Consider the following 72089-nt stretch of genomic DNA (forward strand, 5'->3'; position numbering starts at 1 on the left):
AGTCCCCGGACGAATGGGTGGATAGGAAAGCCCAGTCCGCGGAGAAAGTGGGGAAGGAACACTACCCTCTCATGGGGCCTTGGGGTGGGGAGGAGCTGCCCCTCTTCAGGGAGCCGGTGCGCGATGTCGTTAGACAAGTATCCGGCCTTCCTCAGTTTTTTGATGTGTCCCTCCGTGATGGAGGATACCATCTACTTGCCTCCCGCTCCGGACATGGCTGGAGAAGGTTGAGGTGGGGAGTGTGGACTTGGGCGCTGGAGCTCGAGTGCGCAAGAATGGATAGGCAAAGGAGGAAGAAGGCGTAGGTGAAAAGGTGGATCCTTATCCCCTTATATGGGTGGACGCAACTACGTGTCCCCTCCAGCCTGGTAAAACTCGCTTATCCCCAAGCGCCATAATCAATGGCGCGGTTGGGTTACCCACGCCCGTATTGATGAGAATCCCGGAATAAGGGGACACGATCTCTGCTTCGACGAGACGTGCCAAGGAAACTGCCTCGCATGACACGCTGAGGTGGGATAATAAAACGATTCGAATAAAGGCTTGGCCGTGGTGCATCACACTACGGAATACGTTAGCAGATTAGATTTGTGTAAATATTATTCTCTCTATGGCAATATGTGGAAGCTTATTTTGCGGAGCCGGACACTATCTTTGTGTTCAAAATCTTCTATGAAGTACTTGGAGGAGGAACCCGCCTTGCAATGCCGAAGACAAACTGCGTGCCGGACTCGTCGTCATTGAAGCCTGGTTCAGGGGCAACTGAGGGAGTCCTGGATTAGGGGGTGTCCGGATGGCCGGACTATACCTTCAGCCGGACTCCTGGACTATGAAGATACAAGATTGAAGACTTCGTCCCGTGTCTGGAAGGGACTTTCCTTGGCGTGGAAGGCAAGCTTGGCGATACGGATATGTAGATCTCCTACCATTGTAACTGACTTTGTGTAACCTTAACCCTCTCCGGTGTCTATATAAACCGGAGGGTTTTAGTCCGTAGGACAACATAGAGAACAACAATCATACCATAGGCTAACTTCTAGGGTTTAGCCTCTCCGATCTCGTGGTAGATCAACTCTTGTACTACCAATATCATCAATATTAATCAAGCAGGACGTAGGGTTTTACCTCCATCAAGAGGGCCCGAACCTGGGTAAAACTTCGTGTCCCTTGCCTCCTATTACCATCCGGCCTAGACGCACAGTTCGAGACCCCCTACCCGAGATCCGCCGGTTTTGACACCGATAGGGACATTCCCAAAACGGCCTTTGTTACTCGTTATGGCCAATACGAGTACACTATTATGTCCTTCGATTTAACCAATGCCCCAGCCACCTTCTATCGGTTAATGAACTCGGTCTTCATGGAGTATTTGGATAAATTTGTCGTGGTATACCTCGATGATATACTCATCTACTACAAGAGTGAGGAAGAACATGCCGAACATCTAAGGCTGGTATTGACGAAACTTCGAGAGCATCGCCTTTATGCCAAATTCTCCAAGTGCTGTCAATCCCGAGCGAGTTCAAGCCGTCCTTGATTGGACTCCACCTGAGACGGTCAAGCAAATTCGGAGCTTCCTTGGCTTAGCGAGCTATTGTCGCCGCTTCGTCGAGAATTTCTCCAAGGTTTCTAAACCTCTAACTGAACTCCTCAAGAAAGATAAAAGGTTCGAGTGGACCCTAGAGTGCGAGTTCAGCTTTTAGGAACTGAAAAGACGCCTGACATTTGCTCCTGTACTAGTACCACCAGATTTCTCCAAGGACTTTATTATCTATTGCGATGCCTCTCGACAAGGACTAGGTTGCATACTCATGCAAGATCGACAGGTAATTGCCTATGCTTCACAGCAATTACACCCCCATGAGGAAAATTATCCCACACATGATCTAGAGCTTGCAGCTGTAGTCCATGCACTTAAAACTTGGCGACATTACATTCTCGGTAATCGTTGCGAGATCTTAACCGATCACCAAAGTTTGAAATATATCTTCACCCAACCTGATTTGAATCTTAGGTAAAGACGTTGGGTAGAGTTGATCTCGGATTACAACCTAGGAATAACTTACACCTCGGGCAAAGCCAATGTCATGGTTGATGTGCTAAGTCGTAAATCGTATTGTAACAACCTGATGTTACAACAAAGTCAACCACTTCTCCATGAGGAATTTCGTAAGCTTAACCTGCACATAGTTCCTCGAGGATTCCTATCCACCCTGGTGGCGAAGACTAACCTTATGGATCAAATCATAGCTGCCTAGAAGCGTGATAAGGGCATATCCCGGATTAAGGAAAACATCGCTAGCGGAGTTGCTAAATGTTTTTCCATGGATAAGCGAGGTGTTGTCTTCTTCGAGAACGCTTGGTGGTTCCCAAGAAACAACATCTACGTCAATTGATTCTTAAGGAAGCTCATGAATCCCCTCTCACCATTCATCCCGGTAGTACTAAAATGTATCAAGACCTACACCAGAGGTTTTGGTGGACTAGGATGAAGAGAGAAATTGCTCAATACATTGCTAGTTGCAATGTCTGTCATCGTGATAAAGCAGAGCATCAACGGCCTGCTGGCACCCTTCAACCTTTGGCTATTCCTGAATGGAAATGGGATAAAATCAGTATGGATTTCATTACTGGGTTTCCCAGGACCAAGAGAGGGAATAATGCTATATTCGTCGTTGTCGATAGTCTTTCCAAAGTAGCCCACTTCCTACTTGTTCGTGAGAGTATTGCCGCTAGCCAGCTAGCTGACTTATACATCTCCTGAATAGTGTCTCTTCATGGTGTCCCATTGGAAATTAACTCAGATTGTGGGAGTCTCTTCACCACTCGATTTTGGGAGAGTTTCCAAAATGCTATGGGAACTTGTCTCTCTTCGGCTAGTAGAGCGAGTAAATCAAATTCTGGAGGATATGCTCCGAGATTCTGTCATCTCATTCGGAATGGATTGGGAGAAATGCCTTCCATTCGCGGAGTTCGCTTATAACAATAGTTATCAAGCTAGCTTGGGCAAAGCTCCTTTCGAAGTTCTCTATGGACGAAAATGTCGAATGCCTCTTAACTGGTCAGGAACCGGGGAAAGACAACTCTTTGGCCCGGATAAGATTTAGGAAGCAGAGGAGCAGGTTCGCGTTATTCGTGAGAAATTGAAAACATCCCAATCTTGTCAAAAGAGCCAATATGACCGTAAACACAAGCTCATGACTTATGAAGTCGGCGAGAAGGCTTACCTTCGGGTTACTCCTTTAAAGGGAACCCATCGTTTCGGTATCAAAGGAAAATTGGCTCCTCGTTACATTGGACCCTTTCGCATTTTTGCCAAACGAGGAGAAGTTGCCTACCAATTGGAACTACCTCCGCATCTTTCCAAAGTTCACATTGTCTTCCACGTTTCTCAACTCAGGCGTTGCTTCGCGGATCCTATCCGTGGAGTGGACCATGAAATGCTTGATCTCCAAGATAATCTCACATATCGGGAATACCCGTTCGTATCCTTGATCAAGCCGAGCATACCACTCGACGCCATAACATCAAGTTTCTCAAGGTTCAATGGTCACACCATTCCGAGAAAGAAGACACTTGGGAAAGGGAGGATCGACTTCGACTTGAGTACCCCACATTCTTTCCAACGGATCCTAAATCTCGAGACAAGATTCTTTTGAGTGGGGGTGAGTTGTCACACCCTAGCTAGTTCATGCATTAGAGTGTTGCATCATGTCTTCTTTTCCAGAAAACTGAAATGGGGATGACAGAACCCCCAGCACCCCCGTGGAAACCAACTAGGGTTTACTAAAATCTTTTTCAATGAACCTGAAATGCCCTTCTAAAATGTTCATCATCCTTGCCTTGGTCTAGAACCTTTGACAAAAATGGTGCACACTTTTCTAGGACATCATAAGGTCATTGGATTAAACCATATGCTATTTGCATTTGGACATTTAAATGATATTAAATATTTTAAATGTCCAAATAATCCCAAACTGAAATGTTCCATGTGGGATATGTTCTAAACAGTGGGCATGTGCAGTTTGGTGATTTTTGGAAATGCCTAAGTATTTTTAGAAAAGCCACAAACTTGCAGAAATAAAGAAAACAGAAAAAATAAAAGGGAAACAAATTTACCTGCCAAAGTCACCAGCCGGCCCACCTGGCGGCCCAGCACTGTGCTGGCCCATGCCAGCCAGCTGCTTCGTCCCTGCCAGGCAGGCAAGGAGGTGACGCCGGCGTGCGTGAGCTCGCCAGCGCGTCATCTGCTTGCCGTCCTCGCCCCTGGACACCTGGACCAGCTCCATGTCGCCGCCCTGACCCCACAGACACCTCGCTCACTCCTCTGCCTCTCTCCCTCACCCTCTCCCACGATGGCCGACGCTACCGCGCTGTCACACCCTAGCTAGTCCATGCATTAGAGTGTGCATCATGTTTACTTTTCATCAAAAACTTGAAATGGGGAAGGCAGAACCCCCAGCACCCTTTTGAAATCAACTAGGGTTACTAAAAATAATTTCAATGAACCTGAAATGCCCTTCTAAAATGTTCACCCTCTTTGTCTTAGGTTAGAACCTCTGGCAAAATTGGTGCACAATTTTCTAGGTCAACAGAAGGTCATTGAATTAAATCATAAGTATTTGAATTTGGGCATTTAAATGCTATAAAATAATTTAAATGCTCAAATAATTCTGGGAGTAAATGTTTCCTGTTGGAAATAATCTAAACAGAGGCCACATTTATTTTCAGGATTTTTGGAAACGTTTTAGTATTTTTAATAAAGCTAAACAGTTGCAATTTAATAGAAAACAGAAACTAAATCAAAAAAAGGAGAAAGAAGCCCACCTGGGCCTTACCTGGCTTGGCCCAGCCTACTGGCTCGGCCAGTCACCCCCTACCTTGCGCCAGGAGGCAGGGGCGCGTGCTCGCCGCGCGCCGACCACGCACCGGCCACCTCCTGCTTCTGCCAATGCCGGGAGACGCCCAGAGGACGCCACGCGACCCCCACGTCTCCCTCTCATCCTCTCTCACTCTCCCCCTCCTCTCCCTCATCCTCTCCCGCGATGGCCGAGCGTGTCCCTTGCTGCCGATCGCCGTAGTTGCCACCATAGCCACTCCCTCGCCCCTCCGACGAGCTCATCAGCTCCGCCTCGACTCCCTCGTCCTCCCCACCGAGCCACGCATCGCCGGAAGCCTTGCAACGCCACCTTTGCCCTCGTCCTCAACCACAGGCATCCGAGATCGCCGGCGACCGCACCTCGTCTCCAGCCCATCCCTAAGCCCGCTGACCCCTCTCCGACTCCGCTGTGAGCTCCTCTTCCTTTCCCCCTAGCTCCCGTGCTCGTTTGGCCCCTATAGCCACCGTTTCCACCGCACCGGAGAGCTCCTCGCCGCCGGCCATATCGCCGTCGTGGCTACGGCCGTGCAAGCACGCGTCCGAGCACACCATCGCATTCAGTGCGACCCTAGGAGCCTAACGCACGCACTTCCTAGCGCTGCCGTGCACCGTAGCCCCTTTTCCCTCTCCGCCCGAACTCCGGCCGCCGCCACGAGCTCGATTCCGGCGAGCTTGCTCCACCCTAGCTCCTCACACTTGCTCCTTTGGATGCGCGAGAGCCTGGGCATCGCACGGGTGGTCTCCGCCGTCGATTTGGTCGCCTGAGGGCATTTTCCGAAGCCCTCCGCCGTCTCAGCCTCGCCGGCGACTCAACGCCGGCATGATTAGCCCTGCTGACCGGTGGTTTGACCACTGACGTGGACTGGGTGGGGCCAGGTTGACTCCTTTGAGTCAATAACAAGTGGGCCCCCCTCTACTAATTATCCAGATTAGTTTCTAACTAAAATTAGTTAGTTTAATTAGTATAGTCACTGACTAGTAGGCCCTGCCAAGTAATTAGGCTAACTAAACGTAGTTAGAGCACTGAGAGGCTGACAGAAGGGGCCCACCAATCAGGTTTGACCTGGGCTGGCGCCTTTGACCTGCTGAGGTTAGCATGATGCAATGCTGACGCAGTAATGCATTTTCTGGATTTATTTTTATTCAGGAAATTCTAGAAAATGTTTAAAACTTCTAAAAAACATAGAAATTCAACCGTAACTCCAAATGAAATAATTTATATATGAAAAATTATCAGAAAAATTCAATCTATCCATCTGTAATGATTTCATGCATGACAAAACAAGTTTACCTTGCTGTTTAGGCAGAATAAGGTAATGCACTATAAATGCCATGTTTAATGAACTAATATTTGAATCTTTGATTCAAATGAGTTCATTTCTTTCTGTTATAGCTTGCATTAGGCCAAGACACATTCATATCGCCATGTCATAGCATGCATCATATTGTTGCATATTGTCATGTGTTGATTGTGTTCCGATGTGTTCTTCGTGGTAGGTTCTGCCTTCGAGGATATTCACGAGTATCCAACTGAAGGGCAGTATCCCACTACCACTCCATCAGGCAAGCAACCATTGATCATTCCGATACAAACCCATGTTCTCGCTTCTGCTCTTGTTTACTGCATTAAGACAATGCGATTCAAACTGCTGTGTGCTATGGTAGTTGAACCCTTATCCTCTGCATGACCTGTCATTGCCACAGTAACTAGATGAAACCCACTAGCATGTGTAGGAGTTGATTGAGCCATGTATGTGATTCCTACCTTGCTATGCCTGCTATGCTTAGAGCTGTGTCAGGTCTGGTTCATCTGGGTGATGGGCTAGAGTGAAATGTTTATGTCGGTAATGTGAGGGATGTGTTGAACATGTTTTGGTAAAGGTGTCGATGAGAGTCCATGTAGGAGTACATGGTGGGTTGTTTCATTGAGGCCGTCCCTAAGAACTGAGATTTGTATGTGTGATTTAAGATTCAGCTACTACCATGCATTGGGATCCTTAATTGACCCTCTTGGCTTCTTATCCACCCTAGTACTCTGTCCAGGAGTTGCAAATAGTTTATGGTGTTTGTAGGTTATGTGTTGGCGGCCGTGCATAGCGCTGACCCTAGGGGTGGGCTATGTTGCAGTAGATACACCGTGGCACGGTGTACCGAGTCACCCGTTTGGTGTCTCGGGAACCCTGTTCACATCGTTCGGGGTCGTATGTGGAAACCTCGGCTGGACTCCCTGCGGATGGAACCTGGATAGGCGATAAACCTGGACTAGAGACTTAAGTGTTTAGGTAGGCCGTGGCCAACACCCTCGCTGGGCTTCCGCTTGAAGGTTGCCGAGTACATGTCGTGTAAGCGGCGGTAAGTGGTGAAAGCGTGTATGAAGAAGTACACCCCTGCAGGGTATAGAACTATTCGAATAGCCGCGTCCGCGGTAAAGGACTACTTGGTTGCCTATACAGTTCATAGACAAGTTAATGGATACTACTAAAAGACTCAAGATAAGTGTGAGTACCGAGGATGGCCCTCTCGTAGGATGACGAGGGAGGATCCCCGGTGGAGTATTGTGTTGGTGAGTAGTGGACTCGTGTGCGAAAACTATTTACTGGTGGAGTTCCGTAGGATAGCTTAGCCAAGAGTCAAAGCTGGCTTGCTGCATTAACCCCACCACCTTCTTGAGAATAAGCATGTATAGTAGGTTCTGATGTAAGACTTGCTGAGTACCTTTGTACTCATGTTTGCTTAATTAGTGTTTCAGACGACACCGCCCACTCCGATGGGTTCTAAGTAGACCTTGACGTCGACAAGTGACTAGCCACCCAGGTGGTGATCCTGGCCATGGAGGGCCCTATGTAGATAGACTGGCTTCGAGAAGCCTTCTTTCTTTCTAGAGTCTGTACTCAGACTAGTTGCTTCCGCATGTGCTTGTATGAGTGTATGACTTGAGTGTCGGGTCATGTGACCCTATCTGTATGAACATGTTATGTATGGCTCTTTGGAGCCTTTAAATAAAGCACTTGAGTTGTAGAGTTTTGTTGTGATGCCATGTTGTATGTACTCATATCGGGCATATTGTGTGTATGATTGAAATGCTTGGTATGAGTGGGATCCGACAATCTAGTTGTTTATCCTTGGCAGCCTTTCTTATGGGGAAATGTAGTCTAGTGTTCCTCGAGCCATAGTAGTCCGCTACAGCCCGGTTCACCAGAGTCCTGCTAGCCTAGCACTACTGCTCAGGACACCTGACTGGCCGGCATGTGTTTCACTTCGTTCCTATGTCTGTCCCTTCGGGGAAATGTCACGCGATGATATCCGGAGTCCTGCCTAGCCTGCCACAGCCTGGGTTCCCCGGAGTCCTGTTAGCCTAGTGCTACAGCCCGGAATCACTCGCTGATGACCGACATGCTCGATGTGATTCATGTATGCCTGTCTCCATAGGTCTGAGCCACTTTGGGTTCACGACTAGCCATGTCGGCCCGGGTTCTCTATCATATGGATGCTAGCGACACTATCATATACGTGAGCCAAAAGGCGCAAACGGTCTCGGGCCATGGTAAGGCGACACCCGTGGGATACCATGCGTGAGGCCGCAAAGTGATATGAGGTGTTACCGGCTAGATCGATGTGACTTGGAATCGGGGTCCTGACACACGCCCGCGCCACCGTGATAACCGCGTCCGTCGTCGTCCCCGTGCCTCGTCACCGTGTCCGTTCTCTTTGTTGTCATCTACTACGTCGAGCAGGCCAAGCCCCGAGCGCTCGCCCTCTCTGGAGTCGCCCCCGACCCCGTCTCCCCCAACTTCGGCCGCCGAGATCACTATCATCGCCTTGCTCAGCTCCGGCCTTCCCCGAGCCCGCTTCGACGCTTGCTGCAACCATCGTGAGCTTAGCTCCGTCCTCCCCCTCTCTGTTGACTCTCTCGTGCATCATATGCACCACACCACGTTCACCCGCACCCGCCGCCACCGAGCTCTTCGCTGACGTGACTCCGGCCACCCACCGGCCACACCACCGTGACCAATGCACTCACCGCACTCACAGAAGCCCATAGCACCTCTCCATCCGCCTCGCCGTGCCCCGTAGCCTCGGGTTCGACCTCACCCGAGCTCCGGCAGCCGCACAGCTCGTCGCCGGCGACGTTTTCGGCCACCCCAGCTCCACCCACTTCCACCACTCGACGTGGCTCACTCCCCGCATCACGTAGATGTGCTCCGCCGTCGTTTTGGTGACCGGAGCACGAAACCCGCACCGCTCCGCCATGTCTGGCCTCGCCGGCGGCTAAACGCCGGTGAGTTTGACCCTGGTTGACCCCGTGTGGGCCCAGGTTGACTCGCTTGAGTCTATGACAAGTGGGACCGCTCCGCTAATTAACTTAGATTAGCACTAACTAAATTTAGTTAGTTAATTAACTACTGACACGCGGGTCCCACTGTTCAGGTTTGACCTGGACCGGCCCTGTTGACCACTGACGTCACCCTGACGCAATGCTGACGCAATAACTCAATTACTAGAATTATTCTTATACAGGAAATTCCAGAAAATATTACAAACTTCAAAAATTCATAACTTTTAATCTGTAACTCCAAATGCAAAGATTTACATATGAAATTTGATCAGAAAAATTCAATCTTTCCATCTATAATGGTTTCATGCATGACAAAACACTTCAACCCTGCTGTTTAGGTGAAACAAGCTAATGCACTTATATGGCTTAAGAACATAAGCTTCCATTTGAATCCTTGATTCAAATGGACTCAAACCAACTTGTTTCACAATGCATTAGCCAGGACACCTCATATTGCCATGTCATAGCATGCATCATATTGTTGCATATTGCCATGTGATGATTGTGTTCTGTCATGTATTTCGTGGTAGGTTCTGCCTCCGAGGATATTTCCGAGTATCCAACTGAAGGGCAGTACCCTACTACTACTCCATCAGGCAAGCAACCCCATTGATCATATCGATACAATCCCATGTTCTCGCTCCCGCTCTCATTTACTGCATTAAGACAACAACGTTTCAAACTGCTGTGTGCTACGGTAGTTGAACCCTTATCCTCTGCATGACCTGTCATTGCCACAGTAACTAGATAAAGCCCACTAGCATGTGTAGGAGTTGATTGAGCCGTGTATTTGTTTCCTACCTTGCTATGCATGCTATGCTTAGAGTTGTGTCAGGTCTGGTTCATCTAGGTGATGGGCTAGAGTGAAATGGTTACGTCGGTAATGTGAGGGATGTGTTGAACATGATTTGGTAAAGGTATCTATGAGAGGCCATGTAGGAGTACATGGTGGGTTGTTTCATTGAGGCCATCCCTAAGAACTGAGATCTGTATGCGTGATTTAAGATTCAGCTACTACCACACATTGGGCCCTGAAATATGACCCCGCTCGACTTACTGACCCCTCACGTCCTCTGTCTAGGAGTTGCAACTAGTTTCTAGTGTTTATAGGTTATGTGTTGGCGGCTGTGCGTAGCGCTGACCCCAGGGGTGGGCTATGATGCGGTAGATACACCGTGGCACGGTGTACCGAGTCACCCGTTTGGTGTCTCGGGAACCATGCACACATCATTTGGGGATGTTGAGGACACCCCGGCCGGATTTCCTTGCAGATGGAACCCGAATAGGCGATAAACCTGGACTAGAGACTTGTGTGGTTAGTCAGGTCATGGTCTACACCCACGTCGGCTTTCTCTTAAAGTCTACCGAGCACATGTCGTGTGCAGACGCTAAGTGGTGGAAACATGTGTGACGAAGTACACCCCTGCAGGGTATAAAAATATTCGAATAGCCGCGTCCGCGGTAAAGGACTACTTGGTTGCCTATACAGTTCATAGACAAGTTAATGGTTACTACTAAAAGACTCAAGATAAGTGTGAGTACCGAGGATGGCCCTCTCGTAGGATGACGATGGAGGATCCACGGTGGAGTATTGTGTTGTTGATTAGTGGACTCGTGTGCGAAAACTATTTTACTAGTGGTGTATCGTAGGATAGCTTAGCCAAGAGTCAAAGCTGGCTTGCTGCAATAACTCCACCACCTTCTTGAGAATGAGCATGTATAGTAGGATCTGTTGTAAGACTTGCTGAGTACCTCTGTACTCATGTTGCTTTAATTATTGTTTTCAGACGACAACACCGCCCCCTCCAACAGGTTTTACGTAGACCTCGACATCGATGAGTGACTTGCCACCCAGGTGGTGATTCTGGCCATGGAGGGCCCTTTGTAGATAGACAGGCTTCGTCAAGCCTTCTTTCTTTCTAGTGTGTGTACTCAGACTTATTTGTTTCCGCATGTGCTTGTATGCTTGTATGACTTGAGTGTCGGGTCATGTGACCCCTACCTATATGAACATGTTATGTATGGCTCTCCGGAGCCTTTAAATAAAGTACTTGAGTTGTAGAGTTTGTTGTGATGCCATGTTGTATTTACACATATCGAGCATATTGTGTGTATGATTGAAATGCTTGGTATGTGTGGGATCTGACAATCTAGTTGTTTATCCTTGGCAGCCTCTCTTATGGGGAAATGTAGTCTAGTGCCTCCTTGAGCCATAGTAGTCCGCTACAGCCCGGTTCACCGAGGTCCTGCTAGCCCAGCACTACTACTCAGGACACTTGACTGGCCGGCATGTGTTTCACTTCGTTCCTGTGTCTGTCTCTTCGGGGAAATGTCACGCGGTGACATCCGGAGTCCTGCCTAGCCTGCTACAGCCCGGGTTCCCGGATTCACACGTTGTTGACCGACATGCTCGATGTGATTCATGTATGCCTGTCCCCATAGGTTTGTGCCGCTTTGGGTTCATGACTAGCCATGTCGGCCTGGGTTCTTTGTCATATGGATGCTAGCAACACTATCATATACGTGAGCCAAAAGGCGCAAACGGTTTCAGGCCATGGTAAGGCGACACCCGTGGGAATACTGTGCATGAGGCCGCAAAGTGATATGAGGTGTTACTGGCTAGATCGATGTGACTTGGAATCGGGGTCCTTACAAGACATCAACCAGGAAGGCACGAGGTAGGGGGGCGCACCTACCCCCCCAGGCACGCCCTCCACCCTCGTGGGTCCCATGTTGCTCCACCGACGTACTTCTTCCTCCTATATATACCTACGTACCCCAAACTACCAGATACAGAGCCGAAACCCTAATTCCACCGCCGTAACTTTCTGTATCCACGAGATCCCATCTTGGGGCCTTTTCCGGAGCTCCGCCGGAGGGGGTATCGATCACGGATGGCTTCTACATCAACATCATAGCCTCCGATGAAGTGTGAGTAGTTTACTTTAGACCTTCGGGTCCATAGTTATTAGCTAGATGGCTTCTTCTCTCATTTTGGATCTCAATACAAAGTTCTCCCCCTCTCTTGTGCAGATCTATTCGATGTAATCATCTTTTGCGGTGTGTTTGTTGAGACCAATGAATTGTGGGTTTATGATCATGTTTATCTATGAACAATAATTGAATCTTCTATGAATTCTTTTATGTATGATTGGTAATCTTTGCAAGTCTCTTTGAATTATCAGTTTGGTTTGGCCTACTAGATTGATATTTCTTGCAATGGGAGAAGTGCTTAGCTTTGGGTTCAATCTTGTGGTGTCCTTTCCTAGTGACAGTAGGGGCAGCAAGGCACGTATTGTATTGTTGCCATCGAGGATAACAAGATGGGGTTTATTTCATATTGCATGAGTTTATCCCTCTACATCATGTCATCTTGCTTAAAGCGTTATTCTGTTCTCTTGAACTTAATACTCTAGATGCATGCTGGATAGCGGTCGATGTGTGGAGTAATAGTAGTAGATGCAGGCAGGAGTCGGTCTACTTGTCTTGGACGTGATGCCTATATACATGATCATACCTAGATATTCTCATAATTATGCTCAATTCTGTCAATTTCTCAACAGTAATTTGTTCACCCACCGTAATACTCATGCTCTCGAGAGAAGCCACAAGGGAAACCTATGGCCCCGGGGTCTATTTTCCATCATATTAATCTTCCAATACTTAGTTATTTCCTTTGCCATTTATTTTAGTTGCATCTTTATTTCTCTTTATCATAAAAATACCAAAAATATTATATTATCATATCTATCAGATCTCACTCTCGTAGGTGACTGTCAAGGGATTGACAACCCCTTTATCGTGTTGGTTGCGAGGAGTTTATTTGTTTGTGTAGGTGCGAGGGACTCGTGCGTGGCCTCCTACTGGATTGATACCTTGGTTCTCAAAAACTGAGGGAAATACTTACGCTGCTCTGCTGTATCACCCTTTCCTCTTCAAGGGAAAACCAATGCAGTGCTCAAGAGGTAGCAAGAAGGATTTCTGGCACTGTTGCTGGGGAGTCTACGCAAAAGTCAACATACCAAGTACCCATCACAAACCCTTATCTCCCGCATTACATTATTTGCAATTTGCCTCTCGGTTTCCTCTCCCCTCACTTCACCCTTGCTGTTTTATTCGCCCTCTCTCTCTCCGCCCTCCTCCTCTTTCTCTATTCGCCTCTTTTTGCCCGTCTCTTGTTTGCTTCTATGTTGGATTGCTTGCTTGTCGTTATGGCTAGTCCCCTATCTTCTCCGTTGTCTCCCGAAAATGAAGTTCTTAATTTTAAGCAAAGGGAAGGAGACAACCTAAAAGATGCTTGGTATAGAATTTGCAATGCTCAAAATAGATCTACCAGGAAGCAATCTACTTCTATTCTTCTCCACAATTTTTATTTAGGTGCTATTCCTTGGCACAGATATGTCCTTGATACCACTACCGGAGGGAATTTCTTGGGTAGCCACACTTTTGATTCCTATAATGCTCTGATAGATTTGTTTGGCTTACCCCTCTTTTGGTTAATGGAACTATGTTAACTTTGGAGCATGTAATGCAAAAAATTAAAATTTTGAAAATAAAGGTGCTACCGTAGAGTTAATTGAAAATATCGATAAAAAGATCCACAACCAAATTACTCAGTATGGATCTATAGTAGGAGTCACTTTGAAAAATATTAAGGAGAAGGAACCCATAGTTAATGAAAGAATAAATCATGATTCCACTAGAATCGATAAACTTGAGGATATCATTACCAACTTGGAACCGCTTTTTCTTCTGTAAAGAATACTCCAACTCCTCCAACTAAAATTGCCAAGCTTATGTATGTTCCTAAAAATAAGGGTGAATCCTCTAGCAAAGAAACTGCGGATCTCAAATCTATAAGTATTCATCCTAATCTTTTTGCTATCATTAAGGAACCATTTGCTACTAATGATTTTTTTTTATTTTGTGCCTAGAAGTTTGATTATTCATAAAAGGAAAGAAACTCCTAAAGGTGATAGATGTCTCATTCAAAAATTATCAACTAAAGATACCTAGATCTATCTTGGCTTTTATGCCTAGCTAGGGGCGTTAAACAATAGCGCTTGTTGGGAGGCAACACAATTTTATTTTTATTCCTTGCTTTTTGCTCCTGTTTAGTAATAAATAATTTATCTAGCCTCTGTTTTGGTTGTGTTTTTTGTGTTTAATTAGTTTTTGTGCCAAGTACAACCGTTGGGAAGATTTGGGGAAAGTCTTTTTAATCTTGCTGTAAAAAACAGAAACTTTAGCGCTCACGAGAATTACTGTCATTTTTATTTGGAAAGTTATATTTAGTTAATTCTTTCTTAAGATGATTAATAGATAAATTCCTCACGTCCAGAAATTTATTTTAGAATTTTTGGGGTTCCATATCTTGTGTTAGCTACAAATTACTACAGACTGTTCTGTTTTTGACAAATTCTGTTTTTCGTGTGTTGTTTGCTTATTTTGATAAACCTATGGCTAGTAAATTAGTTTATAAAACATAGAGAAGTTGGAATATAGTAGGTTTAACACCAATATAAATAGAGAATGAGTTCATTACAGTACCTTGAAGTGGTGTTTTGTTTTCTTTCGCTAACGGAGCTCACGAGATTTTCTACTTTAAGTTTTGTGTTGTGAAGTTTTCATGTTTTGGGTAAAGATTTGATGGATTATGGAACAAGGAGTGGCAAGAGCCTAAGCTTGAGGATTCCCATGTCATCCCCAAGATAATCTAAGGACACCTAAAAGCCAAAGCTTGGGGATGCCCCGGAAGGCATCCCCTCTTTCGTCTACTTCCATCGGTAACTTTACTTGGAGCTATATTTTTATTTACCACATGATATGTGTTTTGCTTGGAGCGTCTTGTATTATTTGAGTCTTTATTTGTTAGTTTTCCACAATAATCCTTTCTGTACACACCTTTTGAGAGAGAGACACATGATTCGGAAATTCTTAGAATACTCTATGTGCTGGACTTACATCTTTTGAGTTATATAGTTTTTGCTCTAGTGCTTCACTTATATCTTTTAGAGGATGTTGGTGGATTTGTTTTATATAAATCATTGTTCTCTCATGCTTCACTTAGATTATTTTGAGAGTCCTACCAAAACAGCATGGTAAATTGCTTTAATTATGTTAGGCATTCAAGATTAAAAACAAAATTTTCTTATGAGTGTGTTGAATACTATGAGAAGTTTGATACTTGATAATTGTTTTGAGATATGGAGATGGTGATATTAGAGTCATGCTAGTTGAGTAGTTGTGAATTTGAAAAATACTTGTATTAAAGTTTTTGATTCCCGTAGCATGCACGTATGGTGAACCATTATGTGATGAAGTCGGAGCATGATTTATTTATTGATTGTCTTCCTTATGAGTGGCGGTCGGGGACGAGCGATGGTCTTTTCTTACCAATCTATCCCCCTAGGAGCATGCATGTAATACTTTGCTTTGATAACTTGTATATTTTTGCAATAACTATGTGAGTTCTTTATGACTAATGTTGAGTCCATGGATCATACGCACTCTCACCCTTCCACCATTGCTAGCCTCTCTAATACCGCACACCTTTAGCCGGTATCATACACCCACCATATACCTTCCTCAAAACAGCCACCATACCTACCTATCATGGCATTTCCATAGCAATTTCCGAGATATATTGCCATGCAACTTACCACCGTTCCGTTTACTATGACACGCTCCATCAGTGTCATATTGCTTTGCGTGATCATGTAGTTGACATTGTATTCATGGCAAAGCCACCATTCATAATTCTTTCATACATGTCACTCTTAATTCATTGCATATCCCGGTACACCGCTGGAGGCATTCACATAGAGTCATATTTTGTTCTAAGTGTTGAGTTGTAATTGTTGAGTTGTAAGTAAATAAAAAAGTGTGATGATCATCATTTTTAGAGCATTGTCCCAAGTGAGGAAAGGATGATGGAGACTATGATTCCCCCACAAGTCGGGATGAGACTCCAGACTACATAAAAAAAGAGGCCATAAAAAAGAGAAAATGCCCAAGTAAAAAAATGAGAGAAAAAGAGAGAAGGGACAATGCTACTATCCTTTTACCACACTTGTGCCTCAAAGTAGCACCATGATCTTCATAGTTGAGAGTCTCCTATGTTATCACTTTCATATACTAGTGGGAATTTTTCATTATAGAACTTGGCTTGTATATTCCAATGATGGGCTTCCTTAAAATGCCCTAGGTCTTTGTGAGCAAGCGAGTTGGATGCACACCCACTTAGTTCTTTTTGTTGAGCTTTCATATACTTATAGCTCTAGTGCATCTGTTGCATGGCAATCCCTACTCACTCACATCTCCATAGCCCGTTGATACGCCTAGTTGATGTGAGACTATCTTCCCCCTTTTTGTCTTCTCCACAACCACCATTCTATTCCACCTATAGTGCTATGTCCATGGCTCACGCTCATGTATTTTGTGAAGATTGAAAAAGTTTGATAACACTAAAAGTATGAAATAATTGCTTGGCTTGTCATCGGAGTTGTGCATGATTTAAATACTTTGTGTGGTGAAGATGGAGCATAGCCAGACTATATGATTTTGTAGGGATAACTTTCTTTGCCATGTTATTTTGAAGAGACATAATTGCTTAAGTTAGTATGCTTGAAGTATTATTATTTCTATGTCAGTATTGAACTTTTGTCTTGAATCTTTCGGATCTGAACATTCATACCACGATTAAGAATAATTACATTGAAATTATGCCAAGTAGCATTCCACATCAAAAATTCTGTTTTTATCATTTACCTACTCGAGGACGAGCAGGAATTAAGCTTGGTGATGCTTGATACGTCTCCAACGTATCTATATTTTTTGATTGTTCCATGCTATTATATTATCTGTTTTGGATGTTAATGGGCTTTATTTTACACTTTTATATTATTTTTGGGACTAACATATTAACCGGAGGCCCAACCCAAATTGTTGTTTCTTTGCCTATTTTAGTGTTTCGCAAAAAAGGAATATCAAACGGAGTCCAAACGGAATGAAACCTTCGGGAGCATTATTTTTGGAACAAACGTGATCTAGGGGACTTGGAGTGGACGTCAAGAAACAATCAAGGAGGCCACGAGCCAGGGGGCGCACCTACCCCCTGGGCACGCCCTCCAGCCTCGTGGGCCCCTCGTTGCTCCACCGACCTACTTCTTCCTCCTATATATATTCATATACCCCGAGAACATCCAGGAGCACTACGAAACCCTATTTCCACCACCGCAACCTTTTGTACCCAAGAGAACCCATCTTGGGGCCTTTTCCGGAGCTCCGCCTGAGGGGGCATTGATCACGGAGGGCCTCTACATCAACTCCATGGCCCCTCCGATGATGTGTGAGTAGTTTACCTCAGACCTTCGGGTCCATAGCTAGTAGCTATATGGCTTATTCTCTCTCTTTGGATCTCAATACAAAGTTCTCGTCGATTCTCTTGGAGATCTATTCGATGTAATCTTCTTTTGCGGTGTGTTTGTCGAGATCTGATGAATTATGGATTTATGATCAAGTCTATCTATGAATAATATTTGAATCTTCTCTGAATTCTTTTATGTATGATTGGTTTATCTTTGCAAGTCTCTTTGAATTATCAGTTTGGTTTGGCCTACTAGATTGATCTTTCTTGCAATGGGAGAAGTGCTTATCTTTGGATTCAATCTTGTGGTGCTCGATCCTAGTGACAGAAAGGGAAACGACACGTATTGTATTGTTGCCATCGAGGATAAAAAGATGGGGTTTATATCATATTGCATGAGTTTACCCCTCTACATCATGTCATCTTGCTAAAGGCGTTACTCTATTCATATGAACTTAATACTCTAGATGCATGCTAGATAGCGGTCGATGTGTGGAGTAATAGTAGTAGATGCAGGCAGGAGTCGGTCTACTTCTCACGAATGTGATGCCTATATACATGATCATACCTAAATATTCTCATAATAATTCGCTTTTCTATTAATTGCTCGATAGTAATTTGTTCACCCACCGTAATACTTATGCTATCTTGAGAGAAGCCACTAGTGAAACCTATGGCCCCGGGTCTATTCTCCATCATACAAGTTTCCAATCTATTTTATTTTGCAATCTTTATTTTCAATCTATATCATAAAAATACCTAAAATATTTATCTTATTATTATCATCTCTATCAGATCTCACTCTTGTAAGTGGTCGTGAAGGGATTGACAACCCCTTTATCGTGTTGGTTGCGAGGTTCTTATTTAATTGTGTATATACGAGGTGACTCTCGCGTGGTCTCCTACTGTACTGATACCTTGGTTCTCAAAAACTAAGGGAAATACTTAATACTTACGCTGCTTTACTGCATCACCCTTTCCTTTTCAAGGGAAAACCAACGCAGTGCTCAAGAGGTAGCGGTGGCGGCTTCGTGTCATAAAACGCGATGAATCCGTCTCTGTGATTTCTCCCCCCGAAAGAGAATATGTGGAGTAGGAGTTGAGGTCGGTGAAGCTCCAAGGGGGCCACAAGGTCAGGTGGCGCGCCCTAGGGGGGTGGGCACGCCCCCACCCTTGTGGCCAGGGTGTGGGCCCCCTTCACTTGATTCTTTTGCCAATATTTTTTATTAATTCCAAAACTTATCTCCGTGAAGTTTCAAGTCATTTCGAGAACTTTTAATTCTGCACACAAAAATAACAACATGGCAATTGTGCTGAAAATAGCATCAGTCCGGGTTAGTTCCATTCAAATCATGCAAGTAAATGTCCAAAACAAGGGAAAACAGTTTGGAAAAGTAGATACGATGGAGACGTATCAGGGAAAATGGGGACACGGTGTTTACCCAAGTTTGGGCCCTCTCAAAGGAGGTAAAACCCTCCGTCCTGCTTGATTGTATTTGATGAGTATATGGGTTACAAGAGTTGATCTACCTCGAGGTTGTAATGGCCAAACCTTAGAAGTCTAGCCTACGATTAATCTGATGCCCTCTGCGGACTAAACCCTCCGGTTTATATACACACCGGAGGGGCCTAGGGTTGTACAAAGTTGGTTCATAGAGGAAAGGAGTATTACACCCGGACACCAAACTTGCCGTTCTACACACATAGGAGTCCTACCAGGACACGGGAGGTGGTCTTCTACTTCGCCATCACGACCCATCAGTCTGGCCCATATCGAATAGTCCGGACACCTGAGGACCCCCTAATCCAGGACTCCTTCATTGACCCCGGTTCGCTGACGTGGATTAGTGAAGGCGCATTCCGTGAACTCTGTCTTTGCTTATTGAAAGCGTATTCCCATAAGTGTTCTGTTGAAAATATGTTTTCAGTACAGAGAAGATGCATTTATGAAAAGGTGCTTTCTATTTTTCCAACCACTGGCTGAACTCTCCATATTGTGAACATTCTTCAGTTAAGGGCAGAAATGAATAAGTTTTTATTTGTTTTCTGCCTAACGAATGAACGGCCATATCTTTTTGCTCACAACTCCAAATGAGGTGATTCCAAAGCCCTCTTCTTCGTCTCGTCAAGCCCGTTCTGATGGGATCATTTTCACCTTGCGTTAACATTCTGAAAATGACCATTTTCCCCTACCCTTATTCATCGCCCTCCGAGAGAGAACGTTTTCTGGCGATTCGTTCCGCGAGCTTCTCGCACTTCTTCCCGATGAATCCCTCCTTCCCAGGCAAGCCACACCCTCCACTTGCATGAATGCAATGTAATAACATGGTTTGCTTATTTGAACTTATTTAAAATATTTCTTTAGCTACATGACTTTGTGCATGGCATTTCTTGGAGTTATTCTGATCTTGCTATTGCCATGCTACTGTATGGATTACTAGGATATATGCTTGAAGTTGATGGATATCATGTTGCCATTGGATTCTCAGTGGCTAGTATTATTTTCATCAGGATGATAGTTGATATTATGCTTTGGAATATTACTTTGGATATGATGTTATCATGTTGACATGTGGTTAGCTAGTTTGCTCTTGTTATTGGATTAGTAGTATCTTCGTACCTGGATTCATTATGATAGTAGTGCCATGCTACCCTCGGAGTATTATGATATGGCTATATTATTCTCAGGATTATTTATTGGATATTGTTATGACTTGGATCACAGGTTGATAGATGATACCAGAGTATCGGTGTCCCGGATATACTTTGGGGATAAATTCCATCATTAAGTTTGTCAGGTGCCACCGAACCGGGCTTATCAAGTACAACCACATTTGCCTTTATGGGAAGGCCCTAATGCGGTCTATTGTAATGTCTCTCGCCGGTGCCTCCAACTAGGGAAGGTTATGGGCACACGCTACCCTAATCAGGTAGGCGGACATAGACCTTGTGAGCCCAAGTTTGGTTATGTGCACTGATACGTCTCCATCGTATCTATAATTTTTGATTGTTCCATGCCAATATTATACAACTTTCATATACTTTTGGCAACTTTTTATACTATTTTTCGGACTAACATATTGATCTAGTGCCCAGTGCCAGTTCCTGTTTGTTAAATGTTTTTTGTTTCGCAGAAAATCCATATCAAACGGAGTCCAAATGGGATAAAAACTGACGGAGATATTTTTGGAATATATGTGAATTTTGGGAAGTGAAATCAACGCGAGACGATGCTCGAGGGGCCCACGAGGCAGGGGGCGCGCCATGACCCTCGTGGCCACCCCGTAAGGCGGCTGATGCCCTTCTTTCGCCGCAAGAAAGCTAATATATGGATAGAGATCGTGTCCATAATTCATCCCAACCGGAGTTACAGATCTCCGAGAATTTAAGAAACGGTGAAAGGGAAGAATCACCCAACGCAGAAACAGAGAGAGAGATAGAAAGAGAGACATATCCAATCTCGGAGGGGCTCTCGCCCCTCCCACGCCATGGAGACCGTGGACAAGAGGGGAAACCCTTCTCCCATCTAAGGAGAAGGTCAAGGAAGAAGAAGAAGGAGGGGGGCTCTCTCCCCCTCACTTCCGGTGGCACCGGAGTGCTGCCGGGGCCATCATCGTCACCGCAATCTTCACCAACAACTTCACCGCCATCATCACCAACTCTTCCCCCCTCTATGCAGCGGTGTAAGTCCTCTTTTACACTCTGTAATCTCTACTTAAACATGGTGCTCAACGCTATATATTATTTCCCAATGATGTATGGCTATCCTATGATGTTTGAGTAGACCCGTTTTGTCCTATGGGTTAATTGATGATCGTGATTGGTTTGAGTTGCATGTTTTATTATTGGTGCTGTCCTATGGTGCTCTCCGTGTCGCACAAGCATGAGGGATCCCCGCTGTAGTGTGTTGCAATACGTTCATGATTTTCTTATGGTGGGTGGCGTGAGTAACAGAAGCACATACCCGAGTAAGTAGGTTGTTTGCATACGGGAGTAAAGAGGACTTGATACTTTAATGCTATGGTGGGGTTTTACCTTAATGATCTTTAGTAGTTGTGGACACTTGCTAGAGTTCCAATCATAAGTGCATATGATCCAAGTAGAGAAAGTATGTTAGCTTATGCCTCTCCCTCAAATAAACTTGCAATAACGATTACCGTTGTAGTTACCGATTGCCAAGGGACAAATAAATTGACAAAAAGCTCTGTACTAATACTAACTTAGTTGTATATTCATCTAAACAGCCCCTACTTTTTATTACTCGCTCTTTATTATCCTGCAAACCTATCCAACAACACCTACAAAGTACTTCTAGTTTCATACTTGTTTTAGGTAAAGCGAAAGTCAAGCGTGCGTAGAGTTGTATCGGTGGTCGATAGAACTTGAGGGAATATTTGGTCTACCTTTAGCTCCCCGTTGGGTTCGACACTCTTACTTATCGAAAGAGGCTATAATTGATCCCCTATACTTGTGGGTTATCAAGACCTTTTTCTGGGGCCATTGCCGGGGAGTTATAGCGTGGGGTGAATATTCTCCTGTGTGCTTGTTTGCTTTGCACTAAGTAATTTTTATTTGCCGTTCTTAGTTGTTTTCTATCTTTAGTAATGGGTAGGAAATGCAAAATACCAAAAAAATTTAGTTGTACCTACTAAACCAATGGCTGAAGAACCACTCAAAATCTATCACACTCCTGAAGCTTTTTACTTGGATCATCTTCGATCCCTATGTGCTCGTGCTGAAACACCAACTAGCTTAGTTGACGGCAAATCTTTAGATGAGCATGCTTGTTATGTACGACACCGCTTATCTCAAAAAGGGAAACTTTTACTAGATCAAATTCATCGTTTGCAGTGCTATGCTTGGAATTTATGTGAAATATATGATGTTACTTGTTGTTCTGAAAACCCTAAGAAACACCTTCCCTACCAATGTGAGTTTAGTGATAATGGAATTGTATCTTCGTATTCTAAGGGTGTTTATAATTACTATGATGTTCAACAAATTGAAGAATTTGTTGCTTTTAAGGGTGCTTATGAAATTGCTTCTTTGATTGGAAAGTGTGATGCTACTCTTTACAAATCTGAAAATTTTGCCATACTTAAATATTGTTATGATAATTATGCTTCTAATGCCTATGTTAAACCATATACTAAGGACTCCTCCGCTGTCGAGAAGAGATTAATATTTTGCAGGAGTCTATGGAAGAAGAAATTGATGAAACTGTGAGCTCATTGGATGAAAAACATGATGAGGAGAGCGAAGAACAGAAGGAGGAAGAGCGGATTATCTACCTGCTCCCACCTTCTAATGAGGGTAACTCTTTAACTCATACATTGTTTAATTTCCCTTCATGCTTACCGAAGGATGATTGCTATGATGATTATTATGATCCCGTTGATTCTTTTGAAATATCCCTTTTTGATGATGCTTGCTATGCTTGTGGCCAAGATGCCAATATGAATTATGCTTATGGAGATGAACTTGCTATATTTCCTTATGTTAAACATGGAATTGTTGCTATTGCACCCACGCATGATAGTCCTATTATCTATTTGAATTCTCCCGACTACACTATATCAGAGAAGTTTGCCCTTATTAAGGATTATATTGATGGTTTGCATTTCACTACTAACATGATTTGATAGAGATAATATGCATGTGCTTGCTGCTCCTACTTGCAATTATTATGAGAGAGGAACTACATCTCCGCCTCTCCATGTTTCCAATATGATAAAATTGCAAGAAACTGTTTTTACTATGCATTGGCCTTTATATACAAATGTTTTATTTTTACTAATTTTGGAAGAATTTTTGGAGTACCATAGGTATGGTGAATGTTCAGATTACTACAGACTATCCTGTTTAAGACAGATTCTGTTTTTGATGCATAGTTTGCTTGTTTTGATGAAACTATCGATTTCTATCAGTAGATTAAGCCATGGAAAAGTTATATTACAGTATCTACAATGCAAAATCAAAATATGAATTGGTTTGCAACAGTACTTAGAGTAGTGATTTGCTTTATTATACTAACGGATCTTACCGAGTTTTCTGTTGAGTTTTGTGTGATTGAAGTTTTCAAGTTTTGGGAGAGATCACGATGGATGAAGGAATAAGGAGTGGCAAGAGCCTAAGCTTGGGGATGCCCGAGGCACCCCAAGGAAATATTCAAGGACTCCGAATTAACCAAGCTTGGGGATGCCCCGGAAGGCATCCCCTCTTTCTTCTAACGATCATAGGTAATTTCACTTGGAGCTATATTTTTATTTGTCACATGATATGCGTAAATCTTGGAGCGTCTTTTGCATTTAGTTTTCACTTTTATTTGATGCACCATACTGGTATGATATAGTGCTTGGTTGATTTATAGAATGGTCATTGCACTTCACTTATATCTTTTGAGTATGGCCTTATAGAATGCTTCATGTGCTTCACTTGTATCTTTTGAAGTTTGGATTGCCTGTTTCTCTTTTGCTTCACTTATATTTGTTAGAGCATGGGCATATCTTTTTTAGAAAGAATTAAACTCTCTTGCTTCACTTATATATATTTAGAGAGATGACATGAATTGGCCATTCACATGGTTAGTCATAAAATCCTACATAAAACTTGTAGATCACTGAATATGATATATTTGATTCCTTGCAATAGTTTTGCGATATAAAGATGGTGATATTGGAGTCATGCTAGTGGGTAGTTACGGATTGTAGAAATACTTGTGTTGAAGTTTGTGATTCCCGTAGCATGCACGTATGGTGAACCGTTATGTGATGAAGTCGGAGCATGATTTATTTATTGATTGTCTTCCTTATGAGTGGCGGTCGGGGATGAGCGATGGTATTTTCCTACCAATCTACCCCCCTAGGAGCATGCGCGTAGTACTTTGTTTCGATGACTAATAGATTTTTGCAATAAGTATGTGAGTTCTTTATGACTAATGTTGAGTCCATGGATTATACGCACTCTCACCCTTCCATCATTGCTAGCCTCTTCGGTACCGTTCATTGCCCTTTCTCACCTCCAGAGTTGGTGCAAACTTCGCCGGTGCATCCAAACCCCGTGATACGATACGCTCTATCACACATAAGCCTTCTTATATCTTCCTCAAAACAGCCACCATACCTACCTATTATGGAATTTCCATAGCCATTCCGAGATATATTGCCATGCAACTTCCATCATCATGATATACATGACTTGAGCATTCATTGTCATATTGGTTTGCATGATCGTAAGATAGCTAGCATGATATTTTCGTGGCTTGTCAATTTTTTTGATGTCATTGCTACGCTAGATCACTGCACATCCCGGTACACCGTCGGAGGCATTCATATAGAGTGATATCTTTGTTCTAGCATCGAGTTGTAATATCGAGTTGTAAGTAAATAAAAGTGTGATGATCATCATTATTAGAGCATTGCCCCAGTGAGGAAAGGATGATGGAGACTATGATTCCCCCACAAGTCGGGATGGGACTCCAGACTTTAAAAACTAAAAGAGGCCAAAGAAGCCCAAATAAAAAAGAGAGGCCAAAGAAGCCCACCAAAACAACAACAAAAATGAGAAAAAAGAGAAAAGGGGCAATGTTACTATCCTTTTACCACACTTGTGCTTCAGAGTAGCACCATGTTCTTCATATAGAGAGTCTCTTGAGTTATCACTTTCATATACTAGTGGGAATTTTAATTATAGAACTTGGCTTGTATATTCCAACGATGGGCTTCCTCAAATGCCCTAGGTCTTCATGAGCAAGCAAGTTGGATGCACACCCACTTAGTTTTAGTTTGAGCTTTCATACACTTATAGCTCTTAGTGCATCCGTTGCATGGCAATCCCTACTCCTCGCATTGACATCAATTGATGGGCATCTCCACAGCCCGCTGATTAGCCGCGTCGATGTGAGACTTTCTCCTTTTTGTCTTCTCCACAAAACCTCCACCATCATATTCTATTCCACCTATAGTGCTATGTCCATGGCTCACGCTCATGTATTGCGTGAAAGTTGAAAAGGTTAGAGAACGTCAAAAGTATGAAACAATTGCTTGGCTTGTCATCGGGGTTGTGCATGATTTGAATATTTTGTGTGGTGAAGATGGAGCATAGCCAGACCATATGATTTTGTAGGGATAACTTTCTTTGGCCATGTAATTTTGAAAAGACATGATTGCTTTATTAGTATGCTTGAAGTATTATTATCTTAATGTCAAATGATAGACTATTCCTTTGAATCAATCGTGTCTTAATATTCATGCCATGATTAGATTACACGATCAAGATTATGCTAGGTAGCATTCCACATCAAAAATTATCTTTTTTATCATTTACCTACTCAAGGGCGAGCAGGAATTAAGCTTGGGGATGTTGATACGTCTCCCTCGTATCTATAATTTTGATTGTTCCATGCCAATATTATATAGCTTTCATATACTTTTGGCAACTTTTTATACTATTTTTGGGACTAACATATTGATCCAGTGCCCAGTGCGAGTTCCTGTTTGTTGCATGTTTTTTGTTTCGCAGAAAATCCATATCAAACGGAGTCCAAACGGGATAAGAACTGACATAATTTTTTTTGAATATATGTGAATTTTGTGAAGTGAAATCAATGCGAGGCGATGCTCGAGGGGCCCACGAGTAAGGGGGGGGGCGCCCCTGACCCTCGTGGCCACCCCGTAAGGCGGTTGATGCCCTTCTTTCTCCACAAGAAAGCTAATATCCGGATAGAGATCGTGTCCAAAATTCAGCCCAATCTGAGTTAACGGATCTCCGGGAATTTAAGAAATGGTGAAAGGGCAGAATCAGCCAACGCAGAAGCAGAGAGAGACAGAGAAACAAATCCAATCTCGGAGTGGCTCTCGCCCCTCTCATGCCATGGAGACCATGGACCAGAGGGGAAACCCTTCTCCCATCTAAGGAGAAGGTCAAGGAAGAAGAAGAAGGAGGGGAGCTCTCCCCCCTCGCTTCCGGTGGCACCGGAGTGCCGCCGGGGCCATCATCATCACCGCAATCTTCACCAACAACTTCACCGCCGTCATCACCAACTCTTCCCCCCTCTATGCAGCAGTGTAACCCCTCTTTTACCCGCCGTAATATCTACTTAAACATGGTGCTCAACGATATATATTATTTCCCAATTATGTATGGCTATCCTATGATGTTTGAGTAGATCCGTTTTGTCCTATGGGTTAATTGATGATCGTGATTGGTTTGAGTTGCATGTTTTATTATTGGTGTTGTCCTATGTTGCTCTCCGTGTCGCGCAAGCGTGAGGGATCCCCTCTGTAAGGTGTTGCAATACGTTCATGATTTGCTTATGGTGGGTGGCGTGAGTGACAGAAGCACATACCCGAGTAAGTAGGTTTGTTTGCATATGGGAGTAAAGAGGACTTGATACTTTAATGCTATGGTTGGGTTTTACCTTAATGATCTTTAGTAGTTGTGGACGCTTGCTAGAGTTCCAATCATAAGTGCATATGATCCAAGTAGATAAAGTATGTTAGCTTATGCCTCTCCCTCAAATAAAATTGCAATAACGATTACCGGTCTAGTTATCGATTGCCTAGGGACAAATAACTTCTTTGTGTAGGATCGAAAGTATGTCTAGAGGGGGGGTGATTAGACTACTTGACCAAATAAAAACTTAACCTTTTCCCAATTTTAGTTCTTCGCAGATTTTAGCTATTTTAGGACAAGTCAAGCAATCATCACACAATTCAAGCAAGCATGCAAAGAGTATATTGGCAGCAGAAAGTAAAGCATGCAACTTGCAAGAATGTAAAGGGAAGGGTTTGGAGATTTCAAACGCAATTGGAGACACAGATGTTTTTCCCGTTGTTCGGATAGGTGGTGCTATCCTACATCCACGTTGATGGAGACTTCAACCCACGAAGGGTAACGGTTGCGCGAGTCCACACAGGGCTCCACCCAAGGGTAACGGTTGCGCGAGTCCACACAGGGCTCCACCCACGAAGGGTCCACGAAGAAGCAACCACCCACAAAGGGTCCACGAAGAAGCAACCTTGTCTATCCCACCATGGCCATCGCCCACACAGGACTTGCCTCACTAGCGGTAGATCTTCACGAAGTAGGCGATCTCCTTGCCCTTACAAACTCCTTGGTTCAACTCCACAATCTTGTCGGAGGCTCCCAAGTGACACCCAGCCAATCTAGGAGACACCACTCTCCAAGAAGTAACAAATGGTGTGTAGGTAATGAACTCCTTGCTCTTGTGCTTCAAATGATAGTCTCCCCAACACTCAACTCTCATAGGATTTGGATTTGGTGGAAAGAAGATTTGAGTGGAAAGCAACTTGGGAAGGCTATAGATCAAGATTCGTATGGTAGGAATGGAATGTCTTGGTCTCAACACATGAGTAGGTGGTTCTTTCTCAGAACATATGAGTTGGAATGGTGTGTGTGTTCTGATGGCTCTCTCCAAGAATGAAGAGGAGGTGGAGGGGTATATATAGCCTCCACACAAAATCCAACCGTTACACAGTTTTCCAATCTCGGTGGGACCGAATCAATAAACTCGGTCGGACCAAAAATGTAAACCTAGTGACCGTTAGAGATTTTCGGTGGGACTGACATGCAACTCAGTAGGACCGATATGGTTAGGGTTTAGGCATAACGTAATCTCGGTGAGATCGATTACACAAACTCGGTGAGACCGAATTTGGTAATTAGATAACCAGAGAGTTGGTTAGGCAAACTCGGTGGGACCGATTTGCTCTTTCGGTGAGACTGAGTGGAACTCGGTGAGACCGAAAAGTTACAAAGGGGAAACACTGAGTTTACATTGCAATCTCGATGGGACCAATTCGCTCTTTCGGTGAGACCAAAAAGTTACGAAAGGGAAACAGAGAGTTTGCAATCCCATCTCGGTGAGACCGAGATCCTTATCGGTAGAACCGAATTGCTAGGGTTTGGCAGTGGCTAATGACAAGTGAAACTCGATGGCGCCGGATAGGAAGAATCGGTAGGACCGAGTTTGGCTTAGGGTTTAGGTCATATGTGGATATGGGAAAGTAGTTGAGGGTTTTGGAGCATATCACTAAGCACATGAAGCAAGAGGCTCATTAAGCAACACCTCATCCCTCCTTGATAGTATTGGCTTTTCCTATGGACTCAATGTGATCTTGGATCACTAAAATATAAAATGAAGAGTCTTGAGCTTTTGAGCTTGAGCCAATCCTTTGTCCTTAGCATTTTGAGGGTTCCACTTTCACATCCATGCCATGCCAATCATTGAGCTTTCCTGAAATAATCATCTTGGAATAGCATTAGCTCAATGAGCTATATGTTGTTATTTATTACCAAAACCACCTAGGGATAGTTGCACTTTCAATCTCCCCCTTTTTGGTAATTGATGACAACATATAGATCAAAGCTTCGACAAATGATAATAAGCATGAAATATATCGTCGCTTTGAGAAGTATGCGATAACTAAGAGCTCCCCCCAAATTTGTGCATATTTAAAATTTGCTTTGGACTGCAAATGCACAAGGAGTTAGAGTCATGGGTTACTCTTCCATGTCACATACATCTTGGTGGAGCGCTTAAAATGATAAGATTGAAATACATGCACTCATCACCAAGAATAGTGAATGATCACATAAGATAGATAAGATAATAGCATTCATCAAGCATTAAGTGTAGCTTATGATCAGACACATGATCATCAATGTCTCACAAGCATAGTATCTCAAGCACTCAAAAGCAAACAAGTTCGAAAAACCACCAAATAAAGCAAGAGAGAAAAGCAACACTCTCTCTCTCGAAGCCTATGATCTATACATCTTCTCCCCCTTTGGCAACAAGTTACCAAAAAGTTCCTAGAAAATGCATAGCACTAGATCGACGCTCAGGCTTGATCTTCTGGTGGTGATGGAGTCCGGATCACTCCAAGGAAGAAGGCTTCGGTAGATGCTGAAGTAGACGCTAGAGTTGGAGCTGAAGTAGATGCTGGAGCTGGTGGAACTGAGGCTGTGGCTGGTGCTGAGGTGGTGGCTCTTGTGTCAACAACTGGCACGGTAGACGACCTTGGACCTCTGGGCAGTCTGGCAAAGGCATGAGTGGTAGTCCTGCCTCTCCTCTCCTGCATGTCCTCCTGGAGCTGCTCCACTGCAGACTGAACTTCCGTTACTTTGACATCCAAGTCATAGAACTTCTGTCCATGATTCTCTCTAGGCCCTGCTAATTCTGAGTGAGGGTGGCCGGACTTTGCTCAATCCTCAGCGTGGATGCAATCAAGTAACCAAGTTGCTCTTGTTTAGTCTTAAAGAAATACTCAGATGCCTCCTCTTGAGTTGGCATCTTGGCAACTTTATCCTTCCTTGCCTTCTCCTTCTTTGCAAATGCTTGGGCAGATGACGGTTCATTTTCAGTCATGACAACTTCATTGTCCTCAAAATCTGGACGGATGGGCAGGTGTTCCTTGTCCAATAAATATATGCCCATGCCCATCTTGGAGTTGATGAGCTCCAGGATCTGAGGGGCATATCCGCAACTCCTCTTCTGGTCTGTTGCAGTCCTCTTGATTGTTTCCACTATTAGGCTCATCACCTTGAACTTCTGAGGAACATCAAATACATGAAGCAGGTTGATAGCATGGCCTCTGATCATCTTGTGATCTCCAGACTTGGGCAATAAGGTGTGCCTCAATATCTAATTGATCGTTGGCAGTCCTGACAGAAGGTAGTGCACTGAGCCAAATTTGAACGTGTCAAGTGCCTCATTGGGAATTTCCTTGTACATATTGGACATGGAGTTATGGTCCATCTTTTTCTTGACATATATATCCAAGTCATCATCATGCTCCTCTGGGGCATTAATGATCTGTGCCCACTCAGCAACTGTGGATTGGTACCTTGTACCCTCAGACATCCATATGATCCTCCCATCTGAATAAAAATGTGCTGTGGAGTAGAATTGCATGATCAGCTCCTCGTTCCACTTTGTGAGCTTCTGCCCAACAAAGTCAGCAACTCCACAAGCACTAAAGCTATCAAATACTCCAGGGTAGTGCTCCTCATTCTCCTTCATGTAGGTCCAGTCGACCCATCTCATATCACAGACTATGGGCTTCTTATCAAGCAAAACTGTCTTATCAAAATCTTGCTGCTCCTTGGTGTGGAACCTGTAATCCACGGCAGTCCTCCTCCTAGAAGCATATGGGTCTGCTTCTCTCCACTTCCTCAGCCCTGAATCTCTCCTGAGCTTCATATCCTCAGCCACAGGATGAGCATCATTGTGGTCTGGGATCTTGGGCTTTAGCTTTCTCAGGACATTCTCTTCCTCTTCTTCAGCAACAGTCTCAGGCACTGGGGCCTTGTTCTTCTCAGCTGCAGGAATGCTCCTTGTATTCCTCTTTGGTTTTGGCTTGGAGGCAGCTTTGGGCTTAGATGCAGTAGCCCCTGACCTTATGGCATCACCCATCAGCTTGGGTGCCTTGGGTGCTGGTGCAGCTACCTCTTCTTCCTCTTCCTCTTCCATGATGGAAGCTTTTCCTAGCACTCTGGCTACGGTCTTCTTGACCCTTTCCTTCCTCTTCTTGCCTTCTGCAGCAATTGGCTCTTGGGGAGTGGGCTTCTCAGTTGAGGCTCTTGCCTTTGACATGGGCTGCCTGCCTGCTGGCCTTTTGATTTTCAGCCCTGGCTTTGTGCCTTGAGCTGGCTCAACTCTCTTGGAAGTGGCCTCTTCCTCTGCCACATAGTCCTCATCTTCGGAATCTGAAGTCCTCTTCTTCCTCTGTCTCGTGGCAGCCTTTGGCAAGTTGCTAGGGGTGCTCCTGCTGCCCTCATCTGAAGAACTTGAGGGACTAGTGCCCTCACTCATGTGCACCTGCTGCTCTGACATGTTTTGGCTATCACTTTGATCAGACATGCTACAAACTGACTGCTGACCCTGTGAATAGATTATAGATGAGCATCACAAAATGCAGAGATTTTTGCAAAAGAATGATCCAAAAACTTAGTTTTAGTTTCCCACTGAAATCATCTCGGATCTACCGATTTTCAAACTCGGTGATACCGAAGCAGTTTTGGAACCTAAACTAGTGAACTTGGTAGGACCGAGTCACAGTTCGGTGGCACCGAGACTGCTAGGGTTTCACTGAGTTCCAAAATCGGTCACACTGATAAGTAATTCTCGGTCAGACCGAGTCTCACTTGTGCAATGGCATAAGCCAAATCGGTGGGACCGAGTTTTTCAACTCGGTGGGTCCGAGATGGTTTCGACGGAAACCTAAACCTAGAATTTTCGAAACAAATCTAATCTATGGGTTCATTGACTGGATAGAAGTTTATCAAACGTGGCTAGAATCAATATGATCACAATGTGCTAGGAATCAGATTGGGGAATAGCACAAAGATCGAGTCCATACCCTAGTTCGGTGGAGACTCGCTACGGCGGCAACGGCGGGGCAAAATTCCCGTTGACGGCGACGGAGACCAGCGACTGGAGGCGGCTGGCAGCGAGAAGACGATCCGGAGACCACGAGGGCAGAGCAGGCTATCGCGCGGGCGAAGGGGTTCGGAGAAATTTCCAAAATTTTGCCCGTGACTACATATAGCCCGACCCTGTCGGTGTGACCGAGTGGAACAACTCGGTGGCACCGAGATTCATAACTGCAAGCAGTTACTGAAACTCGGTGTGACCGAAAGGTTCAAATCAGTTGCACCGAGATCGAAAACCTAGATCAACTTAATGATCTCGGTAGGACCGAAAGTGGAGTATCGGTCAGACCGAGAATCATAAAGAGGTTTTGGAAGTTTAAGTCTATGACGAATCGGGGACTCCGAGCGCTCCTCACACAGAGTGGTTCGAATCTGACTTGATCAAATTTTGTGATTCAGCATGAATAGAATTTGAGACGAGAAAAGCATAGATAGATAGAGGAGGTTCTTAGGCATTCTTGTCCATCCACTTGGCAAAAAGAAATAAAGCCGAACAATCAAAACAACAAGTGGATGTCCTCGAATGAGTAAAATATGCATCCAACATGCTCACACAATAAGATGGCAAATGAAATATGTGACAAGGCATGCACAACCAATTCTAGCATCTATCAAGCAATTTGCGATGACTAGGTCATCTATATATGAGTATATTGACTTAGGAGTCAAGTGAGAACACTTGATCATAGGTCATACTCATCGTTTAAGCTCAAGTGGGGTTACCACTTTTACATAAAGCATTGTTGTGTTCAAATCTTAGAGTTGCTTTAGCTCAAGTCTTAGAGTAAAGCTCCCCCTAGATGTGATATCCCCCCTAAGAGGGATGAACTAACCTTGGGTTTTGTTGATGATGACTTCATGTAGATGTTGAAGATGTGGATGCTCAATGTTGATGTAGATCACTTTGAGATATCCATTTGAGTGAATTGCACTTTCAATACCTACATGGGTTAGTCTCACAAGGAACAAACAAGGATATCTATAGACATAGAGTGATGCACACACAAGATGATGTCCATGAAGACTTTTAGGTTACCTTGTCCCTTGTCTTACCTACAAGAGGGTTTGTCACTCCTTGAACTAGTGCAAGATGTGGAAGTTGATTGCACTTGTTCTTGCCAAAATGATAAGAGTGAAGTATGTTGGTGGAGTCACCCTCGAGAACTCTCTAGTTCTTCTTCTTTTGGATCCACACCATCTTGATGGGAATCCTTGGAGTTGTAGTCGTACTTGATGAAGTGGAACTTGAAGTAGTCTTGGGAATCCACTTGACTAAGGTCTTAGGAGCTTCTTCAAATGCGTCGATTTCCTCTTGAAGCTTGTCCTTGCCTTTTTGCTTGTAGTCTTGTGGTGGAAGATCATCTTGAGCTTGTGTCCCCTTGAAAGAAGTATCATACTTCTCTTGTTGAGGAATAAACTTTGTCTTGGGGTATTGATCTTCTTCCCACTCAACTCCATTGGCATTGACCTTTCGTTCAAAACCAACACCTTGATTCTTCCGGTGCATTCCTTGCTTGCGCACAATTTCCTCGAATTGCTTACTCCCGGCAAGGCTTTTGTACACTCCTTTCTCTATAATTCCCTTCAATAAACTATTTTCTTGCTCAAGTGTAACTTGGCTAAGAGAATCATTAGTGGAATCAAGAGAACTACTAGAAGCAACAATATTGGATTTAACATGATCATTGTCACTGCTAGAGGAAGAATCTTTCTTGTTACTAGACTTGACTTGAGGCATGTAAGTTGATAAGAGTAAACACTTGGCAATGTAAGAAGAACTTTTCTTGTAGAGATCATCATTGACTGCTTTTAAGAACTCATGCTCTTGCTCAAGATTGAGCTTCTCAAAGCGTAATTTCTCATGAGCTCTTAAAAGTTCTCGATGATCTTCGAAGATGGTTTCATGAGCTAACTTAAGAGTGTTTAGTTCTTTAGTTAGAGCCTCAATCTTCTCCTTATCATTGTCATTCGTTTTATCTTGATTAGCATGTTTAATTGACGTTACATCATAGTATTCATCACTAGAGTTGTCAACAAGCAAATCATCTCCTCACAAGTCATCTTCATCACTATTGAAATCAACATACTCGGGGTGTGTTACCTTAGGACCTTTGGCCATGAAGCATCTTCCAATTCCTTCATTTGGTGAGTCAAATATGTCGTAGGAGTTGGTTGACACAAGTGCTAGACCGGCAACACCTTCATCTTGAGTATCTTCAGAGTCAGAGTGATAACTTCTCTCAGAGTGGCTGTCGGAGTCGGAGCCGGATACCCATTCACCAACATGAGCTTGATGTCTTCATCTTGTGTAGCTTCTTGATGATTTTTCCTTCCTTTCCGAATCCTTGCTTCTCCGTGAGTATCTTCGTTCATAACGATCATCTCTACTCCTTCTCTCTCTTGGTGATGATTCTTTGCTTATTCTTTTTGGAGAATCTTCTCTTCTCTTGTAGGGAGCCGTACACTCATTGGAGAAGTGTCCGGGTCTTCCACAGTTGTAGCAGTTTCGCTCTCGACTAGAAGATCTTTTGTCATTGTAGGACCTTGACTTGAAGCTTCTATCTTTGCTTCTACTCTTGTAGAACTTGTTGAAGTTCTTCACCATTAAGCTCAATTCTTCATTGAAGTCTTGTTTCTCACTCGACGATGTAGGGGCTTCACATGAGGCTTTATAGGCACCACTTGATTTGTCATGAAGTTCCTCTTTATCCTGAAGTGACATCTCATGAGCAACAATTCTTCCAATCACCTCCGTTGGCTTGAGATCTTTGTAATTGGGCATCATTTGGATCAATGTGCACACGGTATCATATTTTCCATCCAAGGCTCTTAGAATCTTCTTGATGATGAATCTATCAGTCATCTCTTCACTTCCTAAGCCGGCAATCTCATTTGTGATGAGAGCAAGCCTAGAGTACATTCAGCGACACCTTCACCATCCTTCATCTTGAACTTGTCAAGTTGGCTTTGGAGCACATCCAACTTGGATTCCTTGACGGAGTCGGTACCTTCGTGCATATCAATCAAAGTGTCCCAAATTTCCTTTGCATTCTCAAGACGGCTTATTTTGTTGAATTCTTCGGGGCACAATCCGTTGAAGAGAATATCACAAGCTTGAGCATTGTACTGCAACATCTTCAACTCGTCCGCGGTAGCTTCACGGTTTGGTTCTCTCCCATCAAAGAAGTCACCTTGCAAACCAACACACATAATAGCCCAAACGGCGGGGTTATGTCCAAGAATATGCATTTTCATTTTATGCTTCCAACTAGCAAAATTAGTACCATCAAAGTAAGGACCTCTACGGTGATAATTTCCCTCGCTAGACGCCATACTCTCCTAGGTTGTGAAACCAAGGCTATGACCACCAAAAGCTATGGAGATCAAAGCAAATGGAGACCAAAGCTCTGATACCACTTGTAGGATCGAAAGTATGTCTAGAGGGGGGGGTGATTAGACTACTTGACCAAATAAAACGTTAACCTTTTCCCAATTTTAGTTCTTGGCAGATTTTAGCTAGTTTAGGACAAGTCAAGCAATCATCACACAATTCAAGCAAGCATGCAAAGAGTATATTGGCAGCGGAAAGTAAAGCATGCAACTTGCAAGAATGTAAAGGGAAGGGTTTGGAGATTTCAAACGCAATTGGAGAAACGGATGTTTTTCCCATGGTTCGGATAGGTGGTGCTATCCTACATCCATGTTGATGGAGACTTCAACCCACGAAGGGTAACGGTTGCGCGAGTCCACACAGGGCTCCACCCAAGGGTAACGGTTGCGCGAGTCCACACAGGGCTCCACCCATGAAGGGTCCACGAAGAAGCAACCAACCACAAAGGGTCCACGAAGAAGCAACCTTGTCTATCCCACCATGGCCATCGCCCACACAGGACTTGCCTCACTAGCGGTAGATCTTCACGAAGTAGGCGATCTCCTTGCCCTTACAAACTCCTTGGTTCAACTCCACAATCTTGTCGGAGGCTCCTAAGTGACACCTAGCCAATCTAGGAGACACCACTCTCCAAGAAGTAACAAATGGTGTGTAGGTAATGAACTCCTTGCTCTTGTGCTTCAAATGATAGTCTCCCCAACACTCAACTCTCTCTCATAGGATTTGGATTTGGTGGAAAGAAGATTTGAGTGGAAAGCAACTTGGGAAGGCTAGAGATCAAGATTCATATGGTAGGAATGGAATGTGTTGGTCTCAACACATGAGTAGGTGGTTCTCTCTCAGAACATATGAGTTGGAATGGTGTGTGTGTTCTGATGGCTCTCTCCAAGAATGAAGAGGAGGTGGAGGGGTATATATAGCCTCCACACAAAATCCAACCGTTACACAGTTTTCCAATCTCGGTGGGACCGAATCAATAAACTCGGTCGGACCGAAAATGTAAACCTAGTGACCGTTAGAGATTTTCGGTGGGACTGACATGCAACTCGGTAGGACCGATATGGTTAGGGTTTAGGCATAACGTAATCTTGGTGAGACCGATTACACAAACTCGGTGAGACCGAATTTGGTAATTAGCTAACCAGAGAGTTGGTCAGGCAAACTCGGTGGGACCGATTTGCTCTTTCGGTGAGACCGAGTGGAACTCGGTGAGACCAAAAAGTTACAAAGGGGAAACACTGAGTTTACATTGCAATCTCGGTGGGACCGATTCGCTCTTTCGGTGAGACCAAAAAGTTATGAAAGGGAAACAGAGAGTTTGCAATCCCATCTTGGTGAGACCGAGATCCTTATCGGTAGAACCAACTTGCTAGGGTTTGGCAGTGGCTAATGACAAGTGAAACTCGGTGGCGCCGGATAGGAAGAATCGGTAGGACCGAGTTTGGCTTAGGGTTTAGGTCATATGTGGATATGGGAAAGTAGTTGAGCGTTTTGGAGCATATCACTAAGCACATGAAGCAAGAGGCTCATTAAGCAACACCTCATCCCTCCTTGATAGTATTGGCTTTTCCTATGGACTCAATGTGATCTTGGATCACTAAAATATAAAATGAAGAGTCTTGAGCTTTTGAGCTTGAGCCAATCCTTTGTCCTTAGCATTTTGAGGGTTCCACTTTCACATCCATGCCATGCCAATCATTGAGCTTTCCTGAAATAATCATCTTGGAATAGCATTAGCTCAATGAGCTATATGTTGTTATGAATTACCCAGACCACCTAGTGATAGTTGCACTTTCACTTTGTGACAAAAAGCTCTCTACTGAAACTAACTTATTTGTGTCTTCATCTGAACAGCCCCTAATTTTTATTTACTCACTCTTTATTATTCTGCAAACCTATCCAATAACACCTACAAAGTACTTCTAGTTTCATACTTGTTCTAGGTAAAGTCAATGTCAAGCGTGTGTAGAGCTGTATCGGTGGTTGTCGGTGTCAAAACCAGCGGATCTCGGGTAGGGGGTCCTGAACTGTGCGTCTAGGCCGGATGGTAACAGGAGACAAGGGACACAAAGTTTTACCCAGGTTCGGGCCCTCTCGATGGAGGTAAAACCCTACGTCATGCTTGATTAATATTGATGATATGGGTAGTACAAGAGTAGATCTACCACGAGATAGAGGAGGCTAAACCCTAGAAGCTATCCTATGGTATGATTGTTGATGTGTACGTTGTCCTACGGACTAAAACCCTCCGGTTTATATAGACACCGGAGAGGGTTAGAGTTACACAAATTCGGTTACAATGGTAGGAGATCTTCATATCCGTATCGCCAAGCTTGCCTTCCACGCCAAGGAAAGTCCCTTCCGGACACGGAACAGAGTCTTCAATCTTGTATCTTCATAGTCCAGGAGTCCGGCTGAAGGTATAGTCCGGCTATCTGAACACCCCCTAATCCAGGACTCCCTCAGTAGCCCCTGAACCAGGCTTCAATGACGACGAGTCCGGCGCGTAGATTGTCTTCGGCATTGCAAGGCGGGTTCCTCCTCCAAGTACTTCGTAGAAGATTTTGAACACAAAGGTAGTGTCCGGCTCTGCAAAATAAGTTTCCACATATTGCCATAGAGAGAATAATATTTACACCAATCTAATCTGCTGACGTATTCCGTAGCGTGACACACCACGGCCAAGCCTTTATCCGAGTCGTTTCATTATCCCTCCTCAGCGTGTTATGCGAGGCGGTTTCCTTGGCACATCTTGTTAAAGCAGAGATCGTGTCCCCTTATCCCGAGATTCTCATCAATACAGGCATGGGTAACCCAACCGCGCCATTGATTACGGCGCTTGGAGATAAGCGAGTCTTACTAGGCGGGTAGGGACATGTAGTTGCATCCACCCATATAAGGGGATAAAGATCCACCTTTTCACCTACGCCTTCTTCCTCCTTCGCCTATCCATTCTTGTGCACTCAAGGTCCAGCGCCCAAGTCCGCACTCCCCACCTCAACCTTCTCCAGCCATGTCCGGAGCAGGAGGCAAGTGGATGGTCTCCTCTGTCACAGAGGGACATATCAAAAAGCTGAGGAAGGCCGGATACCTGTCTAACGACATCGCGTACCGGCTCCCCGAAAAGGGGCAGCTCATCCCCACCCCTAGGCCCCATGAGAGGGTGGTGTTCCTCCCCCATTTCCTCCGTGGACTGGGCTTCCCTCTCCACCCATTTGTCCCGGGGCTCATGTTCTACTACGGCCTGGATTTCCATGATCTGGCCCTGTAAGTGCATCTAGTGCCACCCCTAGTTGGTTTTGGAGTATTGACGACAAACCTAGTAGAGGGACTAATGTGTTTGTGATAATTGCAGGATAACACAGGTAGAAGTCCCTCATTGATTCGGTTCTCCTACCAGAGATGACCCCTAAAAATGTATGAAGACATTGATGTCAAAGGTGGTATATGAAGATATTCACATTGAAGACTATGACAAGAGAAGACATCGCATGAAGCCTATGGAGCTCGAAGACTTAGATCTTTCATAGTCCTTTTTCTTCTTCTTTGTTGAGTCATAGGAACCACCGTACTATTAAGTGGGGTCCAAGAGAACCAGTCAGAATGACTGAAGTGATCCTTAACCAAAACCTATGTCTTCGATTGAAGACTATGAGAGCGAATCTTGTCCAGAGTCGGACAAGTCAGCTTTGCTTGTAGCCCAAGTAAAGTTGCCGTGTGAGTTTGAAATCTGACCGTTGGAACACATGTCAGTTCCTTAGTGACCCAGGGTCATTTCGGACAAATCAGGTCGGGTTGCCTAGTGGCTATAAATAGCCCACCCCTACAACCATAAACGGTTGGCTGCTCAGAGTTAGTGTACGGCTTTTGTCATTTGAGTGCAACCCACCTCGAAGCCTTTGAGAGAGAATTCCTTGCGAGGATAAAGCCCTAACCACCCGGAGCCAAAGAGAATTAGGCATCACTTAAGTCTTCTTGTCTGTGTGATCTGAAGACTTATTACACTTGAGGACTGTGAATCCTCCAGTCGGTTAGGCGTCGCGTTCTGAGCATCCAAGAGACATTGTGGATTGCCGGTGAACGAAGTATGTGAAGGTTTGGGAGTCTACCTTGAAGACTTACCAGAGTGATTGGGAGAGGTCTGTGTGACCTTAGCTCAAGGGGAATACGATGAGGACTGGGTGTCCTGAGCTGCGTGTTCAGGACTGGGTGTCCGGGACTGTGTGTCCTCAGGTTTAAATACCTAGCTGCCCTAACCAGACGTACTGTTGTCACAGCAACTGGAACTGGTCCAACACATCATTATCTTCAACGAGTCACTAGTTTCATTCTTCCCTTCTCTTTACGTACTGTTACTCCTTGTGAAGTCATTGTATGATTGCAATATCTTTTATCTTCACTGAGTGACTGCGTATTCTGTTTGGCTTCATAATATCTTCCTACCTGATCCTTACTACATTGCTGCTACTAGTCATTGTGCTTTCACTCTATTGAATACTTGACTATGGCTTGCCTAGTGTAGTCTACCTTCCGCTGCAGGGTAATAGGTTTATTTCTATCGTTTGTCTTCATAAACTTCCACGTTTTGAAGACTTTCATAAAAATCACCTATTCACCCCCCTCTAGTCGATATAACGCACTTTCAGTTGGTATCAGAGCAAGGTACTCCCTTGTTCTGTGTGATTCGGTTTAACCACCTGGAGTTTTAGCTATGTCGACTGCAGGGATAATTAAAGTCTCCGTTGTGTGCCCCGTCTTCAATGGAATTGAATATCCCTACTAGAAAAATAAGATGCGCATGCATCTTGAAACCATTGACGTCGACCTATGGTATGTCGTCAAGAACGGCGTTCCCAAGGGTGGAGAAGGTGTCACTGCTGCTGACGTCAAGAAGTTCGTTCAACTAGACTCTACTGCCAAGAATATCATCTGTGGTCATCTGACCAAAGGACAGTATGCCCGCGTGAGTGCTTTGGAAACATCTAAGCTAGTCTGGCTCTCCAAGGTCAACGAAGGCGTCTCAACCAAGAGAGATCAAAGAATCAGTGTCCTACGCAACCTCTTCAACCGCTTCAAGAGAAATGACAATGAGATTGTCCAGCTCACATTTGATCGACTCACTGACATCACGAATGAGCTTCAAGCCCTTGGCGCTACTAAGATCACCAAGCATGAAGTCATCAAGACACTACTGAGATCACTTGACAGTTCGTTTGACACCCTAGCCCTGATGATTCAAGAACGTCCTGATTTCAAGACACTCGATCCGTCTGACATACTTGAGAGGCTCAACACACATGAGTTTCAGCTTTTTGAGAAAAGAGATATCTACGGTCCAAACTATGGGCGAACTCGTGCCTTGAAGGCAAAAGCTGTCTCCTCATCTGAAGAAGAATCTGACAGCAGTTCTGATGATCCTGAAGACAATGGAAGGGAACTTGCTATGCTTGTGAAGAAGTTCCAAAAATTCACCAAGAAGAAAGGCTTCAGAAAGTCTTCCCAATCAAGCCCAAGGAATGATGAAGCTTCTGCTCATGACTACAAGAAGAAAACATGTCACAAGTGCAAGAAACCTGGCCACTTCATCTCTGAGTGTCCGCAGTGGGACAATGAGAACAAAAAGAAGAAGAAGAGCAATGAATATGACTTTGACGACAAGAAGAAGAAGAAATACTCAAAGTCTTCTTCCAAGTCTTCTTCAAAGTCTTCATCACACAAGAAGAGCTCATTTGGCAAGGCACGTGCATTTGTTGGCAAGGAAATGGATTCAGAGGAGGAGTCCGCTTCTGAGGAGGCGGAGGTGGAGTCTGAGGAGGAGTCCGATTCTGGCGTCGCAAGTCTGGCTACAGCATACGTTGCCAAGTCCATCTTCAACACTGAAGACAATGACCTCATCACCGACACCGATGCAAATGACGAGGACTACTCCGCTCCTACCTACTACTTCATGGCACGCGGTGCCAAGGTAAACACACGCACTACTCACTATCAAACATCTACTGACGATGACTCTGACTGTGGTTCAAAACCTAGTTACGAAACACTTGCTAAAATTGCAACTAAACAACAGAAAGCCATGGAACATATTCAAAAACTGTTAGACAAAAGCGATGATCTGTTAGGCGCTGAAATGACTCGATCTGAGTCCTTAATTGAAGACATAAAAAATCTTCATGTTAAGTATGAGGAACTTGAAAGTCGTCATGAAACGCTCTCAACAACTCATGAAAAGCTTTCCTATGATTATCTTCAAAGGAAGCAAGATCTTGAGAGATTGAGAGCGGCTCATGAAGATCTTCAAAAGGAAAATGAGTCACTTCACGCCAAATAGATCAGTTCCACTCAGGAAGGATTTGAACCACCATGTCTTAAGTGCATTGAGCGTGATAATGCTACTACTGTTGCTGAATGTTCTATTGCTGCTACTGATGCAATATCTTCAACTGTTGATGTGGGAACTAACCCCTCTGCTGAGGATTCCACTGCTATTCCTGATGAGAATGCTAGGTTGAAGACATTGCTTGAAACAGGGATGTACAAGAGTCTTAAAGGGCATCAGACACTATGTGATGTCCTCAAAAAGCAGATCTTGAACCGAAACCCGTGGAAAGAGGGTGTTGAGTTCGTAAGGAAAATGAATGCTGATGGCTCTTACTGGAAACCTGAGCAGTACCCCAAAACCACATGGGTTGCTCCAAAGGAATCTTCAGCAGATCTATCCAATCTATCTGGCTTCACTTGTGCAAACCCCATTGTCATTGATGAATCCTTTGATGCAAACTATAAACTGTTTAAGAATCAGAATGGTGAAGTGTTTGCCAGGTACATTGGTACTAACTGCAGGAATGGACCGCCTATGAAGAAGATCTGGGTTCCGAAAAAGTGTTTGGAGAATCTTCCTGTGAATGTCAGCATGACACCACACGTGAAGAAGACAAACCTCAGACCACAGGCTTCATACGGTCCAAAGGCTTCATACAGACAGAGGACTCACCTGAGTCGCACTAACGCAAATGTTTTGCAGGGAAACCATACTCAGGCCTATGAATATGAGCGCGGTTCATCGAACCGCCATGTTCATAAGACCAAGTACTATTTTGCTTATTCTTATGAGTACTATTGTCCTCCTGCAAGACTTTTTGCTAGGGCTCCAAAGCCAAAGTTCTCAGACGATGCACTTAGACTTATTGCTTCTAAGCCACCCTTGAAGATGTGGGTGGCTAAGAAAGCTTAACTCTCTTTTGCAGGGAAAGGTCTCCAGCAGAAAACCAAAATCGTCTGACGCTATTGCTGGGGACCTTAAACATCTTGTAGGGCGCAAGATCAAATGCCCGAATGGTCTTACTATGTACTTCATTCCTGAATCGCTTGCTACTCTCCCTATCAGTCCTAATATGGATCTAAGCTTTCATAACCCACTGGTTCGTCGAATGTTTTTGCTTCACAATTCTCTTCGTGAAGCCTATCTCCCTAACTGCACCGTAGGGTATGACACCAGCGTCTTCAGAATGGATTATTGATAGTGGGTGTACCAACCACATGACTGGCAAAAGAAGCCTTCTCATGGACTCAACCTTACGTCCATCCGACAAGAGTCACATCACATTTGCTGACACTGGTAAAAGTAAGGTATTGGGCCTAGGTAGAGTTGCAATCTCAAAGGATCAACACATGGATAAAGTCATGCTTGTTGAATCCCTTGGCTTCAACTTAATGTCTGTCTCAATGCTTTGCGATTTGAACATGATCATAATATTTGGAAAATATCACTGCCTTGTACAAATGGAATCTGACAAGTCTCTAGTGTTTGAAGGGTATCGGAAAGATGATTTGTACGTGGTAGATTTTTCGGCAGGACCACAACTTGTCGTATGTCTTCTAGCAAAAGCTTCAGAGTGCTGGCTCTGGCATCGGAGGCTAGGGCATGCTGGCATGAGGAACCTCCACACCCTTGCAAAGAAGAAGCATGTCATAGGCATCGAGGGCATCAAGTTCAAGAAAGATCACTTATGCGGTGCCACTACAGGAATCAGCTACTTTGTCGTCTGCCACGGCGGACGGCAAAGGCATGAATGGCGGACGGCAAAGGCCTTTGCAGTCAGCCGCAGACGGCAAAAGGCTCCAGCAAAGTAGGCTACGGTAAACAGCTACTTTGCCGTCTGCTTCCTGGCGGCTGACGGCAAAGGCCCTTTGCCATCTGCGGCGGACGGCAAAGAGAGCGGACGGCAATAATTGCGCTGTCAGTCCGTTAAGTGGCTAACGGCAGGCCTTTGCCGTCCGCCGCTGACGGCAAAATTTCTAGTGTCTTCGCCGTCCGCCATATGATGTCATCTACACGTCACTACATGGCAGGTTCTTTGCCGTCTGCCACTGATGGCAAAGTCTTTGCCGTCTGCCACTGTAGGCAAATTGACCAAATGGGTCAGCTCCCAGGAAGCACAGCTGGATGCCACGTGTCTTCTTTGCCGTCCGCGGCTGACGGCAAAGAGCCCATTGCCGTCGGTGGCAGACGGCAAAGAGCCTGCATATTGGCTCTTTTATCTGTTTTTTATTTAATCCAACAATTTTCAACACAAATATATATGACATATATAGATATATTTCAAAAGGCCATTACAGAGCAAACATATAAGATATCCAACACATAACTTCATCATCCAACCATATATATTACATGCATAGTTCCATCATACATAACAAGTTCAACATAGAGGCATCCAACCATATATATTACAACAGTTTCATCCAACGATACATGCATAGTTCAACGATACAAAAGAAACAGAGAAAGGGATAAGGAGCACTCCATCTATGCAAGCTTTCGTCAAGTGAATGAAATCTGCAAAATGAAAAATAAGAAAGTTAGAACAAGAAGAGTAGAACAAGAAGAAGAGTAGAACAAGAAGAAGAGTAGAACAAGAAGAGTAGAACAAGAAGAAGACTAGAACAAGAAGAGTATATCATTTATGAGCTAACTTACGTGAAATGGATCATATATGAGCTAACTAAGTTGAAATGGGTCGTTTATGAGCTAGCTAAGGTGAAATGGATCATTTATGAGCTAACTTAGTTGAAATGGGTCGTTTATGAGCTAACTAAGGTCAAATGGATCGTTTTTGAGGTAACTAAGGTGAAATGGATCGTTTTTTAGCTAACTTAGGTGAAATGGATCATTTATGAGCTAACTTAGTTGAAATGGATCGTTTTTGAGCTAACTTAGGTGAAATGGATCATTTATGAGCTAATTTAGTTGAAATGGATCTTTTTGAGCTAACTTAGGTGAAATGGATCATTTAAGAGCTAATTTAGGTGAAATGGATCGTTTTTTAGCTAACTTGGTGAAATGGATCGTTTATGAGCTAAATTAGTTGAAATGGATCGTTTATGAGATAACCTAGGTAAGATGGGTCATTTTGGAGTTAACCTAGGTGAAATGGGTCATTTTAAAGCTAACGTAGGTAAAATGGATCATTTAGGAGCTAATCTAGGTAAAATGGGTCATTTTTGAGCTAACTTGGATGAACTGGATCATTTATAAGCTAACCTAGGTAAAATGGGTCATTTTAGAGCTAACTTAGGTAAAATGGATCGTCTATGAGCTAACTAAGCTAATTATGCAATTTTTGACATAAGTAAGCTAAGTACAGATCGTTTTAGAGCTAACTTAGGTAAAATGGATGGTTTTGGAGGTCAGTAAGCTTATTAAGTCATTTTGGAGGAGAAGAAGCTAAGTCTAGGTCATTATGGTAAGCATTGGAGGAAATAAAGCTAAGTCTAGGTCTTTATGCATGTGTTAAGCAAAACACTAGATAAACTTACCAAGATCCAGGAGGTGTAGGAGCGGGGTGGCTCGTGTCGGTAGCTGGAGAAGGATCGTGCGATGCTTGTCTGGAGTTACGCTGCACCAAAGATCATTTCCAATGTCTTGTTAGCATGATGACACTCAAATGTTAAGACTAGCAAGTAATGTCCATTCAAATAAAACTCACCGTGGTCCCAGGAGCAATCACTGGCATCGGCGGAGCGGTCTGACCTGTCTTCTCGCACACAGACTGCACATTTGGTTTTGACGACTCAGTCATACTAGTTAGTAATGAGACAAACACTACATGAATGTTTTGGCTAATCTGCAGAAGAAACTTACCACAAGGAGCTCGTACATGGCCCTTGCCTGCATGTCATTCCGTGCCCTCTCCTCCTCCATCATCTTTGTCGTCCTCTCCTCCAACTCCCGCTGCCTCTCCGCCGCCTCCGCCAGAAGTTTCTCCGTTCTATCTCTCTCACTCTGTATAGCAGCCTGCAACACCACTCACATGACCATTTGTAATCATTGATGGAAGCGCACACAATGTAATGGAGAAAGATAACTGAGTACGTATCACTAACCTTGATGGCGAGTTGCACTGGCCGTTCACGAGGCCTTATCTCAGGAGCGGAGCTCGACTGGCGCGCCTTGATCTCCGGGAGAGTGCTAGGACAACGGATAAGTCCATCTCCAATGGCTATGGAGCCATGGGACCTCCCGCCACCAGATATCATCAACAGCTCTGGATCAATGGGACCCTGGCTCGGGTTAAAGTCCTCCCCTTTCCTCGCCTTCCCCTCATCTCTATATCTCACGAGCTTGTTGTGGGAGGAGATGTTGGTGAAGTTGTTTGCATCATCGAGGTCAGACTGAGAGAAAGCCTTGACTTTCTTGAAAGAGGCAGTGTGGGCCATGGCATACAGGTCGTACACCTCTGGCACCTTATCCGCCTTATTGTAGCGTGCCTGAAAGAGAGAAACAATGAAAATTAGTAATTAAAGGGCTCAAGCTAGCATGATGAATGAATTGCATGAATCATGAAGCAAACCACATACCCAGTTGCGCCCGAACTGATATAAGTTGGAGCTGCCTTGATGGTGTGGCACACCTTCCATTTGGGCACGTTTGTCCTTGGCCTCGTTGTGGAGGGCTAGCCATTGTTTTGAGCACCACTCATCGACCAACACCTCCCAACAATCCATCCGATCCGCACACCATCTCGGAGGCGCCTAAGTTAGCAAATAGAAACTTGAGCGCTACGGCTAAGAATTACTAAATGAAGGAACTTAAGTAGAGAAGGCCTTAAGAATTACCTTCATGTACTGCTCCTTACTCAGGAACTTATCGCGGCACGCCGGCTTGGTCTTCTTGATACCACGCAAGGCGTAGTAGTCTCGAACAGCCTGCACCCGAGCCTCGTGCCGTAAGTTCTGGAGTAGGCGCTTGCAGACGTTCTCGATAACATGTGCCGCGTCCTCCTCGTATCCCTCCTCACACCTGTAGAATGTCTGCAATCAAATGAGACAATATTGATTAGTACAATTAATAACTAGCTAGTTGAAGATTTTTAAATGTGTAAAGGAGAAATTACCCAGAACTTTCTGATCACCATGTCTGCCCTCGTGTCGCACACGACACCGTCGATAATCTCATCCGGCGGGGCCGGGGCAGCCACGTAGTGCTCCCAGCTCAATCCAAGCTCTGGAAGCCGACCCTCACCAGGCAACGTGACAAACCCCGGGAAGTTTTGCCGGCAAAGAACTCCAAGGACGGAGTTGGGCCGGCGGACACTATGATGGTGGTCCCAACCCCTGCAGCATGACAAGGCCAACGCATTAGTTATTTGAAAAAACATGAATGCACAAGGTACAAAAATATTAAATGCACTTACGTACCTCTCCCCATCAGGGAAAATCAACCACCTCTGCTCGCGGGTCACCGGCACGGACGGGAGCCGTGTAGCACCACGCTGGTAGACGGTGCCCCCCTCCTCCTCAAGATCAGTCGGCTCCCCGCCATCATCAGCATGGCCACTCGGCTCCTCGGGCTGATCCGGCCAGGTACCCCATCCGGACGTGTGCTCCTCCGGGGTCACGTGGGCCGAACTCTCGTGGGCCGAAGGCCAGTCGACCCGAGGCTCGTGGGCCCAAGACCCGTGGACCGGAGGCTCGTGGACCGGAGTCCGTGTAGCCTCCTCCTCGGACGAGTCCACCCTAGCAGTCACGTGCTCGGGTGAAACAGCTGGGGGTGGCGGCGAGGAAGGCGCCGTAGCAGTCACCCTACCTCCTCTCCCACGACCACGTGCCCCACCTCCTCTCTTCCTACCTCGTCCCCTGCTGGGCACCGCGGTCGACGAAGAAGGGCCCGGCGGTGTGGCCATACTGTCCAGCAACGCTCGGCGGAGAGGTGCGTCTGGAATGGAAGACCTCAGACCACGCTCCCGACCAGCGCCCACCATCTTTCAACACCTGCCATGACAAACAGTAAACGAAATTAGTACAACATAAAAAAAGACCGACATGAATAATAATATGTGTATCACTTAAGTGTATCATCATCAAGTACAACATAAAAAATGTAATACCTGACACTACTAATAATCTCGATCAGTATCATCAATAAATGCATAATCATCATCATCACTATAATCAATGACGGGCTCATAGGGTTCATTGGCATCAACATGTGCAAGGCCACCTTGACGTCAATTTTATTAGTTGATCTACTTTGTCAATTTTATTACGTCCATGCAACCTACACTCTAATAGGTAATGATAGGTCCTAATCCCACCCGTGTATGTGTAGATTTGGTTCATTTTCCCATGCTATGCTCCGGATCCGACGCAAAATTTCGGCAGCACCTCCCCGCTGTTCTCTTGATACACGTCTCTCCAATAAACAGAGAGGATGTGTACCCGGAGAACAACAGGGGAGGCACTGACGAAATATATGCGTCGGATCCGGAGCAAAGCATATGGGAAAACGAACCCAATCTACACATACTCGGGCTGTCCATGGATAGCGTTGGACAATTCGAAAGAATCAAGGTTATAAATATGCAAATGCATGCATATTTATAACTATGACGCTTTCGAACGGGAGACACATATTGGTTACGCATACTGATGATTCAAGACACATATATAGCTAGCTATCAAGTTTCATCGGAATAGATCAAATAATTAATGGGGGAGGAGGACTTGTCATTTGTGCTCACCCACGAACGAAGGGGCAGAGCTCGTCAAACGCACGGCGAGGTCGTCGAACACCAAACCTCGCAGCGATGAAACAACTGCACATTTAAAACTACACGATCAACACAATTATATATGATGTTTTTCATAACAAAATCGAAAAATATATGACCTAACTAATAATTCACAAATATATGACCCCGTCGGCCTCTGGAAGGCCAAAGAACACCTTTTCGGGAGGTGTCGGTGGTCGGGGTGTCCTGTCGGTGTCGGGGTGCCGTGTCGGGGTCGGGGTGCTGTTTCGGGGTCGGGGGGTCAGTTGTCGGGGTGTCGGGTCGGGGTCGGGGTTGGGGTGTCGGGGTCAGGGGGTCGGGGTGTCGTGTCGTGGTCGGGGTGTCGGGGAGTCGTGTCGGGGTCGGGGTCTCGGGGTGTTGGGGTGCTGTGTCGGGGTCGGGGTGTCGGATCGGGGTCGGAGTCTAGGTGTCGGGTCGGGGTCGGGGTCGGGGTGTCGGGTCGGGGTCGGGGTCGGGTGTCGGGTCGGGGTCGGGGTTGGGGTGTCGGGGTCAGGGGGTCGGGGTGTCGTGCCGTGGTCGGGGTGTCGGGGAGTCGTGTCGGGGTCGGGGTCTCGGGGTGTTGGGGTGCTGTGTCGGGGTCGGGGTGTCGGATCGGGGTCGGGGTCTAGGTGTCGGGTCGGGGTCGGGGTCGGGGTGTCGGGTCGGGGTTGGGGTCGGGGTGTCGGGTCGGGGTGCCGTGTCGGTGTCGGGGTCGGGGTGTCGGGTCAGGCTCGGGGTCAAGGAGTTGTGTCGGGGTCGGGGTCTCGGGGTCGGGGTCTAGGGTCGGGGTGCCGGGTCGAGGTCGGGGTGCCGTGTCGGTGTCGGGGTCGGGGTTTCGGGTCAGGCTCGAGGTCGGGGTGTCGGGGTCGGGGTGCCGTGTCGGGTCGGTTTTTTTTCCTCTTTTTTCCTTTTCTTCTTCCTTTTCTTCCCTTTCTTCCTTTTCTTCCTTCTTCTTCTTCTTCTTCTTCTTCTTCTTCTTCTTCTTCTTCTTCTTCTTCTTCTTCTTCTTCTTCTTCTTCTTCTTCTTCCTCCTCCTCCTCCTCCTCCTCTTCTTCTTCCTCTTCTTCTTCTTCTTCTTATTCTTATTCTTCTTCTTTTTTCATGACTAAACGTAAACCTAAAACTAAACTAAACCTAAAACTAAAAGTAATCTAAACTAAACTAAATATAAAACTAAACTAAATCTAAAACAAAACTAAAAGTAATCTAAACTAAAGAAATAGAAAAAACAAAAAAGGAGAAGAGGGGCTCTCACCTTCGGGACAGGGAGGTGCGGCAAGGTGCGGCCTGCGGCAGGGCGGCGGGCGGCAGGGTGCCTCAGCGGCGGCGGGGCGACGCTGGTGGAGGTGCGGGCGGTGGGCGGAGGGGGAGCAGGGTGGTGCGGGTAACGGGGCGGTGGGGTGGTGCGGTGGCAGGGTGGGGCGGCGGGGTGGGGTGGTGCTCGACGGCGGCGAGGCTCGGCGTCGGCGGTGCGGGCGGTGGGCGGAGGGGGAGCAGGGTGGTGCGGGAGACGGGGCGCCGCCGGGCGGGGGGGTTGGGCGCGGGGCGGGTGCAGGGGCGGCGCCGGGTGTGGGGGCGGCGCCGGGCGGCGGGGCGGGGGCGGCGCAGGGGGGCGGTGGGGGCAGCGGTGGGTGGGGATCTGGTGGGCGTCGGGGAGGGAAGAGGGAGAGTAGAGAGAGTAACAGGCGGGGGTGGGGGGCCGTTAGTTACGCTGCCCTTTGCCGTCCGCCGCTCTTTGCCGTCGGCCTTTATCCCTCTTTGTCGTCTACTAGCAGACGGCAAAGAGGTGGGGCGTTAAGTTTTTTCTAAACGGGCTGGCGGTGGGGGCCACCTCTCTCTTTGCCGTCAGCCAGCTCATGGCAATGAATCTTTGCCGTCAGCTGGCTGACGGCAAAGAGATGGCTGATGGCAAAGGCCTATTTTGCCATCCGGCGTTTCTTTGCCATCTTCTTTTGGGTAGCTGATGGCAAAGAGCTTCTTTGCCGTCTGCGAGCAGACGGCAAAGAGCTGGCTGAGGGCAAAGTAGCTGATTCCAGTAGTGTGCCTGTGAAGCAGGAAAGATGACGAGGGCCAAACATCCCTCGAAGACAATCATGACAACCACTCGACCCTTCAAACTGCTCCACATGGATCTATTTGGTCCCACTCATTACTCAACTCTTACTACTACTGCTTGCCTCTATGGCTTTGTTATTGTTGATGATTATTCTAGATATACTTGGGTGCACATAATCCTCTACAAGACTGAAGTGCAGGATGTCTTCAGACGCTTCGCCAATCGAGCAATGAACAACTATGGCGCCAAGATAAAGCACATCAGAAGTGACAATGGCACTGAATTCAAGAACACTGGCCTTGATACATATCTTGATACCTTGGGCATCACACATGAATTCTCAGCCCCATACATGCCACAGCAGAATGGCGTCGTCGAACGCAAGAATAGAACACGCATTGAGATGGCCCGAACGATGCTTGATGAATACAAGACTCCAAGAAAATTCTGGCCTGAAGCCATTGATACTGCATGCCATACAATCAATCGTGTTTATCTTCACAAGCTTCTGAACAAGACATCTTATGAGCTCCTTACGGGCAAGAAGCCAAATGTCAGTTACTTCAGAGTATTTGGTGCCAGGTGCTGGATCAAGGATCCACATCACACTTCAAAATTTGCACCAAAAGCACATGAGGGTTTTATGCTTGGATATGGAAAGGATTCGCACTCCTACAGAGTCTTCAATCTCTTTCATTATAAAGTGGTTGAAATAGTGGATGTGCGGTTTGATGAGACTAATGGTTCACAAAGAAAGCACCTCTCAAATATGCTAGATGAAGTTCCATCCAGCGAATCAATCAAGCTTATGGGAACCAAAGAAATCATACCCTCTGAAGCTCAATCTGAAGAGGAACTTATCATCTCCACACCTGATCAACCCGAAGACAATGCTCAGCCTGAAGACAATCCAACTAACAATGACAATGATCAGCAAGAGCAAAACCTTCGCCCTGTACATCCTCGTGTTGACAATGAAGTGCGGATTGAGAGAATAATTGACAGCATCAATGCACCCGGTCCGCTCACTCGATCAAGGGCAACTCAGCTGGCAAATTTCTGTGGGCACTTCGAATTCGTCTCAATAACAGAACCCAAGAAAGTTGAAGAAGCCTTCATGGAACCTGAATGGATTCAAGCTATGCAAGAAGAGCTTCAACAGTTTGAGCTGAATAATGTATGGGAACTGGTTAAGCGTCCTGATCCTCGGAAGCACAACATAATAGGCACCAAATGGATATACCGCAACAAGCAAGATGAGCATGGTCAAGTTGTCAGAAACAAAGCTCGTCTCGTTGCTCAAGGATATACTCAACTGGAAGGCATTGACTTCGATGAAACATTTGCTCCTGTGGCTAGACTTGAAGCCATACGCATACTGCTGGCCTATGCCAATCATCACAACATACTTCTATATCAAATGGATGTGAAGAGCGCCTTTCTCAATGGCAAGATTGAAGAAGAAGTGTATGTTGCACAACCGCCTAGCTTTGAAGATCCAAAACATCCTGACATGGTATACAAGCTCAACAAGGCACTGTATGGCCTCAAACAAGCCCCTCAGGCCTGGTATGACACACTCAAATACTTCCTGAAGAGCAAAGGCTTCATACCTGGTTCCCTAGAACCCACTCTCTTCACGAAGACATATGATGGTGAACTGTTTGTGTGCCAAATATATGTGGATGACATTATCTTCGGCTGCACCAATCAGAAGTACAGTGAAAAGTTTGGATATATGATGCAAGAGCAATCTCAGATGTCCATGATGGGAGAGCTGAAGTTCTTCCTCGGTCTCCAAATACGACAGCAACGCAACGACATCTTCATATCTCAAGAGAAGTATCTCAAAGATTGTCTGAAGAAGTTCGGTATGCAAGACTGCAAAGGCTTCACGACGCCAATGCCAGCCAAGCATCATCTGGGTCCCGACGACAATGGTAAAGAGTTCGATCAAAAGGTATACCGCTCCGTGACTGGTTCTTTGCTTTATCTATGTGCATCTAGGCCAGATATTATGCTTAGTGTTTGCATGTGTTCTCGATTCCAAGCGACACCAAAGGAGTCGCATCACTTAGCTGTGAAGTGAATTCTTCGATATTTGGCTCACACCCCAACTCTAGGATTATGGTATCAAAAGGGCTCAGAGTTTGATCTGGTTGGATTCTCGGATGCTGATTATGCTGGTGACAAAGTGGATCGCAAGTCTACATCAGGCACATGTCACTTTCTGGGACGATCACTTGTATGTTGGTCTTCAAAGAAGTAGAACTCTGTATCTCTCTCCACTGCTGAATCTGAATACATTGCTGCTGGATCTTGCTGCGCTCAGCTTCTGTGGATGAAGAAAACACTCAAGGACTATGGCATTCATCTGAAGCAAGTGCCACTCTACTGCGACAACGAAAGCTCCATCAAGATTGCCAACAACTTAGTTCAGGACTCGAAGACAAAGCACATTGAAATTCGTCATCACTTTCTCAGAGATCATGTTGTGAAGGAAGATATTGATATCATACACGTCAACACTGAAGAGCAATTGGCAGATATCTTCACCAAGCCCTTGGATGAGAAGAGATTTTGCAAGTTACGGTGTGAGCTAAATATCCTGGAATCCTCAAATGTCCTGTGATCAGGCACACATCCTAACACTTATGCATATTGATGACTTAGGTGTGCAACACACGAAGTAAAGTATATCTTCAATCAATGAAGACATACATTCTAAGTGTGAAGACATTAATGTGGAATTTGACTTCAGAGCGCCACGATAATTGTGCGCCGTGTCTGGGTCTAATACTTCCTATAAGGTGGGTAATGCCACCACCAAATGTTCTATTTGAAGTGTTTCACTCATGGCGTTACATTTGCTATGTCTTCACATTTGGTTTAGCTTCAATCTCAACATATCTTCATGATTATCTTCACTATGTTGATTATATATATATATATATATATATATATATATATATATATATATATACTAGTGTTCCGTCCTCTACAGCATTCACTTATAGCTATGTCTTCTTGTTGAATCTTTTGAACTAAGTGAATGTGATCGAACCCTAACCTCTCTATGCTTTCTATCTCAAACTCTATCTCTCCAAATCATATGCATTCTATTGAAACTGTCGAATGTCTTCTCTGCGTCCTTGTCAGCGGAAGATACAGAGACAACCATTAAGTCTGTTTTCAATGCTCATTCCTCCACCTGAAACCCGGAGAAGTGGGAACGACCACCCGACAATCCAGGCATGCGTGGGACGTGGAACATACCCCAATATGCTGCATGATGGCCACGTGTTCCTCAGATGCGAATCGCCAGGGGCACCTGTGTAATAACGTAGTGCCGCCCCTGTACCTATAAATACACACCTCACAGCAGTCATTATCTCTTCTTCCACTCTCGCACGAACCCTACCGCCACCGCTAGCCCTCGACGACGCCGGCGACGAAGCGCTTCGTTGCCGCAACCTCTCTGACGCCGTCTTCACGCCGACCGCGGACATTGCCTTCTTCGTCGTCGCCGTAGGTGTCCTCCATCGCCAAGTTAGGGCACATACGATCGAACTGCTCGGCCTCCTCTTCCACTCCGTCTAGCAGTTCTTCGTGTGGTAAATAAAACCTCCTTTTTATGACCTCTTTGATCATATAGCTTTATCACTTTCTACCACAAGCAGTTTCTATTCACACAAGTTGGATCTCTTTCATACTGCATCTCATAACATGCCTAGTATATTCACTTATGCTTCACAAAGTAGTTAGATTCCTCACTTGTACTGATCCGTGGATTCATACAAATCTGGAACCAACTCCTTATCTATGAGTGAATGTCTTCGCACGATGAGGTCAATGTCTTCTAAACTGATTTATCTTCAAAATCTTCTGAGAATGCATATGACCTCTTCCCCTTCCCTCGCACCTTAATGCTGTCACAGGTACATGTCGGTGGGAGAATCCCTTGGTTCTCATAGTCTGCATTCATTTGCAGAATACTTACAGCATCACATAAATTCTCCCAAAGCCAGTTCCTGTTTGTCCAGCAAGCGAAAACATCTGAAGCCTTTGAACATATTGAAGCCTTTCAGTTTGAAGTTCATGGCTTCAGAGAAATCAGCATGGAAGGGTGGCAGAAAGCGTCGAGGAGAAACATCAAGAGATCTGCCCGATGACCTCTCAGAGCTGTACAAGACAGATCCTGAAGAGGATTACAATCAGCGCAAGACAAGAATCCAATGGATTCGACGCTATTGGGTAGAACAGTGGTTCAAGTATAGATTTGTGACAAAGGAATATGCTGAAAAGAATGCCATCAAGCGACCATGGGGAGACATCCTCTTCAAAAATATTCAACCCAGGACCACAGATGAAGCCATTGAACAAGGCTTCTATCCCTGCATGGTCCGTGGACCACAGCCTGCGGATGCTGACCCATCGTCCCTGCTATGGTGTCGTAACGACAATCTGTTTAAGCACAACTTCCAGTTTGCCCAAAACTCAGCGAAGCAGAATAAGAAGTCTTTGGGATTAGATTTCAACCCTGGTCCCTCTGCTCCCCGTGCCGATGGAACTCGCGAAGCTGAACCCAATCTTCTTGGGCCCTTCTACAATCTTGAAGGCCTCATCACTCACATCGTGGTTCAAGGCACAACCATGAATGAGCCTGCAGATGACGCTGAATCAGATGAAGCGCCTGCAGCGCCGAAGCCAAAGAAGCAGCCTAAAGCTTCAAAGCCTGCCTCTGCTCCAAAAATCTCACGGGCGAAGCCACTGGCAACTGCACCTCCTGAAGACAGTGTGCAATCTGAAGATTTGTCACGCATCTCCAAGCCACAGAAGGTCAAGATGCCTCTGTCACACACCGGCCAAGAGCTAACAGCTACTACCATTCTATGCAATGATGCCATTGATCTGTCAAGTGATGAAGATCTTGCAGATGGCGCTCTTGAGCAACTCATCAAGGGCAAAGAAGAAGCAGAAATCTTCAATGATCTGCCTCTCTTTGATGTAACAATCATCCACAACTTCATTGATGAGTGGTTTGACACGCCAAACATCAGCTTCGAAGATCTGCAACTTCCCATTGGCCTTAGTGTCGCCTTCCATGGCGCCATTGCTTCAGAGTTAGCTATCGCCTAGTGCATTGTTGAACTGAAGTAGAAGATTGACTTTGAGAAATCTCAGTTCAAGAAGCATATGGCCAAGCTCAGCGTGCAAGAGGTGAAGAACTTCAAGATTATGATGCATGAGCTCAAGGAAGCCTTTCTCAAGAAACGTGCAGAAGCTCAGGGTTCGCGTGAGCGCATGAAGGTTCTGGCTGACAGATGTGTGCAAGCCTACAATGAGGCTGAGAAGCGCAAGGCCCTTGGGCATCCTGGCATCGACCCCAGGATGGCTGCAAAGAAGAAGTAGGAGCCCGCTACGGCTGAACCCGACACACCAAGGCAGGAAGCAGATCCCATTGTCTTCCCAACTAGAATGACTGGCTCGAAGCCAAAAAGCCGGTCAACTGCTTCAGAGCTGAAGAAGACGAGGACTGCTGAGGCTGAAGCCAGGAAGAGGAAACATCCTGAAGCCTCTCCTACTGCCCCCTCCGAGAAGAAGAGGAAGACCAAGAAAGAACGGGCTGCTCCCACAGAGCCTTTGATTGTTGAACCCATTTCCATGGTTCGTCCTGATGCTGAACGCCAACTGACAATCCATGAGCCTGCTTTCACAGAGGCTCATGAAGCTGAAGACTTTCCAGTAGCCGATCCCATCGCTGCTGAAGACATTGGTCACCATGACCATGTAGAAGATGGTGCAGTCCTTCCTCAGCTCGAGCACAGCGAACTCATCAGCATTGGTCGTCCTCTGACGCCAATTGCTCATGATGCTTCATGGGCTCATCACCCACAAGAGGAAGAAGACGTTGAGGCCCAGCCAACTCCAACTACACAGGCGTCGCCTGCGTTGCGCAGGCTTCGCAAAGGACCAAGGCCTCCAGTCTCTGCGTCTGAAGCTGAAACTGCTGAAGACATTCCGGCTGCATCAGCCGATGAAGAAGAAGTCCCACAAGCTGCTACTCCCCTGTCCCACCAAGAAGCGGTTCTCGAGGAGAACGTGATTGTGACCGACCATCCAGCTCATCAAGTGGAGGTTGAAAATCTTGAGGCTGCCACCACCAACACCACTGAAGCCACTGACGCTGTCATGGCTCAAGCTAATGTGGAGACCTCACCAACAAAAGCACTAGAAGTCGATGAAGCCACTGATCCCACTGCTTCTGTTCCCGCGCCTGCTGCCGGTCCTCAGTTCGACTATCATGTTGAGCACAGGCCTCAGGTTCAGAAGCCAATCCCAAGATTGCCCAGGTTCCCAGGTCCTGCATCAGCACCTGGATCCTTCAATATCAATGGCTTCAGAGGAGACAACACATTCTTCAATAGCTCCAGGAACCCCTACTCAAGGGAAAGAATATCATCTGATCGGTTCTGGAGCTATCCGCAGCGAAGCTATTACTCTTGCATTCTCTACAATCAAGGTCGCATCTTCCCACACAAGCATCTTGACATTGAAGCAATAGCTGGTCTGCCCTGTCTGGAAGAAGCTCTGGATTGCTTCAAGGAGATTGGATTGCTGCCATTCGTCACTGACCAAGAGCATTGGAATGAAGAGTTGCTGCTCCAATTCTATGCCACACTTCACATCCGCGGGTATAACAAAGATCCAAAGACTTGGGTCCTGGAGTGGATGACAGGAAACTTACATCACGAAGCAAAATCCTTTGACCTCATTGAGCTCACTGGTCTACCCACTCCCGACGATCTCTACGAATCTGGCTGTCAACTTCACAGTGAAGCTGTGGAGAGCATCTTTCAGAAGCCTGAACCTAACATGAGTTAGATGCTCAGTATGATGAAGCCATTACCCCAAGATGCTGCATATCCCAAAGAGTTCTTTGTTGAAGACCTAGAGTATCTGCCAAGGACTATTTATCACATCATAAGGCGAACTCTCTAGCCCATCAAAGAGCACTCTCCACATGGCAAGCTGGAAGGTGCAATGAAGACTTTGGTCTTCTATATTCTTCATGGAAAATGCTTCAATGCACAGGACTTCTTCATTCGCCAACTTGCTGCATCAGGCTCTGATCTGTTTGGCTTGAAGTTCTACGCCCCATGGGTAATGCGGCTGATCAAACTTCACTCTGCTATCTCATATCAGCCATCTGCTCGCAATCATCGGATTTTTCTGCCTGATGTGGATATGTCTATTGAAGCCATCTATCCTGAGCCTGCCAAGGAACCTCCAAGTCTTCAGAATGCAGAGCATCATAGTTTTTCTCAGAACATTGAAGGAGTTGAAGCAGTCACTCGTGTGTATCCTTTGGCTGGCACTACACATGCACCGCATCCTGCTCTCACTGAAGCCATTGACAGTACAACTGCCCCACGACCCAAGAAGCGCACTCGTGTTCTCAATGACCGAGAGCTTCTTGTGGCTGTTCATCAGAAATGGGATAGGCATCATGACTGGCTGTAGCGTCAAATGCAAAGCCTCTTGGTGGATGTTAAACGCATTCGCAATCTTGCCACCAAGAATGCTTTTGTTGCCCATAAACCTCTCGCCGCACATGGAAAGGGCTGACGCTGATGTGTTCTGAAGATGATCTTCAAGAGGATGGCTTCTCTGAGTGCTTCAAGTTTGACTCCACACCTCCTCGAAGGGCAGTGCTGCGACGAACTCCATCTCTTGAAGACTCTGAGTTCTCTTCCTCTGCTGCAACTGTAAATGCCAGAGTGATCGAGGATGACGACGATGCTACTTCACCGCTGCCTCCTTCAGCACGCTTCGACACTGCTCCAAGCTCTTCTGCACCGCCGAACACCACCAACAACCCTGCTGCTTCACCTACTCTTCATGGGAACGAGTAGAGGCTCTATGTCTTCAAACCTTTTTGCTCCTTACTGACAAAAGGGGGAGAAGCATATGAGTTTAATAGTCTTCAAGCGGGTCCATATGGGCGGGTGCTTTATATTTTGCTTCGTGTTTACAACTCTCGTTTTGATACATTTGGTTCTTTGAGTTGTAACACTTAAACTCAATGGTCGTCTGCTACCTATTTGCCATTTTGTGATGCGATGATAAATTCCGCATGTGCGACGATAAATTCCGCACTTAGATCATTTTGCAGACGTCCATTTTCCATTATGCATGTCATTATCTTCACATACCTTCACATGCATAGTGGATTGTCATCATAAGTTGAAGAGGATCTCCACAAGCACAACCTGCCATGTGCATTTGCATTCCAAAAGATAACTACTTATATGGACATCTTCAGGGGGAGCCCTTGCAACTTATGAAGACAATTCCTTATCCTTTACAATTTCACATATTATATTCCCTGTTGAAAACTTCAACTAGTTTGTCATCAATCACCAAAAAGGGGGAGATTGTAAGTGCATCTAGTGCCACCCCTAGTTGGTTTTGGAGTATTGACGACAAACCTAGTTGAGGGACTAATGTGTTTGTGAGAATTGCAGGATAACACAGGTAGAAGTCCCTCATTGATTCGGTTTTCCTACCAGAGATGACCCCTAAAAATGTATGAAGACATTGATGTCAAAGGTGGTATATGAAGATATTCACATTGAAGACTACGACAAGAGAAGACATCGCATGAAGCCTATGGAGCTCGAAGACTTAGATCTTTCGTAGTTCTTTTTCTTTTTCTTTGTTGAGTCATAGGAACCACCGTACTGTTAAGTGGGGTCTAAGAGAACTAGTCAGAATGACTGAAGTGATGCTTAACGAAAACCTATGACTTCGAGTGAAGACTATGAGAGCGAATCTTGTCCGGAGTTGGACAAGTCAGCTTTGCTTGTAGCCCAAGTAAAGTTGTCGTGTGAGTTTGAAATCTGACTATTGGAACACGTGTTAGTTCCTTAGTGACCCAGGGTCATTTCAGACAAATCAGGTCGGGTTGCCTAGTGGCTATAAATAGCCCACCCCCTACAACCATAAACAGTTTGAGAGAGAATTCCTTGCGAGGATAAAGCCCTAACCACCGAGAGCCAAAGAGAATTAGGCATCACTTAAGTCTTCTTGTCTGTGTGATCTGAAGACTTATTACACTTGAGGACTGTGAATCCTCCAGCCGGTTAGGCGTCGCGTTCTGAGCATCCAAGAGACATTGTGGATTGCTGGTGAACGAAGTCTGTGAAGGTTTGGGAGTCTACCTTGAAGACTTACCAGGGTGATTGGGCGAGGTCTGTGTGACCTTAGCTCAAGGGGAATACGGTGAGGACTGGGTGTCCTGAGCTGCATGTTCAGGACTGGGTGTCCGGGACTGTGTGTCCTCAGGTTTAAATACCTAGCCGCCCTAACCAGACGTACAGTTGTCACAGCAACTGGAACTGGTCCAACACATCATTGTCTTCAACGAGTCACTGGTTTCATTCTTCCCTTCTCTTTACGTACTGTTACTCCTTGTGAAGTCATTGTATGATTGCACTATCTTTTATCTTCACTGAGTGACTGTGTATTCTGTTTGGCTTCATAATATCTTCCTACCTGATCCTTACTACATTACTGCTACTAGTCATTGTGCTTTCAATTTATTGAATACTTGACTATGGCTTGCCTAGTGCAGTCTACCTTCCGCTGCAGGGTAATAGGTTTATTTCTATCGTTTGTCTTCATAAACTTCCACATTTTGAAGACTTTCATAAAAATCGCCTATTCACCCCCCTCTAGTCGATATAACGCACTTTCAGGCCTCGAACTTCGTCCTCAACATCTCGGTGTTTATCGTCGTGTGCGAGGCCTTCCTTCGCATCCGCCCCCATTTCAGCCTGTGGCTCAAGACTTTCAACGTCAAGCCGAAGGTGGTGTGCGGCAACCAGGCGGAGTGCGGAGCCGCCATGGTGGGCAAGATGGCCAACGTCCTCTGGATCGAGGGCTCCTTTGTGGAGACCCTAAAGGGGTGGCAATCGGGGTGGTTTTACATCACCGAGCCGCGCGACGCCGAATGGGTCGCACCCCCTGAGTTTCGATCCGGACCCCCTACGCGGCGCACCTCCTGGAAGGAGACGGGCCTATCTTGGGGTAAAAAAGGAGAACTGACTGGACTCCAAACATGCATCCAAACCCTGGTGGACAAGAAGCTCAAACTTGTCAACATACTCCAGGTTATGCTCATCCGCCTGATCCTCCCGTGTCAACAACGGGCTTTCAACCTGTGGGAGTTCGACCCGGTGCGGCACCAAACTCTAAGCAGGCTCTTCGACACGACGTACGAAGATGCCTGGAAGGTGCTTTTCAAAGGCGCCGAGGCTCCCGCATCCGCTACCGAGGATCGCGGATTTAGTGTGCAGCGTCACGCTCTCGCGGTAAGCTGTTTTTTCCTTTTACAGGGTATCAGTTTTTCATAGTTTGACTCCATGCGGGATCTAAGCTCCCTTAGCTTTGACAGATTGGCAGGTGACGTCCGGACAGATCAACTGTCTGGCTCCTTTGCCTGAAGGCCCAGCAGACGCTCGCTTGGCGAAGCTGTTGGTTCCGGCACCCTATGTGGTGCCAGAGAAGAAGGCCGCGAAAAAGGCTGCGGGGACTCGAACGAGTGCCCGGCGCCAGGAGGTGTCGGATCCATCATCCGATGGTTCCGAGGCACATTCCTCCCATGAAGACGAGGAGGAAGAAGAAGAGAACTCTCCCCTCCAGCGGGAGGAGAGAAGAAAAGGAAGGCCACCCTCTCTGGGGAGGACGGAGGGTCCAAGAAGGGGAAAACCCTTCCTCCAGACTACTCCACCGACGCCGACGGAGGAGAGGAGTGGCAGCCCAGGGCCAAGCCCCTGGCAAAATCGTAAGTATCCGGATACCAGAGTAATTCATAGTATTCGTTTATTGCACAGCTTTCCCTTACGTCGAATATGTTTATGCAGCCCACCCAAAGACCGGCTTGACGCGTCGTCGAGCGGCTCACTGGACTCGTCGGATGTGAACTCGCTTCCGACGGCTTCCTCCCGCCGCCCTACGGACGACACCGAAGTGTTGTCCCAACAGGTTCCAAGCCGGGAGGAGGTGGTCCTGGAGGCGTCGGAAGGCGACCTCCCGGACTCCAGGAGTAAAGGGGATGAAACCCCCCAGGGCTCCAAGTCTGGCTCTAGGCCGGACACCTCTCCGGAACCTTCAAAGGTTCCAGAGTCCGGTGAGGGACCTCCTTCCAAGAGGAGCATGTCCACCGTGCCGGCGGCCCCCGTCCAACCGGAGGCGCCGGACAATATGTTGGAGGCGCTCCAAGGCGCCTCCATCGATGAGGAGCACCACACTATTATGAGTGCGGTGGTCCAGAAGGTTCAGTCCGCCAAGAGCGGACTGACTGAAGCTTGTACTAGCCTTTTGACAGGATTTGAGGTAAGTAAAGAATGTTTAAATAATAGTACCGCATAGACAGTAGCCCCTGATGCTGTGTTTGGCGTCCGGGAAGAAAAGTAGAATAGAGGATCAAATAGAATTCGCATGAGTCTAACAAAAATGAGTCAATGTGCATGTGCTGGCTTCTCTGCTTGCGTCCGCCGGGCTGACTGCGGAAGTGGACACGCTAAAGCAGAACCTCGAGCGGTCCGAGCAAGAGCTTGGGCGTGCCAAGAAGCAGCTCGAGGACAATGAAGGTGAGAAATACCTTGTTTTGAAATATATATAAAATGGTGCAATTGCAAATAATGACAGGATTATCGTGGCTATTGTAGGGGCCACGTCTAAAGTGGCGACCCTTAAGCAGGCGCTGGTTGAGGCCGAGAAGAGGGCGGCCTCGGAGCGCACCGACCGGGAGAAGTATGAGGCCGAGGTTGGCAAGGTGCGGCAAGAGCTCTAGGCTCTCATGGAAAAACATGAGAGTTTGGAGCTTGACTCGAAGACGCAAGCGTCCGAGCTCACGGTGGCTATTGAAAATGCCAAGTCTGCCAAGGCCGAATCCCAGAAGACCCTCAAGGAGTTGGATGAGGTGAAGAAGATAGCGGCGGGTAAGGCATTATTTATGCAAAGCAAACACATAAACGTGAGTTACTTGTTACTTACCCGAATCCGGAGCTCTCCAGGAGCGTTCACAGATCTTCCCCGTAGTGTGTCCGATGCCGCCGCATTCTATCGAGCCGAGGAGGGCAGCTCGACGGAGAAGGTGTTCTGGTCTCAGTACGCTGAGGCCGGACACCCCGTACACCTGAGCGACCAGCTGAAGCAACTGGTCGAGCTCCACAAGGCGGCCGAACAGGCCATGAAGGGCCTCATTGTTCGGCTGTGGCCTGGAGGGGCTCTGCCTGGGAGCTATTTCGGGCTGGTGCGGCGGCTGGTGGAGGCCTGTCCAAGGCTCGAAGTCATCAAGCGCTCCGTCTGCATTGAGGGTGCCCGTAGGGCCCTTGCCCGTGCTAAGGTGCACTGGGGCAAGCTGGATGCTGAGAAGCTTGTGAAGGATGGGCCACCGCCGGGGAAAGAGCATCGCAAGCCCGAGAATTACTATAAGGATGTTCTGAAGGGTGCCTGCCTTGTGGCGGATGAATGTTCTAGGGATGTAATTTTTGAGTGAAACTTGCTCGTTTTGTCCTGTGCGCTGAAAACTTGTTTATATGCGCTAAGCAATGCTGTTGGAATTTAAAATATTACCTTCTGTGCGGCTGTTTATCAATTCTGAGAGATGGCGAGTCGTCGGCTTCTGCCCCCGTGCCGCTAGTGCTGGGGTGTTCGGGGATAAACCTGAGCGCTCTTTTTCCCATGTTTGGGTCCTTCGAGGGAGGCGCTCAGCCCAACGAACAAGGCAATCGGACTATAATGCGTGAACACTCTCACTTAGCCATAGAATTCTATAATTTTAAATTTCGGCGAAGCCCCTGGTATTCGGAAGACCGAGTTCGGGGCGCTATCCACGCCTTGGCCGGACAGAGCCGGCTCCTCGCTCTAAGCGGCATAAGTCTTTAGGGACTCGAAAAACCTCTCGAACAGCGACCAGCTCTCGCTTCATCATGACAGTCAGTTTTAGCTTTCTCCACTAAGGTGCTCGACCCAGCTCAACTGGGGCACAATCGCAGTGGTTCTCCTAGTGCTACCTTAGCCGATATAGCGGAACGTAAGGCACCAAAACATAGGAGCCGGGCAAACCCAACTATTGACCCAAGACATGATTCGGAGCCGATGCATATAATGCTATAAGTTCGGGGTGCCGCACTTGTTAAAGTGTTCGGACTTCTCACACCATATTGAGGGGTACTAAAGCCCCTGGCGTATTTTGGCCGCACCAACGTGTACGGGTGCAACATGTCGTTAAGGAACATATATAAAGAAAAAAGGTAATGCAAAATAGACGAAAGCTGTGCATTGTTTATTAAAAAGGGCTGCGATCAAAGCAGAACGATACAAATAATGCGATAAGTGGAAGGTTGGACTAGTTAACATGTCCGTTCCAGGGGCAAGCTGCGGAATAGTATGCGGAACAGGTATACTGCTCGTGATAGAGACCACCTGGGAGTTCCGTAATGCGGCGTGGCTTGTCTGCTTCCCTGGTTCTTGCATCGTTTGTGCGGCAATTGAACTGCCGAACAGGCCTTCCGAAGGATGGAGTCCTGAAAGTAAGAGAAAATTAAAAAACCGACAGCCCCTGGTACGGTTTAAGCCGTGTTTTGGGCGTGCCATGATGGTGCCCCTCCCCCTGTGCCCATGGTATCTCTAGAGCGTAGTTATGTACGCGAAGTACTGGCGTCGCCTTTTTGCGAGGGTTGGGGTTGGGGCCGCATTGCTACGCCTGCTCGGATCGTGCCAGGCGGTCTTGTTGTAGGTTACTCCGGGCGCGCTTGACGGTGTCCGGTCGTTTAGTGGCCAGACTGGAGAACTGCCTGGAGAGGCTACTTTGTACTTCCGCTGCAAGGGCCGCCGTGTGCTCCTCCGTTCGGAGGGAGCGTTCGGTGTTTCCATTGACCGTAATTAATCCTCAAGGGCCTGGCATCTTGAGCTTAAGGTATGCGTAATGCGGTACCGCATTGAACTTAGCGAATGCGGTTCGCCCGAGCAGTGCGTGATAACCACTGCGAAACGGGACTATGTCGAAGATTAACTCCTCGCTTCGGAAATTATCCGGAGATCCGAAGACCACTTCAAGTGTGACTGAGCCTGTACAGTTGGCCTCTACACCTGGTATTACGCCTTTAAAGGTCGTTTTGGTGGGCTTAATCCTCGAGGGATCTATGCCCATTTTCCGCACTGTATCCTGGTAAAGCAGGTTCAGGCTGCTGCCGCCGTCCATAAGGACTCTAGTGAGATGAAATCCGTCAATAATTGGGTCTAGAACCAATGCGGCGAATCCGCCATGACGGATGCTAGTGGGATGGTCCCTTCGATCAAAGGTGATCGGGCAGGAGGACCATGGGTTGAACTTTGGGGCGACTGGCTCTACCGCGTATACGTCCCTTAACGCGCGCTTCCGCTCCCTTTTGGGGACGTGGGTTGCGTATATCATGTTCACCGTCCGCACTTGTGGGGGAAAACCCTTCTGTCCACTGTTGTTCGGCGGCCGGGGCTCCTCGTCGTCATCGCTATGCAGCCCCTTGTCTTCATTTTCGGCGTTTAACTTGCCTGCCTGCTTGAACACCCAACAATCCCTGTTGGTGTGATTGGCCGGCTTTTCGGGGGTGCCATGTATCTGGCACAAGCGGTCGAGTATTCGGTCCAAACTGGACGGGCCCCTAGGATTCCTTTTGAATGGCTTTTTCCGCTGACCGGATTTAGAGCCTCTGAATCCGGCATTAACTGCCGTATCCTCAGCATTGTCGCCGTTAATGCGGCGCTTCTGCTTGTTGCGACGCGACCTGCCACTACTGTCCCTGGTGTCCGAATTACCAGGGTTCTTGGTCATATTGTTGCTACGAGCAAGCCAGCTGTCTTCTCCCGCGCAAAAGCGGGTCATGAGTGTCGTGAGTGCTGCCATAGATTTCGGCTTTTCCTGTCCAAGGTGCCGGGCCAGCCACTCGTCACGGATATTGTGCTTGAAGGCTGCTAGGGCCTCAGCGTCCGGACAGTCGACTATTTGATTTTTCTTTGTTAGGAACCGTGTCCAGAATTGCCTGGCCGATTCCTCTGGCTGCTGAATTACGTGACTTAGGTCATCGGCGTCTGGGGGTCGCACATAAGTGCCCTGGAAATTGTCGAGGAATGCGGCTTCCAGGTCCTCCCAACAACTGATTGATCCTGTTGGCAAGCTGTTAAGCCAATGCCGAGCTGGTCCTTTAAGCTTGAGTGGGAGGTATTTGATGGCGTGGAAATCATCGCCGCGGGCCATGTGGATATGAAGGAGATAATCCTCGATCCATACCGCAGGATCTGTTGTGCCATCATATGATTCGATGTTTACGGGTTTGAAACCCTCGGGGATTTGATGATCCATTATTTCGTCTGTAAAGCAGAGTGGGTGTGCGGCGCCTCTGTACTGGGCTATATCATGACGTAGCTCCAATGAGCCTTGTCTACTGTGTTCGGCCCCACCGAATTTGTGGCCGGCGTGACGGTTACCGTCTCGAGCCGTGGGGCGCCCACGCGATCCGTAGATCGATCTTGTTTGCCTTGCCTTGTCCTCCAACATGTCTCGTAAGTCCGGCGCATATTCCCGTGCCTTGGTATGGGGTGAGGCTTGAGTGGAGGGCCGAGAGGCCTCTCTATCACGACCTGGAGGTGGCCGGTCGGCCGCATCAAGTGCTTCCTCCTCTAATCGGGGTAGCAACCTGCGCTTTGGGTAGCTCTTGGAGGGGCGTTCGAGTTTATGCTCTTCGGCCGCAAGGACTTCAGTCCATCTGTCGACTAGCAAATCTTGATCAGCTCTAAGCTGTTGCTGTTTTTTCTTGAGGCTTCTTGCCGTGGCCATAAGCCTGCGTTGAAAACGCTCTTGCTCGACGGGATCCTCTGGCACGACGAATTCGTCGTCGTCGAGGCTTGCCTCGTCTTCGGAGGGAGGCATATAATTATCGTCCTCGACCTCTCTGTCTGCCGCTCTCTCATGAGGGCTGGTTTCTCCATCCTCCTGTGCTAAATCTTGCTGGAGGGGGTTTTCTTCGGCGCTTTCCGGAGTATTATTATCTCCCGTGCTGGAATCACCGTGTTTGTTTTGGCGGGATTTTGAGCGGCGCCGCTGACGCCGGCGCTTAGGCTGTTTCTTGGAGGGGTCATCCTCCGCTGTTCCATCGCCATCTCCCTCTTTTGGGGTGTCCACCATGTATATGTCATATGACGAGGTGGCTTTCCAGGGCCTAGTAGGTGCTGGTTCTTCATCATCTCCTTCATCGGCGTCCATACCGTCGATGTCTTCGGAGTCGAAGTCGAGCATGTCGGTTAAGTCATCGACAGTGGCTACAAAGTGGGTGGTGGGTGGGCTTTGAATTTCTTCATCGTCCGTACCCCAACCTTGCTGACCGTAGTCCGGCCAGGGCTCTCCTGATAAAGAGAGAGACTTCAGTGACTTCAGGATATCGCCGAAAGGCGAGTGCTGAAAGATGTCCGCGGCTGTGAACTCCATGATCGGCGCCCAATCGGATTCGATCGGCAGGGGCGCGGAGGGTTCGGAGTCTGGAGAGGAGTCCGGCTCCTTGGAGTCACGAGTCTCGCAGAGTACGGGGCTGGTGTTTGGCTCAATCGCCGTTGGGGTCGCAGCCCCCGAGGTGGCGTCCAACCGCCCATCCTCGATCGGCGCAGTTGGCTCCGAATTAAGGGTCGGAGCCGATGCGGGTGCGGCCTCCAGGGCACTGTTCGGCGGCAGAGCTAGATCATGCTCGTCGTGACAGTGCGGCGCGCTCGGCAGTGGCTCGAATCCGTCGAAGATCAAGTCCCCGCGGATGTCAGCCGTGTAGTTTAAACTTCCAAATCTGACCTGACGGCCAGGGGCGTAGCTTTCGATCTGCTCCAGACGGCCAAGCGAATTGGCCCGCAGTGCGAAGCCGCCGAAGACGAAGATCTGTCCGGGGAGGAAGGTCTCACCCTGGACTGCATCGCTATCGATGATCGTAGGAGACATCGAGCCTGACGGCGACGACACAGAGGAACTCTCAATGAAAGCACCAATGTCGGTGTCAAAACCGGCGGATCTCGGGTAGGGGGTCCCGAACTGTGCGTCTAGGCCGGATGGTAACAGGAGGCAAGGGACACGAAGTTTTACCCAGGTTTGGGCCCTCTCGATGGAGGTAAAACCCTACGTCCTGCTTGATTAATATTGATGATATGGGTAGTACAAGAGTAGATCTACCACGAGATCGAGGAGGCTAAACCCTAGAAGCTAGCCTATGGTATGATTGTTGATGTGTACATTGTCCTACGGACTAAAACCCTCCGGTTTATATAGATACTAGAGAGGGTTAGGGTTACACAATGTCAGTTACAATGGTAGGAGATCTTCATATCCGTATCGCCAAGCTTGCCTTCCACGCCAAGGAAAGTCCCTTCCGGACATGGGACGGAGTCTTCAATCTTGTATCTTCATAGTCCAGGAGTCCGGCTGAAGGTATAGTCCGGCTATCCGAACACCCCCTAATCCAGGACTCCCTCCGTGGTCGATAGAACTTGAGGGAATATTTGTTCTACCTTTAGCTCCTCGTTGGGTTTGACACTCTTACTTATTGAAAGAGGCTACAATCGACCCCCTATACTTGTGGGTTATCATGCACATGTCCCCGTTTGGGACCGTTTTTGTTTTACCACGACGGTGGCCATTGGATGTCACGAGTTGACATCAGGGCCACCTAGGACTGAACCCAAAGAGGGTGTTGGTCGGAGTGGCCGGGAGAGTGTCATGGTAGTAGATTGGTTTTGTCAGAACACTTTTGGTCCACCCGAATGGGAGCTAGAGGCCATGGGTTCTATTATGTGGGTAAAGTGTGCTAACCTCTACAGAGTGTGTGTTTAATCTATTGATAGTCGCGTCCTCGGTCATGGGCACAAGTTCGTACTAGCTCACACTGTTTGATCAACACTCACATGACGGAATGACTATTAGGCAATTTATACGTTGATATGTGAAGTATAATAGCTTCGCATGATGCCGATGATGATGTTGAGATGATCTTGAGGATGATCATTCAGTTTGTGATGTGGTCACGAGGTGATCATGTGGATGTTTTGATCACAGGGTGATCAGATGGATCACGAGGTGATCGGGATGGTATATTACTTGGCCGGATAGCCAAGAGTGAGATGGGTGTTGAGATTGAGATGTTGGTTTATCAACATTCTAGTAGTATCATAACATGATTAGTAATTGCTTCCTCATAAGAGTTGTTGATAACTAACCTATTTAATGCTATGTTGTTGTTTTGCCTTGATGCTTTTGGTTGTTGTGAGCTTGCAAGTACATTCAATGTACTGTCCTGGCGTGTCAGGCCAGATTGCAGGTGATGTCGTGATTGATTGATTGCTTGTCAAGGTTACCGATCGTGCGAGCTAGGTCGTGTCCCAGCCAGAGTCCGTTTGGAGTGGAGTTCACCACCTTCCTCGTTGTTCCACTGCTAGAAGTATTCCACTGCTATGAGTTGTTCCGCCGCTAGCATAGAGCTACCTTAGCAGGCATAGTGTCGCCGTGCTCATGTGATCCTTTGTAACATCAGACCCTTGTATCATTATCCTTTTTAATAAGAGCTGACTTGTTCTATGTCAAGTAGTGCTGTATTCCAGAAGACTTCCCCTCGATCTCTGGGCTGGAATACAGGGCATTCCGGTCTCTCTGAGACGGGGTGCCACAAGTCTTGGTATCAGAGCAGGTCTGGCTATAGGTCGCCCTAGTCAGCGCTAGCAGTACAAAATCAGCATTATAGAGTTTGGCTTGTTTGTTGCATTGTTTGTTGCATTGGTTGCTGCATTTGGTTGCTGCTTAGCATGCATATAGCCTTACTATTAGTTGCTAACAATTTATCTTGTGAGTGTAGCTGGCATCGGTTCGGATCCACTACAGCTCAGCCCCTGCATTTCTCTAGTTTTCTTTTCTTGCCTATTCTTTAGTGTTTGGTGTCATTTCTGTCCCAACTGAGTGATGCCAAGTGATCCTGATCCAGACACTATTTACAGAAATGGTGCTCAGGTATCACACTGATCTTATCCTTGCAGCTATCCCTATCGCTTCGGTGGTAGTCATGTTGCTACCCCAAATCATGCCTTTTGTCGCGTTGGCAACCCTTAATGATCTTAGTTATCAAGAAAGGGCAATATTAGCCGACTCAGCTGTCCCCGGTATCATATTCCTTGGATGAGTACGGATCCCCTCCGTCCGCTTGATAATAATGTGGTCACGACATTTGTGTTCCGCCACCTGGTTACCAAGTATGTCCTCGCCTCCTAGTTAGTTGATGACAAACAAGTATAGGGGATCAATTGTAGCTCTTTTCAATAAGTAAGAGTGTCGAACCCAACAAGGAGCAGAAGGAAATGACAAGTGGTTCTCAGCAAGGTAATGTCTGCAAGTGCTGAAATCGTAAGTAAAAGAGTAGTTTGATAGCAAGATAATTTGTAACGAGCAAGTAACGATAATAGTAGCAAAGGTTCAGCAAGGTAGCCCAATCCATTTGAGGCAAATGGCAGGCCAAAATGGTCTCTTATGATAAGCAAAGCGTTCTTGAGGGTACACAGGATTTTCATCTAGTCACTTTCACCAGTTTGGTTTGATTTGTGTTCGGTACTTTGATAAGTTGATATGTGGGTGGACCGGTGCTTAGGTTCTATTCTTACTTGAACAAACCTCCTACTTATGATTAACCCTCCTGCAAGCATCCGCAACTATGAGAAAAGTATTAAGAATAAATTCTAACCATAGCATTAAACTTTTCGATCCAATCGGCCCCTTAGAGAATAGCGCATAAACTGGGGTTTAAGCTTCTATCACTCTCGCAACCCATCATTTAATTGCTACTCCACAATGCATTCCCTTAGGCCAAAATATGGTGAAGTGTCATGTAGTCGATGTTCACATGACACCACTAAGGGAATCACAACATACATACTATCAAAATATCGAACACATATCAAGTTCACATGATTACTTGCAACATGATTTCTCTCGTGACCTCAAGAACAAAAGTAACTACTCACAAGTGATAAATATGCTCATGATCAGTGGGGTATTAAATAGCTTAATGGATATGAACATATAATCTTCCACCAAATAAATCATATAGTAATCAACTACAAGATGTAATCAACACTACTAGTCACCCACAAGCACCAATCTAAAGTTTCGGTAACAAGACTAAACACAAGAGATGAACTAGGGTTTGAGATGAGATGGTGATGTTGAAGATGTTGATGGAGATTGACCTCCCCAAGATGGGAGAGTTGTTGGTTGTGATGATGACGATGATTTCCCCCTCTGGGATGGAAGTTCCCCTGGCGGAATCGCTCCGCCGGAGGGCAAAAGTGCTCCTACCCAAGCTCCATCCTGAAAGTCCTCGCCTTTATTTTTCTAGGTCAAATTGACTTATATACCAGAACATGGGCATCAAAGGTGGGCCTGGGTGAGCACAACCCACCAGGGCGCGCTTGGGCTCCCTGGCGTGCCCAGGTGGGTTGTGCCCACTTGGTGGTCCCCCTTTGGTACTTATTTTCTCCAATATTCTTCATATATTCCATAAAAATTCTCCGTGAAGTTTCATCTTGTTTGGAGTTGTGCAGAATAGGTAGCCAGACATAGCTTTTCCATGTCTAGATTTCCAGCTGCCGGAATTCTCCCACTTTGTGTATACCTTGCATATTATGAGAGAAAAGCCATTAGAATTTCTCCAAAAAGCATTATTATGGATCAAAACATCACAAATAATAGTACGAAAACATGATGCAAAATGGACGTATCAACTCCCCCAAGCTTAGACCTCGCTTGTCCTCAAGCGAAAACCAAAATCGAACAACATGTCCACATGCTTAGAGAGAGAGAGAGGTGTCGACAAAAACAAAATACGGACATAGAAGCATCATGTTGATTATTATAACAGCAACAAACATAAACATAAGACTCTTATCACAGAACTCTTATCGTAGACTTCTCATGAACAAGTGACAAATCATCACACTATTGAAGTATAAAGCAAAAACTCTATTAGAAACTAACAAACTATGTGCTCAGTCAACTTTGCAACTACAATTCATCATCTTTTGTCACATCCAGAGTTCTGGTATGCTCTAGGCTAGCTACTGTTGTTTGCATCATGTTTAATTTTCCAATGAACTTGAAATGGGGGATGTTCAAACCCTAGCATCAAAAGGAATCCACCAGGTCCAACTAAAAATATTTTCAGTGATTCCAAATTGCCTTCAAAAATGTTTATCATTTTTGGAAAATGCTGGAAACAATAACTAGAGGTCATGCACATTTTGCCCTGACATTTGGATTTTTGAATCAATTCATATTGTATTTGAATTGGGGCTATTAATTCATATAAAATATTTAGTACCTCCAATACTTCTGATTTTTGGTGAAGGGCTTTGGATTAATCCAACTAGCCCTTACAAAAATTATCAGAGGCAACAAAAATGATTTAGTTCTTAAAACTAAATCAAAACA

This window comes from Triticum aestivum, chromosome 4A (assembly GCF_018294505.1).
Source record: "Triticum aestivum cultivar Chinese Spring chromosome 4A, IWGSC CS RefSeq v2.1, whole genome shotgun sequence".
In the NCBI taxonomy this organism is placed as follows: Eukaryota; Viridiplantae; Streptophyta; class Magnoliopsida; order Poales; family Poaceae; genus Triticum; species Triticum aestivum.